The sequence below is a fragment of the Lactuca saligna genome, chromosome 6, assembly GCF_052625555.1.
Source record: "Lactuca saligna cultivar CGN05327 chromosome 6, ASM5262555v1, whole genome shotgun sequence".
NCBI classification, from domain to species: Eukaryota; Viridiplantae; Streptophyta; class Magnoliopsida; order Asterales; family Asteraceae; genus Lactuca; species Lactuca saligna.
The window spans coordinates 126,076,583-126,148,671 of record NC_136422.1 but is presented as its reverse complement, the minus strand read 5'-3'; the positions used below and the strand labels follow the sequence as shown (position 1 = coordinate 126,148,671).

General features: G+C 35.5%; 3 protein-coding genes across 15 annotated transcripts in view; 1 reads left to right on the top strand and 2 right to left on the bottom strand.

The window, feature by feature from the left end:
• LOC145000564 (uncharacterized) overlaps positions 1 to 1,496 on the bottom strand; it is a 7,225-nt gene extending 5,729 nt beyond the window's left edge. The window contains exons 1-3 of the mRNA XM_078959806.1: positions 543 to 1,496; positions 285 to 431; positions 104 to 213 (exon numbers count right to left, since the gene is read on the bottom strand). Coding sequence (XP_078815932.1) covers positions 104 to 213; positions 285 to 431; positions 543 to 1,451 — 1,166 coding nt within the window. The 5' untranslated portion in view covers positions 1,452 to 1,496. The remainder of the gene's footprint in view (positions 1 to 103; positions 214 to 284; positions 432 to 542) is intronic.
• A 26,844-nt stretch (positions 1,497 to 28,340) lies between these two features.
• LOC145001041 (protein transport Sec1a-like) lies at positions 28,341 to 33,174 on the bottom strand. 13 transcript variants are annotated; one of them, XM_078960364.1, is made up of 16 exons: positions 32,337 to 33,172; positions 32,120 to 32,201; positions 31,917 to 32,000; positions 31,733 to 31,831; positions 31,571 to 31,641; positions 31,229 to 31,325; positions 30,998 to 31,120; positions 30,812 to 30,907; positions 30,589 to 30,701; positions 30,390 to 30,504; positions 30,057 to 30,257; positions 29,475 to 29,568; positions 29,292 to 29,390; positions 28,811 to 28,925; positions 28,668 to 28,739; positions 28,341 to 28,587 (listed from the first exon to the last, which is right to left on the bottom strand). In XM_078960364.1, exons 5-9 carry the CDS (start codon positions 31,615 to 31,617, stop codon positions 30,678 to 30,680), a joined length of 387 nt encoding a protein of 128 aa, XP_078816490.1. In that variant the 5' UTR covers positions 31,618 to 31,641; positions 31,733 to 31,831; positions 31,917 to 32,000; positions 32,120 to 32,201; positions 32,337 to 33,172; the 3' UTR covers positions 28,341 to 28,587; positions 28,668 to 28,739; positions 28,811 to 28,925; positions 29,292 to 29,390; positions 29,475 to 29,568; positions 30,057 to 30,257; positions 30,390 to 30,504; positions 30,589 to 30,677. The 13 variants fall into 13 exon arrangements, with proteins under 13 accessions (XP_078816490.1, XP_078816494.1, XP_078816486.1 ...); XM_078960368.1 differs by having other exon boundaries at positions 31,733 to 31,815; positions 32,120 to 33,172; XM_078960360.1 differs by having other exon boundaries at positions 31,917 to 32,251.
• A 33,340-nt stretch (positions 33,175 to 66,514) lies between these two features.
• On the top strand, positions 66,515 to 69,912 carry LOC145000971 (alpha,alpha-trehalose-phosphate synthase [UDP-forming] 1-like). Its single transcript, XM_078960282.1, has 9 exons — positions 66,515 to 66,691; positions 66,790 to 66,977; positions 67,121 to 67,238; positions 67,360 to 67,537; positions 67,804 to 67,928; positions 68,014 to 68,101; positions 68,971 to 69,101; positions 69,222 to 69,320; positions 69,491 to 69,912. The coding sequence occupies exons 1-9, from the start codon at positions 66,542 to 66,544 to the stop codon at positions 69,866 to 69,868; spliced, it is 1,455 nt and encodes a 484-aa protein (XP_078816408.1). The 5' UTR covers positions 66,515 to 66,541; the 3' UTR covers positions 69,869 to 69,912.
• The last annotated feature ends 2,177 nt before the right edge of the window (positions 69,913 to 72,089 follow it).

Here is a 72,089-nt window from a genome sequence, read left to right as displayed (position 1 = left end):
CATGTTCTGTAATTTTCTCTTCATAAAAGGAAACCTTTTAAAAGGTCACATTATTTGGAGTAGATAGAAGGATAACAAAAGAGATATAGATATTTAAACTGACCTTGATTTTTCATAATTTTTAGATAAATCGTATCCACTTGTATATTCGAAAATAGATTCCGCTGCAGAAACCATTTCACACTGTTCACCATTCTTATTTATCGAAAGCCACTGCGAATAAACAAATTCAATTTAGAATATCAACAAAATGTTACAATGTGGGGTTAACAAAATATATTTACCGATTTACCCCCAGAAAGAAGAATTCCTTTCGAGAGAAGCAAGAAGAGTTCCTTTTGCGACCTATACGACACAGGAGGTACTGCAAGATCTATAATCTTACTTATTTCTTCAAAGTCCATTCTCTTTCTCACATCTTCAGAAAACTCCTGTATAAACATTTTACTTTAATTCTTTTTGCGTTTTTATAATATTTAAATGTATAGTGATCGATTTTTTTACCGACTTTTAAATACAAAGACAAAAAAAAAAAAACTTACTTGTTGATCAAGTGCAATTTCAAGTTCTTTCACAATCTCAGCCATGGTTGGTCGTTCTTCACGCTCTCTCTTCAAACACTTACATGCGATGGATGAAAATGTATTCAACGAATCTGAATCCATGTTTTCCTTCAAATCTTGAAATATAATCTCATCAAGTCTCTTCTCATCATATAACTTTTGCCACATACGCACTAAAATTCGAAGCTGACCATTACTATATTCAAAGCATAATCTTCCACACATTACTTCAAATAAAACCACCCCAAAAGAGTAAACATCAGACTCTTTCGATAGAAACCCTATCTCCCAATACAACGGATCACAATACCCTGGGGTACCTACGACATTCGAAATAAGATATGTATGTTGTTGATTAGCTGGACCTAGTTTTGACAAACCAAAATCAGACAATTTCGCATTCCAGTTCTCATCCAAAAGTATGTTTGAACTTTTTATATCCCGATGAAGAACTCTTTGTTGTGTTCCTAAAGGATCATGAAGGTAGTTTAGTCCACATGCAGCTCCTATACAAATCTTGAGACGTTGAGTCCATGTGAGACTTGTGTTAGCAAGATACGCATCAAGGCTTCCATGAGATGCGTACTCGTAAACTAGGATCTTGTGCTCACCTTCACTACAAAAGTGCATTAGAGAGACAAGATTTTGGTGTCTGTAACGGGAAAGCATTAAGACTTCCTTCCAAAACTCTGTATCTCCTTGTCCATGTTTACGATCTAGACACTTGAAAGCGACCATGGTTTGTCTTCCATTAAGAGAGAGTTCTCCTTTGTATACCTGTCCGAACCCACCTCTTCCAATCAATTTGTCACGACCGAAGTTGTTGGTAGCTAATTTGATATCTTCCAGTTGAATTTTAAGGTGTTCAAAATCGTCCATGAAGGACATTGTTGATTTGTTTCGAGGTTGAGAGAAAGTTCAGGAAGCAACTAATCGATTAACATGAACATTTAATGTTGAAGTGGGTCCTAAAGTAAGTGGATAACACTGTTTTTCAACTTTACTCTTTTGGTATTTGATGGCGTTATCACGTTATGTTGTCGACTTTGTTTGGAGCTTTTGTAAGTGGATGACATTATTTTTTATGGGGGTGGAAAGTGGCAACTGATTAAATAATTTTTTGGGTGCCTTAAAATGAATTTTAGTTTAGGGATGAATGAACTTTAAGGATGATTATTTTAAGGGGCTTTTGATAAATTAATTTTAAGAGATGTCTTAAAATGAAATTTTAGGATGATTATTTTAAGGGGTGTTTTAAAATTAAATTCATTTTAAGGGATGTATTAAAATGAAATTCAATCTTATTAGGGGTGTCTTGAATTGAATTTACCCTTTAAAATTAAATTCGTTTTAATGGTGCCTTAAATGAATTTTAAGTATGATTGTTTTGAGGGGCTGTTTGATAAATTGTGGTGAATTTTGAACCAAATGTTTCAAACTTTTTATTTTATTTTATTTTATTATTATTATTTTTTTTATAATTACAAACAAAAGTTTGGTGTTTTGGTATTCATTTGAAAATGAATTTTTAACTTATTAACTTTTTAAAAAGTTAATAAGTAAAAAAAAGTATTTGAGTATTAGAAAATATTTTTTTTAACCGACAAGCTAAGATATTCTTAAAATATCATCTATGTCTCCTAGTGAGACTTGAACCTATAATCTCTAATTTGAAAGTGTCATTCTTTACCGTCAGGCTAAAAATCCTTTAATAAAAGACATTTTAAAACAACTTTTTATATAGTGTTTGAAAATAGGTTTTATAAAAATCCCATATTCTAATTTTTTAAAACTACTTATAAATTATTAGGTTTACATAACATATAAAGTAAAAAACTACCATTGACTTACCTTTAACCATCATGACAACCTCTAATACCCCACATCCTTCCTCAACATATGTCGCCTCCCAGCCTGTAGATAGCTCGAATATGAAATATTATTTTCTTCCCTCACCTGCAATTGTTGTCAATACATCGATTCCATCTTATGGTGCTGCTCCATCTAATCGATTCCATCATTGCACATGATTCCGAGAGCTTGCTCATGTATTATGCAATAGGTAATAATATCAATTTTTTATTATTATTTTACTTTCCTTTTGATGGATTGTTGAATCCGATTTCTGTATTCTGATTTTGCATACATATAATTGATTGTTTAATCTGATTTAAAATCTTATTTTGCATATTGATTAGTAATGAGTTCCGATTTTTAAGATTGTCCACCGGTTTCACTGTTTCAATGGCTATTTGCATCTTATTGTCATGATTTTTGATTTTAGACCTGTTTTGAATATGATACTTTACCTGGTTAATGTATGTCTTTTTGCTTCATAATTTCAGTTTCAGTATTGTATTATTTTTTATGAATATATCTATAGATATGCATGTTAATTACATGCATGGGCACCAAGTGTAACATTCAAAAATCATAATAAATTTAAACATTTCAAAATCAACCATTAATCAACATTGTTTACAAAAATAGTCGTTATTTTAAAAGCATTATTTCAAATTAGAGTTTTCCCAAGATCCCGTGACATAAAATAGGAAGCTGTGTACAATCACGCATTTGCTTTTCCATGATCCTTTGAAGTACCTAAAACGATAAACTAAAACTGTAAGCCAAAGTTTAGTGAGTTCCTCCAAAGTAGCATACACACATATAACAACATATACCGGGTCCACAACTAGAAGACTGGATTACCCCCGAGCCCACAATATGAGTCTGGCATGCCAATCGAACCCTCAGCTCATATCTGGAATGCTCCTGAGCCCCCAGTATTAGTTTAGCATGCCAATCAAGCCCTTAGCTCATATGTGGAATGCTCCCGGGTTTGTTGGATACAACACAAAGAAGTACAACCTCAAACCAACACAATATGTCGGCACATGTAACAGAGAAACATAAACACAGAACCAACAAATACATATAATCATGTAGATCTACTGATCAACCACAAACTAACATAATACTATCCTAACCAGGATAAATAATCTTGTGGACTGATATTGGTGCCTTCGACCCACGGTACAGTAATAAGAAACTCACCTCTCAGGCTGACAAATAGTTGAACAACACAATACTCTGAATATCAATTCTATAAGTTACCTAATCAACAGATAGAGACCAAGGCTTAACTATAGATCAAAATACTAAAAATACCCTTAAGTCAAACTTAGTAAGCCCTGGTCAAAGTCAAAGTCAATGGTCAAAGGTCCAAACGTTAATATGTCTTTCCAATAGAGTACACCCTGTGTACTACGAGAATACGCCCAACATACTCTGATGTTGACCAAAAGCGAGGTGCTGACCGTGTATGCACATCGTACCTCCAGGTACACCCAACGTATGCTGCTAAGTCCCAAAACTTCATTAAGAGCTTATTTTATTAAGCCCTTTCATACAAAAATCCAATCCAAGCCCAAAATGTTGTCTTAAGTCATAAAGTTTCCAACTTTATGACTTTGCGTGGCTATAAAGTGCTTAATGTCAAAAACCATATGTTCTTAACCTAATAAGACCATCTAACACATGCATGGGTTACATACAACACTCAAGATCATATTTTTATGCACAACAACACTCTGAAATGTCTAAAAGGACGGCTCAAATGACTTAGAGTAACTCATACTCAAAATGCCAAGCTAATGGGACCAAAAAGTTTACAACTTCAAGGCTAACAAGATCTTAAACAAATCATCATCAAGTTCAGAGCTTTTTACCCTATAATGATGCCAAATGGTGATGATATGAATTTCACATCTATTTTTTTTATAACTTAGCAACATGTGTATCGTCAGATTAAAACAAAAACAAAAGCTCAACTAATTTTCAAATTTGTAACCAAAGGCAAAACCAATACATTTAAACCAAAGTATCACTTATTAATCCAAAACGAACAAAAAAAAAACCGATTATTAATTATATATGAGTACATCCACCAAAACATTGCTTATTTCTCCATAATTTCCCTTTGTAATAAGTCAATAATTATAAGTAGATAACATCTTAAAAGCATGGCACATCCTATTCCCAATAGCCAATACTCAAAACCACATGGCATATAAAAAAATAAGTTAAAAAAGCTAAATTTTAGAGTAACCAAAGTCCAAATAAAAAACAAAAAGGAACATGAAGCATTAACCAAACTATCTACTAAATAAACAATATAAAGCATGAACTAAACCATCAACAAAAGTTGTATGGCACATACACATACAAAATTTTGTAGCATGGCATAAATGATGTAAAATTTATTTTGTATCTTATTGCAATTTTACTATATCAAACATAACACTACATCAGACGACATGAACAACACTAGAGAAATGTTGAATTTCAACAAAGCATCACCAAAGGCAAAATGGTCAAGATTTAATTAAAAAGGGATTAAGTCTTCATACATCATGTATTTAATGTAACTATAAACTCTCGGCTTAATAGAAACATGTATTTAATGTAACTATAAACTCTTGGCTTAATAGAAAGGTGAATTTCATCAAAGCCTCACCAAGAGCAAAATGATCATGATTTTGATTAATAAGGAGGAAGGCTTCACTAATTGGGTCATCATTTTACTAATACTTTTATGAATCATATTTATAACCAAGATCACCTCTCTCTTTTTGTTATTGATTCTGATAACAAGGTTGGTTGATTTTGCGTTGAGTCATTCATAACTATATGTACTTTGAATGTCTTCACCACCCATTTCATTCTGACATGTTGTTTTGCACTCCATGAACATAGGTTATCCTGTTATAAAACAATATACCACTTCAACAAACAAGAATACCCAAAACCAGAATACACTATAATATTTAAAATTAGTCTTTAACGTATTGATCATATCATATAGCACCCACTACAGTCTTACATACCCAAAGCAATTTTGTTATTACATTTGGATTTTGAAACCCAAATTCTGAAGATCAATAGTTTCCCCCTGTTTGGAGAAAATATTTTGAAATTTAATGTCTAACTATTAAACAAATATCATTTAAAGGAGAAAAATAGTAAAATACACAACTAACAAGATGTTCATAACATCTTTGGCATACTGACATTTATGATGTCCATTATCACAAATGTGGAAATACCACAGAAGTTGTTAAGCATGGTACGCCAAAATATGTATGGTCATGTTAGAGATCAAGATAAAACACAAATGATACCTTTTTTCTCAATACAAATAGTGAAACCATGAACTTTACTATACAATTTTTTTACTAGTAGAAATTGTTTTATCTAAAGTTACTATATTAAAAATACCATTGTATCTAGACATACCAAACTATAATTTAGAATTAGTCTTTGACTGATAATAATTATCAATCAACGATGACTACTGAGTGAATTTCACTTATCCATAACAAAATCTCATTAGTAGGGTGGAATTGGTATGGTACCAAGTTTTTTTCCTCCAAACCGTGTACTGTACCAAATATAGTTGACATAAAGTTTTACCTACCAATATCATACCAACGTTACTCGGTACCAAATTAGTTGGCTACCGACAAATTTGGTTGGTACATATTGGTATTTGTATATATCAAATATTTAAATAATATCTATATTTGAAAAGTTTGAGACTTGATAATCTATATAAGACCTCACATTATAATCATCACTGAATGATTAGAAAGTTCCGTATATAAAATCATTAATTGTCTATTAAATACTGTATTCATAATTTAATAAACCAATTAATTCACTAGGTTAATGCAAAATAATTATAAAAACTAATATATTCTTACAAATATATATATATATATATATATATATATATATATATATATATATATACACACACACACACACACAAATTAATACAAACATTCATACATAAATCATTCATATTTTAACACAAAATTCATTAAAATTTCACAGTTTAATACAATCAATTCACAATTTGAATTGAAAATTCACAAGTTAATGTAGTCAATTTAGAGTTTAAAACACAAAAATCAAAATTTAATACTCGAAATCCACAACTTAATATAATCAATTCATAGCTTATTGTAGTTAATTCAAAGTTTTAAACACAAAAATGACAACTTAATGCACAAATTTCACAGCTTAATACAATAAATTCACAGTTTAATATACAACAATATAAATTCACAACCATATTATCATCTTAGATTCTTAATACAATTAATTCACACTTTAATACAAAAATTCACATCTTAATACATTAAAGTCACAACCTAATACATAAAAGAGAAAACATTATAAATAGTTCCTGTGGTTTCTAAAAATCTGAAGTTTAGTCCTCGCGGTTTAAAAACATCATAGATGATCCTTGTGCTTTCAAAACTTTTGACGATTGGTCCTTATTGCTAACTCCATTAAGTTTTGTCCGTTAACTGAAGGGTATTTTCGTCATTTCACTACCACAAGGACCATTTATGATGTTTTCTCTATTTTTAAAGAAAAAATGAATATAATTATTTAGAATATATAAAAGTCTCTCTATCTCTCTCTTTCTCGGAAAGAAAAAAAAACCACATAGCCATACCCCATTTTCATCTTCCTTAACACTGTACAAACAATAAAACAATCACAATCTTCGTCAACCCCATACCAACCCCTGTTCTTCAAAAAATCCCAAATATGACAACAAAACTAAACAACTTGAAAAACACCAAAACTTAACTAGTTTTCAAAATAATACAATCATACGTCAAGTAGGCCTTGTGTACACAGTTGATCCCAGGAACAACAAGCTGCCTCCAAACCTAGGCCTAAATCCAGTGAAAAACAACAAAAGGGTGAGATTATTAGTTTGATTATTGGTTGGAGTTACTTTTTTTTTGATGTGCTTGCTTTTGCTTTATGGAGGTTGAAGAAGAAGAAAAACAGGTAAGATGAACATGAAGATGAAGAATCTGGATTTGATATTGAAATGAACAATGAATTCGAAATGGGTACCGGGCCTAAAAGATACTCTTACCAAGAATTAACCCGATCTAGAAGGAGATCGTTAGATACTCTGTTCCTAAGATGTCTATTGAGATGGGTTCAACTATGATGGTGGAGATGGGAGTCGTCTTCGACTCAGGCAACATGTTCTTGTACCTCCAGGAACCTACCCTTTGAAAACATCGATGAACAGATGTAGGGCTACAATAATTTTGATGAAATAATGAAGGAGATTTGAACCAAAGTTTCAATTGTTTTTCAAAAAAAAAAAAAAAAACAGCAGAACACAGAAACCTTTAACTGTGTGTCTGTGTGTGTCTGAAATTAGAATAAAAACTGAAAAGAGATTCTTTTCTTACTGTTCATTAGCACTTTTTTCTTGACCATCATCTGAGAATTTGATCCAAAGAGTTTTCAGAAGGAAGTTCATCTGGTTTTTGATTTCATTGAAGATTTTCATGGGTTAATTTGATTTTCGTTGATTTCAATGGGTTTGTTGACATCAGTTTAAGGAAGTAGCCATGGTGAAGGAATGAAAGAGGAAATGGGCAACGGTGTAGAGAAAGAGAGAGAGAGAGAGAGAGAGAGAGAGAGAGATTTATATATATATATTAAATAATTATATTTCATTTTAAAAAAAAAAGAGAAAACATCATAAATGGTCCCTGTGGTAGTGAAATGATGAAAATGCCCTTCGGTTAAAGTATAAAATTTAACGGAGTTAATAATAAGGACCAATCATCAATAGTTTTGAAAGCATATGGATAATCTATGATCTTTTAAAACCATAGGGACTAGACTTCAGATTTATAGAAACCACAGGGACCATTTATGATGTTTTCTCTACATAAAATTCACAACCTAATATAGTTAACTCATAATTTAAACAAAAATTCACAGCTTAGGATAGTCAATTTACAGTTTAAAACACATAAACATAACTTTATACACAAAAATCATAGATTAATCTACAAAACTCACAACTTAATATAATATTCACAGTTTAATAAACAAAAAGTATGCATTTACTGATGGGTTTTAGTCATAAGAACATCCTATGTGCTCATACAAACCCTAATGCTTGGATCTAGGTTTCTCTATTGTACATGTAATTTATCCCAGACTATAAACCCTAATTCTAGCATATGATAATCAACATTAACATGATGATGGGTTTAAGATATTACCTTGATTGTTATGTAGCAATAACAATCACAAATCCTCCTTGTAATGACTTTAGAAAGCTTAGAGTCACAAATGTCACTCCTCTAATGGTTTACAAACACCAAGAGCAAGAGGATGAAGAGGAGAAGAGAAGGAGGTGCCCAAAACCGTCCAAAACTCTAGAGAACAAGTTCCTTACGTTTTTGGGGCTTAAGGGTGCTATTTATACATGTAGGCTATTAGGGATTTAAACTAGGAAACCCTAATCTGACTGCTTAAGCCCTAAGCAACCCATAGATTCCTTTCTTAAAGGCCTTGGATGATTTCTAATGGGTTTCCCCATAGTATTCGTCCAACCTTATAATATAAGGTAATCCATAGCCCAATTGCAATTATCTTATAATTATAATTCCACTCCCTCAAGTTTAATTAATCTCTTTTAGTCACAAAATTAATTATCAATTAATTATTAATTAAACAATATGATTTCTCCTTTAATATATTATTCCCATAATATATTAAGAAATCATATTTCATCCTTTCTCTCCATCAATCATCCTATCAAGTTGCTTTGGTGAAGGCAACCCAAAAGGACCATGCACCATCGGGTCAAGTACATACCAAAATAGTTATGGACTTAGACACTAATCCAACAGTCTCCCACTTGGATAAGTTTAATAACTATTCTGCGTATGACTTCAGATCCTGATCTGCAATCGTAGCTTTCCAAAGCCGCTGTCAACTCTTATTCTATCAGATACGCGTGTCCTTTAGATAAGGGATCATATATTCCTCCATTCTAGATATCGTATAAGATATGATTTTAAATCATTCTTTCTATACTATTTCTCAATTTCCGATTTATGACGACTGACTAATTGAACGAATCAAATTAGCCCTAGCCCAGCCGAGCATTTACGTTTTTCATCACTAAATCATCGCGGGACCCAAAGATATCGCTTTTATCCTACTTTGGATAAAAGGAACGGATAAACTTTGATTTAATGCTTGCTTGCACTCACTCACCGAATCACACACAACAATATGTTTTATAACACCAAGTTACTGGTGCATTTACATATCATCAATATGCAACCGACTCACAAGATACAACTCACACATATTGGTTTCAAGAATATAAGATGTTATCGTCTCACAAATCACTCGGTAAAAATTCATGAAGTGATCCAAGTGAGCGTGGGTTTAATCCAATGCTCAAATCATATTCATAAGCACTCATGAACGTTGCAGCAAACATTTGCTTATGTCTAATGCTCTTTAGACAATCCACACACCAATTCACGACAGTCTTCATTCATACCTACTTCTAACATATGAACGACTGTGGCCCGTTTGAATAATTCGACTGTTCTAAACCAATTAAATTATTCAGGAAGTCAAAACATGCAAAGTGAAACACAAGAATAATACTAATCCCATATGACCTCAAACCTTTGAGTATAAATAAAACACCTCATTATTTGTCGTTTTGAGTAATTAACTTCTTACTTGAGTTATTACTACACTTGTCCCATGCTCTTAGCATGCACACAATGTTTACCTATGGTTCTTACTTTGTGAAATAGATCAAATGAACACATTTCCAATCATACTCATTTCAAAACTTCCAATCCATATCACAAGTGTAAGAATATCAAATTCTTGCCACTTATAGAATATGTTAGATTCTAATATTTTATGCAATGATCCTTTCGTAATGTCACTGCACTAAAGTCACAATGACTATTGCCAATGAAATTACAAAGTCCTCTATTGGGGATTGTTACAAGACAATTCCATAGATGTGATGTCTCTCACTCAAAGTACATTTCTTTGAACATCCTTTTGCATAAAGTTTCTAATCTAGACATAGATTCTCAATATCTAACTCCCAATATGGAAACCTTTCCATACTTACCATATAAGAACTTATTCTTAATAGAATCTTATCTATTCATAATAATGTCGATATACTCCATCCAATACTATACTTCCAACTACTCACAAGGGACCAATCCTCGGTGAACTTTGGATTGTCCTTTGATAGTTGTTTAATTATCTTAGTCAAAACCGATTCTTGTCCTTTTTCCCTCAAAATGCGCTAGACATTTGGAAAATTTTAGAATGGTCAAATATTATAGCATTTGCAATCGATCCTATAACCGAAGCGTATGGGACACGATTCATAATGTCTTACATAAAGATTTGATACTTTATCAATCTTCTGCCATAATATTCTATGTATTATGTTCTCACAATTCGAATTATGAAGAGGAATGCTGTAATCATAATCGAATTTTGAGAACACACTATGTATCCTTGACTAAATTATTAACATTCCACAAGCTAAGCCTTTAGATTTGAAATGAAGCATATTATTCTCTCCCTTAATTATAGCAAAACAACTATTCAACCCTTACAACTTTGCAATGTATGACTCTTGTTTTTCTATAATTAATATTGCTAACTTGCAATACTTTCCTTAATCATCATAACATTTATGCTCCCACTATCATGATGATTATTATAAACATTACACTTATGCTCCCACTAGCTTTGACATGTATTCAGAAACAGCTTAACTTTCAGAAAAATAATACCTATTGAATTTCTTAAGTTCATGTTTCTAATACCTAATGCTTTGATAATCCTTTATCTAAGCTTATACACCTTTCCTTTAGATATCTCATATGTGTGTCTAAACAATTAAGACCAATTGCCAAATCTCACAATTTGGAGAATGCAATTTTGCAATTGCTATCTTCTTAAAATCTCTCTTAGTGAAAGCATTTCCTCACAATCATTTTCATGAAGGATGGAATCTTATGACACTTAGATTTTAATGGTTTATGTGTTCCTATCCATGTGAATTTGTCAAAACCAAGGTTTACGACAAATTCAAGCTCATATGGACCGAACTTTCTTAATCTTGATTTCTTGCCTTATGGTAGCACAACTGCCCACCATGTCTTCCAAGTAGTTAAGCAACTCACCCTTTCCTATCAATGTACTTTACATTGATTAAGGTCCTTTCCTTTTATGCATTCAAATGAGAACTCATAGGACTCATATGCATAATTAACTTGATTGGAACGACATAGAAACAAAATAGTGTCAACACGATAGGTTGTAAACCTCAACTCGTGTGCTAGTGATGATCGATAAGGTATATTTTTTGATTTGTTCTTGAACCTTTCAAGACCATTAAGACTCCCAATGACTCCTTGACATATAAGATTCTCTTGTCAATAAACATTTCTTGACAAACAAATATTCAAGAGTTAGTGTAGCTTTTACCAAAACACTTCATAAATTTGTCCTAGTTGGTCTTTGTCTTATCCAAGACATCACACCTTTCCTCATTTGATGAATGTTATAAACCTTCTTATTTCTCAATGACACAATCTTAACTCTAAGACTTGTTTTGGAGTGAAGTATGATTGACTTCTTGATTTAACCATTTCTTCAATTCTTGATTCCTCTTCTTAGACATGCAATTGTACTAAGACTTACTTAGAGGATCAATTGAGATATGGTCCTTAATCATTAAGACCTATAATAAAGTGTAAAAGGTACTCTCCCTTCTTCTTAGAATGGAGAAACTTTTATCTTTCTGCCTACTCGATTCTTCTTATTCATTCTTCTTATTGATTTAAACTTTTACAATCAATTCAGAATTACACTTAATCTTATAAGTATATTCATATTTACTAAACATTTAGTAAATCATGATGAATATCTTTGTTACTCTTGTGGTGGACTTGATCAACACATAATCTTGTGCACTTGATCTCCAAGTCCTTCACTTGACACTTTGTCAACGAATTAGTCTAATTTCCAAATGTGAAAGTGTAACACCGTACTTTCAAACAATTTTTTTTTCGATTTTCTTATAAAACATAATTCGATTAATATTTATCAACAACCATATTAATTATCCCATATAAGTTAATACAAAATCCCAAGATCATAATGTAAAAACTCCGAGTGTGTGTGTACGGATCAAGCCGACGCCTTCCCGCGGTCGTCACTAGTACCTGAAATAAAAACATCAAACACCGTAAGCACAAGGCTTAGTGAGTTCCCCAAAATACCACATATAACACATATTAGCCACTCGAGGCTGTAACCCTGTGGGTCCGTGCAGCCAAACTCTGTGAACCCTCAGGTTCTAGCTCTGATAAACATGCACTACATAAATCACATAGAAATAATGCAGTACAACACATAACATACATAGCATACAAACAATCTATCACATAACTCTGGTTACCTACTCAAGGTAATATAGTATAGTGAGAAGACTCACCTCGCGTATCTCGGTATCTCACGAATCCTGGCAATCCCTCGTGCTCGATCCTCCGAGCTCTAATCCTCCTATAACATTATGTTTCTAATTAACACTTTATATCTCTAAGGTGGACTATCCATAAGAAGTCAATCACAGGCCAACTCTGGTCAACGGTCAACTTTGACCGGACTCGACGAGTACCATACCGACTCGGCGAGTCTAGATGTTTTCACCAACCCTGAAATCCTTTTACTACACGTCGAGTACCCCCCCCCCCCCTTTACTCGACGAGTTTCACCTGAATGAATCGTGGGGCCACCCCGACTCAACTCGCCGAGTCTCAAAGACAACTCGGCGAGTCCAAGTTTGACTCAGTCCACTCGTCATCCCTCTCCAACTCACCTTGACTCACTGAGTCTACCCATGACTCGATTGGACCACTCGCTGAGCAATCCCAAGGCAATCTTCAAGCTACTCGCCGAGTCGGATGAACAGACTCGGCGAGTCCATGCCATGCAACCACTCCAACTTGCTTCTAAGGTCAGATCTGCTTCCAAAAACTATAGATCTGGCCTCCCTCGACTGATTCATCACGTAAAGCTCCTATCTTGGAGCTCAAAACACCCTTATAGCTCAATAATGGAGTTTTTGACCTAAGGCATGAGGATTCCAATCCAAAGCCTCCATTGATTCCCAAAAAGCTTGGGTAAAGGGACACTCTGGACCTCTATGGATCCAGATCTAGAGTTTCAACACAAGAAGGGGGCTATTTGGCATCAACTCATTCCATAAATGACCATAAGAAACCGTAGGTCTCCCTATACTCCACAAACCAGAAAATGGATCGAATTCATACCTCTAGATCGATGCTCTAAGCTTCAAATCCACTGATTAGCAACCTCTTTTGCTTCCTCTTGCTTAGACCCTCCTCCTTCTTTGCTAGATCACACACACAAGGTCAATAAGGCTTCCTTTTTCTCTCAAAACGTTCCAGCTCTCAAGGGTCTCTCTCTAAGGGTTGGGTGAGCACAAATGACGGCCATAAGGCCCTTTAAATAAGTCTCAAACCCGAGAAATTAGGGTTTCATTACACAGCGCAGACTCGCCGAGTCCATATCCTAGACTCGCCGAGTCCAGGCGCGATCCCGCATCCAATCCGCATCCCTACTCGGCGAGTCCTGAGCCCCAACTCGCCGAGTCCCACCCTCAAAACAACAAAATAAAAAAATAAAAAAAAAATTAAACAAGATACCTGATAAAATCCGGCTGTTACAACTTAAGTGGGTTAGATCTGATCCCACATCGACTGGAAAGGAGAACTAAGCATTCCATATATGGGGTGTGGATACCTTCCCTATCACAACGCGTTTTAAAGCCGTGAGGGCAGCAGATCCCATAAGAACTCTGCAGTTAAGTGTGCTCGGGCGGGAGTAGTACCGGGATGGGTGACCCCCTGGGAAGTCCTCGTGCCGAGTGGCCCAAAGCGGACAATTTTGTAATACGTGCCAGAGGGGGGTGTTGCAAATGGTATCAGAGCTAGGGCACGGGTCGATGTGTTCGACGGGGACGTCGAACCCTATAATGGAGGGATGAAAGTGGGTTAGATCTGATCCCACATCGACTGGAAAGGAGAACTAAGCATTCCATATAAGGGGTGTGGATACCTTCCCTATCACAACGCGTTTTAAAGCCGTGAGGGCAGCAGATCCCATAAGAACTCTGCAGTTAAGCATGCTCGGGCGGGAGTAGTACCGGGATGGGTGACCCCCTGGGAAGTCCTCGTGCCGAGTGGCCCAAAGCGGACAATATTGTGATACGTGCCAGAGGGGGGTGTTACAGAAAGTTTATTCATTCATCATACAATTCTTGTTGTACGATTCCAAAACTCTATGCAATAGAAACTTGGGCGATGAGAAACTTTCCCTATTTGGTAAATTCTCGACATTTGCACAAACAACATAATTAAGAATCACATCCATTTGTTGTAAATATACGAACACCAATTTTTCACAACGATTTCATTTCAAGGAATTAAATAAACACGTCAAACAAAATTTATTTTATTTATAAGAGCAGCGGAAAACATTTTTCCTTACAATGCAAAATCAACTGAAAAACTATGTAATAAATATTCCTAACAACTCTATCTAAGTTCAAAATCTAATCTTCGAATCCATGTCTTCGTGATTAGATTCATCTTGCTATTTCATCAAGCTTCCTCTCTTTTCATCGATCCTACAAAACATTCAAATTCAATCTTATCACATTATGTATTAAGAATCAAAGAATAGGAACTTGATCGATTTAGATAGTGGATTTTACCTGAAGCACAATCATACTCTTTGACTCTCCCATCTTCTGGACTCTTCAGGCTCTTTGGGCAGACTTGTATCCAACACCCTTTCTGTTGGCAGCAAACGCAGGTTGGTTCTCCTAGAACGTCCTCGGAAGCATGGTTGGTTGACGTTCCCAACAAATACGCTCCATTGCTTTGCCAAATCATTTTTGATTCAGCAGCAATGAGCATGTAAGTTAGGTCAATGAGGCTTTCGTCATGATCCATCATATAATACTTTCTTTTGAGCTCATTATATGATTCGGGAAGTGACTACAGAACCCAGTTCGCAGCCAACTTATCCGGGAATGACACATCCAACATTCTCAACCTATCAATGTGTGATTTCATTCCTAGAACGTGGGCACACACGGGTTTACCATCTTCATGTTTCATTTCCAATAGGGCTTTAGTGACATCGAACCTTTCAACTCTTCGATCTTGTGGGTTAGGGAGAACAACGGGAGGAGGAGGAGGAAGTGAAGCATGATTTCTTGTTCCTCGATCGAATCGTGGAATATCATCTTCATGTGGAATTCTTGTTCCACGGGATTTGGGAAGACCATAGTTGTCGTACTTTGACATCTACAAAACGGGAGAAAACAAATTCAAGTTAGTTGATCGATTGAGTCCTTAATAAATCACCCAAATGAGATATTAAGGCTAGGACCCAACACAATACGCTACAACCTAGAAAAGGGATGCCGTAATCTAGTTGCAAAATATTTGAAGGTAAGTGAATGACGATTCACTAATTTTCCACCATGAAAAACGAAAAAAAAAATTTAAGTTTTAAATCTATGAAAAACTCCTAGATCCTTTGAGATTCATTGAACTTTTTCAATGGCATGTTTAAATCTCGATATGCCCCTCTTGTTTGTGACTGGGATGCCGAGGATCACAAAGCGGGTGTGAATAACCATGCAAACTTACATGGTGCCCTCACATGTTATGGTCACCTATTTGATGTGCCGGTAAACCACACACGCTCCACCGAACTATGACTAACATTGAGTCACCCTTTGCTACCTTTTCTTAGAACCATTTAGTGTGCCGGTAAACCACACACGTTCCAGTAACGTCTTCTCAAGGGCACAAAGTGTAATTTCATGGAATTGCATCAATTCACTTTCTCCTAAATAACTAAGATTGGGAATTTGTAAAACATTTAGTTACTTTTGTACTTCATTATACTTATAATGGAAGGTTTTGTCCTATCCTACTCGTTCGGATAATGACCCTCCACTAGTCAAGAGTGCGGTGGGTAAGAGTGGATCCAATTCAATCGCCATTTTATAGGCAATTTCCTTAAACACCCCTTATAGACCAGCTTCGTGAATGAGGCCTACTAACGGTAAGACTGACTTTTACTCATACATATATATAATGTTAGACTTTTAATGTTATATATAGTATAGGGTGTATTTTACACTTTTAAAATACTAGCTGGTCAAATTTAACGATTATACTTTTAATTCAATTAAATGTAAACCAAAACTTTTATAGATTTATTAAACCTCTTTTAATTAAACACCTTAATTAATTAATAAAACCATAAGGTTGTGATTTGAACTTTTCAAAACAATACTAGGGTTTTAGAATTTAACATTTGTAAATTAACTTTTAATCAACATTTAAATTCAAAAACTTGAGGGAAGTTTTGAAACATTTCAAAACATTTGGGTTTTAACTATTTAAATTTCAAAACCAAAACTTTTGAGATCAAATTTCAATTATAAAACCTAAAGGGGAAAAACTGAAACTTTTCATAACACAAGGATCAAATAACAAATAATATAAATTAAACAATTAATTTCATCATTATCTATATTTGACCTAATTTCAATTTCTTGCAAAATAAGTTACCCAATTAATACAAATAATTCAATCTTTATCATATAAGGAAGTTATTATCTAATCAATTGGTAATTATCTTGTGTTTTGGCAAGGATATTCTTTAAGAAACAATAAAATTCGTATTTTATTGGTTTAAAACGAATATGATAATTATCCTTAAGCAAAACAACAACAAAATCCAAAATTTCCTCTGTCTGACGCTCCGACTCGTCGAGTCACACTCTGGAACTCGCCGAGTAGGGCTGACTTGCCGAGTCCAGGTAGTGACTCGCCGAGTCAGGTCGAACAGAAGGCCAGAAAATGATTTTTCAGCAACATAAAGCATCAATACAATAGAAACCAATCTAGGCTCTGATGCCACTGATGGGTTTTAGTCATAAGAACATCCTATGTGCTCATACAAACCCTAATGCTTGGATCTAGGTTTCTCTATTGTACATGCAATTTATCCAAGACTATAAACCCTAATTCTAGCATATGATAATCAACATTAACGTGATGATGGGTTTAAGATATTACCTTGATTGTTATGTAGCAATAACAATCACAAATCCTCCTTGTAATGACTTTAGAAAGCTTAGAATCACAAATGTCACTCCTCTAATGGTTTACAAACACCAAGAGTAAGAGGATGAAGAAGAGAAGAGAAGGAGGTGCCTAAAAGCGTCCAAAACCCTAGAGAACAAGTTCCTTACATTTTTGGGGCTTAAGGGTGCTATTTATACATGTAGGCTATTAGGGATTTAAACTAGGAAACCCTAATCTGACTACTTAAGCCCTAAGCAACCCATATATATTCCTTTCTTAAAGGTCTTGGACGATTTCTAATGGGTTTCCCCATAGAATTCATCCAACCTTATAATATAAGGTAATCCATAGCCCAATTGCAATTATCTTATAATTACAATTCCAGTCCCTCAAGTTTAATTAATCTCTTTTAGTCACAAAATTAATTATCAATTAATTATTAATTAAACAATATGATTTCTCCTTTAATATATTATTCCCATAATATATTAATAAATCATATTTAATCCTCTATCTCCATCAATCATCCTATCAAGTTGCTTTGGTGAAGGCAACCCAAAAGGACCATGCACCATCGGGTCAAGTACATACCAAAATAGTTATGGACTTAGACACTAATCCAACAGTCTCCCACTTGGATAAGTCTAATAACTATTCTGCGTATGACTTCATATCCTGATCTGCATTCGTAGCTTTCCAAAGCCGCTTTCAACTCTGATCCTATCAGATACGCGTGTCCTTTAGATAAGGGATCATATATTCCTCCATTCTAGATATCGTGTAAGACATGATTTCAAATCATTCTTTCTGTACTATTTTTCGATTTCCGATTTATGACGACTGACTAATTCTCATAGTTTATGTAACGTCCCAAAAAATCATAGTAAAATTCTCATTTTTAATAAATCAAAACCATTCATACATTATCTCAAAAGATGATTAGAGTAAAAGTATTCTAAAAACATCAGAGTAAAATCGTAATAATCATCACAAAATAAATATTCAGGGAATGCAGTGTAATCAAACCAGACTCTTCTTTTTAAAACTAGAAGCACCTGAAAATGTTTAAACCACAAAAATGTAAGCACAAAGCATAGTGAGTTCCCCAAAATACCACATACCGTACATATATGCCAACTCAAGGCTGTGTCGGGTCTATTTCACCCCCGAGTCTATTTCAACTCATATGTCAGCACAAGGCTATACCGGGTCTACTTCACCCCTGGGCCTATTTCACTGCCGAGTCTATTTTAACTCATATGTTAGCACAAGGCTATACCGGGTCTATTTCATCATCGGGTCTATTTCACCCCACATATATAGCAAAATAGGAACACATACATACACCACATTGAACAGGAGTCACAAAGACTACAAGCACATACAATCCCTAGTTTCCTATAGTATATTGAGCAAACTCACCTCACAAGAAGATCGAAGACAAACAACTCACAATAAATTGAAACTGGTGCTAAATGCCACCTGAACACATACACATGGAAGACCCTTAGTATTTCTTTCTAAAACTAGACATTTGGCCAAAGTCTACAAGTCAAAGTCAACCCACAAAAGTCAATGGTCAACGGTCTTGGTCAACAGTCAAACTTCTCACTTTAGTGCCTTGCCATGTCGTGGTTATCTTGGGCCACGTTGTGGCACCAAATCGGACAAAACGGTCGATTGATCCCAACACACCACGCTGTGGTGATCCATCTGAATGGCTTCAACAAGTTAAGTCGTTATTTACTCATTTCTAAGGGTTCAAAAACCCAGATCTACTCCTTCTCAAAGCGTTAATGGATAAAGTTCCCAACTTTATCCATTAAGACACTCCATTAAGAAAAAATCTCTAATCAAAGGTCTAATAAGGGTAAAATCATGACATGGGCTTAACCATAAAGCATCTTTCCTCAAAGATCTTAGCCCGAAAAACTCCAAAAGAGTTTCTAATACTAGATCTAGCATAAAGTTGGGCACTTTATGGCCATGCATGCATAATGCATGTCTAGAATCCATTTTAGGTCAAAAGGGGTAAAAAGGTTACCAAAACTAATGCTTGGATGCGAAGACTCAACTAAATCTCAGATCCATGAGGTATAGTGTTCTTGGGACCCTTAAGAGGCATAAAGTTGTAAACTTTATCTCTTCTATCTTTCCAAAGGCAACCAAGTGTCCAAATGTGCAAAAAATCTAGATTCTGAAGATAATACCAACAAGAATAGAACGAGCACGCTCACCAAAGGTCTAGATCATAAACAAAAGGAGTGGAGATGGATCTCTAGCTAAATCTTGCACCACACTTCTTTCTTCTTCCTTCAAGGATCACCGAAAGCACTAAAATGGGCTTACAATATGCAAAGGATGCAAGGGTTAGGGTTTATAAGTGTTTTAGGGTGATGAAGGCTGCTAAGGAGTGAAAACCTAGCTACTACTTCCTTTAAATAGGGCTCAAAGTTCGAAAATTAAGGTTTTTGCTCAGACAGGTGCTGTGACATCATGGCCAATACTTGCCAGGCCGTGGAAGGAACTATTGATATGCATTTTTCCTATACACTATCATGCTATGGTGGTCCAGTCACCATGCCATGCCCAACCCAAAATGATAATTAAACTTCATAATTAGCATATAAGAAATTGGGCATTACAACTCTCCCCCACTTAAATTAGATTTCGTCATCGAAATCTGTACTTACACTTACACTTACTATGCCTCTTCCAATTCCTTGTGGTTTTTCGACCAAGCCTACTCTTTTCAGCCAAATTAATGCCCCCAGAACCATCGAAGTCCCAAACCGCACTGCATTAACAACTAAAGAAGATATCCACCTTATAATACCGATACCGAATGTAACATCCAAAAATTTCAGATAAAAATTTCGGTTTAAATTCATTCCAACATACGATAATCATATCAAAACAGTTAAGAGTATATCATAGTAAAATGTTATCAGAGACAAAACCCCAAAATCACGTGATGCGGAAAAACATAAGTGGATGCAGTGCGATCAGGTCGGGCCCTTGTTTTTTGAGTTGGAAGTACCTGAAACATAAACTGAAAACCATAAGCACACAACTTAGTGATTTCCCTCCAAAATACCCCATATCATACATATATAACAGTTAAAAACATATTGGGTCTATTTCACCCCCTTCGATATCTTCCAACCAGTTTTGGGTCTGTTTCAACCCCTTTGGTATCTTTCAATTGGTACCGAGTTTACTTCAGCCCTAGGTATCTTTCAACTGGTACTGGGTATATTTAACCCCTTTCGGTATCTTTCAACCGATATTGGGTCTATTTCACCCCTACCACTAACATATATAATCACAACAATAAGAGTCATAGAGACATCAAGAAGATACAAAAATAACATGTAATTGTCATGAAGACAATCATCATACTACAAGCACAATATAGTGGGACGACATTGGTGTCTTCGAGCCACGGATATAGTGAAGGAAAGTCACCTCAGATTGCAGATATCAAATCGCACTCGAGCTACTAACTCATGAAATCCTATCACTAAATAACAAGTATAAAACTCTAATTAGAAATTTGATTAATAATCCAACGTCAGTGTCCAAACCCTAAAAAGGATTCTTAATCGTTTCCTTATTCGGCCTAACCCACTACGGCCCAAATCTAAACTAGCCCAAAAGGCATTCTAAGTGCAACTAAAAGGGACCCTAAGGCCCAACATTGGCCCAAGAGCCCCTTGATGGTCTTAAGTCCACTTATGACTTGATTCCATAATTAAACCTAAGGCCCAAAATCAAACAAGGCTAAAAGCCCATCTAATTCTGAACCCAAAAATCATAAGGCTCACAGACGGACGTATGTGCAGCGTACCTAACTTGTACGCCCAACGTACATCGCTATCACTGAACCATAATCGGGGCGCTGGCCCAGTATGCATAACGTACTCATGAGTACGCCCGACGTATTGGTCGAAAAACCAACCTTCTCAAATTGTCTTAACCCATTAAGCCTTTGATGTCCAACTTCATATCGATGGTCATTAAAGTGTATTAAACCATAAATTTGCAAACTTTATGCTTTTCCTTGACTTAATTAGACTTAAACCCGGAATTAAAACTTCTATCTCCCTTAAGTGGTCACCAAATCATGAATGGTTGAGTTCTAACCTCAAAGATTCGATTTTTATGACTTCAAGCACCCTTAAGAGCCCAAAGGACAACTCAAATGGTCTGGAGTAGTCCATACTCCATGAGATAAAGTTATAGGACCAAAAGCCGCTAAGTTCTTCCCCAAACCAAGATCTAGACTTATAATGAACAAGTTTAAGACTTTATACCTCCAATGAGCTAGAAATGATGAATAACCTCTGGATCTACAAGCTCCTTCTTGTCCAATGCATCTCCTCAAGCCACCTTCTTCAATATCACAAAAGAACACCCAAAAACTCTTTGTAAGCTCAAGAATGCTCTTAATATAGCTAGGGTTTCGAGATTATCTCAAAAAGTCAATGGGGGCTGATAAGGCAAAGGGTTTGAGGGACTTAATGAGGTTAAATAGGGTGCAAACCCTAAAAATTACGGTTTGCCCCTGGCTTGCATACGCCCTGTGTACGCATGGGTACGCCTAGCGTATGCAGGGAACACCCTTGCTTCATGCATGAATGGGTGTATGTGGTGAATACCTTTGATAGGATTAAAAACTCTTTAGTTCGATTAGATCTTTGATAGGTAAATCAATAAGACAAACAAACACTTGAACACACAATGAATCAAGTGTATGTCAAATGATTAAAATATAGTCATACCTAAGAGGAGCTCGATTAAGAAATACTGTAGAGGTGTGCTAGGGTTTACAGTACAATGAATACGATAATAATTAAAGCGTTAATGAAAAGGACGCATGCATGCACCTTATATACTAAACCCTAGAAAGACAAACACGGTTGAACAGGCCCAAACCGAGAATACATAATGGACCAAACTATCAAGGCCCAATGGCGCAACTTCTTAGACTCAACAATATCCCCTTTTGTGGCAATTGAGGCGAGACATCACTTCGGTTGAGTAAGTGCAGATGACTTTACAGTCTTGAACAACTTCGATATGATGGCAGGCAAAGTTTGATGAAAGTTAATGTACCACTGAAGCATATTCGAGAACAAATTCTTGTCTGCATCACTGTTCTGATCACATCGGTAAATGATTTCAGGAATATGTTCCAAGCACGCGATGGAGAATAGGTGTTTGTTAGCAAGAGCGAACATGCATTTTTGACCTTCGCCCCTGGTGAACAAAACAGTGTGAAACTGTGAATAAATCTTCCCCTTTATCATGACAGACATGTCGCTTGCTTTCTCGATTGGCTTTACAACGGGCTTCTTTCTGATGGCATAGGCGACTTCTTGATCCATTTTCGCAAATTCAAGAATATAGCATACCAGCATTCGCTTGATATGGTCAATGATAGGCCCATATTCTTGTTGATTGGTCAGCAAAATATTTTTCAGAAGGATCCAATTGTGAGGACTCAAGTTTGGTAGATCAGCAAGAGAGATCATATGAACCGAACCTTCAGATCCTCGAGTCACCTTGAACTTGACATTGATGAATTTTCCTGCTAAAGTAGGTTTCAACACCTTGACAGTAGTGATCTGCTGATTACTGCACGTCAGGTATTGCGTTGAGAGAACGAAAGATAATGTTCGAGCAAATATCGATCAACCTTTGGATCTGGAGAAGGGATGGAGAATGTGGGTTCAAATCAGTGAAATATAAATGCCTTTCGCGTGATTGGCATATCAAACTGAGCATCCTTGGAGTTTTCAAGACCGAAGGAAAGGACTGGTTCAAGCCAGTGTGTGCTTGGAGAGTCGATTGCCTCTTTCTGAAGTCTTTCCATTGTCCATAGAGGGAATAAGGATTTCCTTCGTTCCAAGACACTGTTTGTTTCTTTTAACTTATTCTCATTTTCAATTTCTTCATTCACCTTGGAAAGCTTTTCATCAAGCTCTCGATCACTTTTCTTGATTTTGCGATCTTCAAATTTTGAAGCTTTTTCTTTTATATTTTCAATCAAATCGTCTATATCATCCTTATCATCATCACCAATTATGCTCTTACTCTTGTCCTTCATACTTCCCGAAGCTTCCTTATCCTTTGGTACAACAATGACTCTTGGTTGTTGAATGGGTTTACTTGTAGGGGGTGGTAGAGATTGAACTTTACCAACATTATCTCCCCCTTGTTTCGGAAGGAACATAGGTTCCGGAACACCCTCAATCCTGCTCAAAATATCCAAAGCTGGTCTCAAATTCTCAGCAAGATGGTGTCGAACCGTAATAGTGAGAGAGGAGTCATGAGCTTCAAGCAGATGCAAAAGAATAGAGTGAACGTCACTGATGCTGCTTTTGATGATAGCTCTCTCAGTCTTGAGATCAACATTTTCCTTTCAGACCTGAGTGAGTTGCAGAGCTTGAGTTTTGACCTAAGTAGTTTTGAGAGCCAACTCATCCATGACCTTATTTTCCATGGCAAGATCATTCTGTAGTTTGTTAAGACGAGAGGAGATAGATGATAAAAGAACATCTTGATCAGCTTTGAGAGAAGCACACACCACATCAATTTTTTTTTGCTTACCTTCAAGGGACTTGGAAAGAGATTCAATAGCAGAAGAGACCTTGTTAGCGTTTGCTCAGCAGCTCCCTTAAGAGAGTCAAGAAAAATCTTGGCACCGTCAATCACATGTGCCACCTCTGCAGATGCAGTCTTGCAAGATGAAGTAGAGGCATCCACATCCCTTGTTGCCGTATGGATAAACACAAGCTTTTTAATTGAAGTTTCAATTAGGTATTTAACAGGAGCATCAGAATAAGTAGAGGTTAAGGAAACAGAAGAGGAAGCGAGCAACCTGTCAAGCTTGTCATTGAGATCCTTTAGGTGTCGCTTGGCGATTGGAGCATCATCATCATCATCGCTGAGAACACGATATGGGCTGTAATACACCGAGTCAAATTCCATTTCAGCTCTGCTAAGAACTGTATCAGATTCGGTTGAGGGAGGTGGGGATAAAGGTTTTGAAGTAACAGGGATTTTGAGACCTTCAATAGCCTCCCCCGTATCAGATATGTTGACAACAACCGGAGGTTCTATTGTAGTACTGGTGGTAGTAGCTTGGGTGATAATGGTAGGTGTAATAGGAGCAGTTGAGTTTGTTACTGTAGTAGAAGTAGGTTGAGAAGTAACCGGTGGAGGAAGAGGAGCAATTGAAATAGACACTGTAGTAGGAGATGGAGAAGGAGGAGGATTTGGAACAGAGTCGTCCAAATAAACTTCAGGAGTTGGAGAGCAAGGAGGCGTGTTTCCTCTTGGTGATCCTTCTTGATGAACATCTTCACCTTCATGTTGATTGTGATCTGACGAAACATAATCCGAGTCACTAGATGAGGCAACTTTTGGTTTCTTAGCCATCCTCTTGATCTTTCACTTCTTGTTGGTAGATGAAGGTTCTTTTTTCTGCCTTGCACTTTTTGGGTGAGGCTGCCTGGGAGAATTGCCCTTCTGTATCTTTCCTTTACGGATCTGATTTCTTTCCCCTCTTTGCTGGTTTATGAACCACCTCCAACGCACTTTGCATTTCGGGAGTCAATTACCTCGGTCCTATTGGTGTCAATTTTCTATAATTAGCCATAACGTGGCTCTCGGCTGTGACATGGCTGTGGCTCTCGGTCCTATTGCTAGTAAGGTCTTCGTGTAAGCCTCTTGATTAATAAAAATGCCTTCGGGTCCCTATCTAATATTCAAGCCAAGGAATTGGACCCATTCAAATTATCTAAAACTTAGTCTCCATCAACTTCCTAAATTCAGCTATTAAGCCAGGATTCGTGGAACCGAAGATGATATCATCGACATGAATTTGGACGGTCATAAGGTGGTCACCTTCTTTCTTATGAAAGAAGGTTGGGTTAACCGAACCTTGTTTAAACTTAGACATTTTTAGAAATCGAGTAAGTGTTTCATACCAGGCTCTAGGAGCTTGCTTCAGACCATAAACCGCCTTGTCCAGAATATATCAGTGATTTGGATACTTTTCGTTCACGAAACCAGGTGGTTGCTCTACGTACACTGTCTCTTCTAATTCTCCATTTAAGAATGCACACTTGACATCCATTTGGTATACTTCAAAGTTCTTACGAGCAACATAGGCCATAAAGATTCGTACCGATTCTAATCTTGCTACCGGAGATAAGGTCTCTTTGTAGTCAATTCCTTTTTCCTGACAATATCCCTTTACAACCAGCCTTACTTTGTTACAAATCACATTCCCTTCTTTATGCATCTTGTTTCTGAAAACCCACTTCAATCCAACCACATATGCATCCTTTGGTGTAGGAATCAGTCTCTATACTTTGTTTCACTCAAATTCATTGAGTTCGTCTTGCATTACTTGTACCCAATAAGAGAGATCGAGTGTAGTGTTAACAATCTTTGGTTCAACTTTGGAGACAAACGAATTAAACATGCAAAATTCCACTTGAGAGAATAATGCGGTTTGCTTCGCTTTCAGTTGAGAACGTGTGATAAATCTTTCTGAAGATTCACTAATGATTTGGGTTTTTGGATGATCCTTTGTCCATTTGGTGAGGGGAGGGTAATTTGGATCATAGGAGGGATCCAGTTCAACATTTACTTCTTCGAATTCAGACTGTGTATCATCATCATTATCATTTTCATTTACATTCTCCTCCTCGAATGATGAAACAATTTCGGTTTCAGGCTTAAAATTCTCCCCTCGACTGGACGTTCATCGGGTATGGTGGTTGATGGGTTATCCCTTGGATAGTAGACTTGGAAGATTCACTTTGCTCTTGAGATTTAGCAGATTCTTGAGATCCACTTGAACTTGAAGGTTCACTTTCCATGATTTTAGTAGCTTCATCAATGACCTTCTTCAGATTATCTACTTTTTTGTCAGCCGCTTTCGCTTCAGAGAGAATAGCAGTCTCTGGTTCATCAAATAGCTTCACATATTCTTCGAAAGTTGGAGATGGGAACCAAGACTTGACCTGTTTGAGGAAAGATTTCATCCATTGGTTCTTTTCTTGATGTGAATTTCTTTACGTAGTTATCATCAAACGACACGTAATAAGTTTCATCAATTTTCTTTGAGCATTTATTCAAAACCCTATACGCTTTTGAAGTAAGCGAATACCTAAGAAAAATTCCTTCATTTGCCTTCACATGAAACTTGTTTCGGTTCTCTTTAGAAATGAAGATGAAGCATCTTGAACCGAAAAATGGAAAAACTTGACATTAGGCTTGTGGTTGTTTAGAATTTCATAAGGAGTTATTGTGAATCGCTTGTTGAGAAAAGACCGGTTCTGGGTGTAGCAAGCAGCGGTAATAGCATCAGCCCAGAAACACAGGGGCAACGTAGCGAAGCTGAGCATGGTTCGGGCTGCTTCACACAACGAGCAGTTTCGCCTTTCAATTACCCTATTTTGTTGTGGAGTATAGGGAGTAGAGAAATTGTGAGACACTCCCTTTTCAGGAGAAATTCTTCAAACATTTGGTTTTTGAATTCCAACCCATTGTCACTGCGAATGTTTCTAACCACCTTTCGCAGTTGAAGCCCTATTTGCTTTATAAAGACTTTAGGCATAGGTGTTGCTTCTGATTTCTGTTTAGGAAAGAAAACTCAGGTGAAACGAGAAAAATCATCAACTATGACAAGAATATACTTGTTACCACCGATGCTTTCAATAGCCGAAGGTCCACACAGATCAATATGTAGCAGCCCAAGCGGCTCGATGATCTTTGTGTTAACACGATTTGGATGACTCTTCCTGCTTTGCTTTCCCATTTCACATGCAGCACAAAAATGTTCCTTATCAAACTTGAGAAGTGGAATTCCTCGCACATGATCACCAAGAACTAGCTTGTTGATGTCTTTGAAGTTGAGGTGCAAGAGCCTTTGGTGCCACATCCAACTTTCATCATAATGTTCTTTCGTTAGTAGGCATACAGATGGCTTCCCTCGTATTGGATTAAGGTTCAGTGGATACATTTCGCCTTTTCTTTGAGATTTCACCAGAACATTCTTGGTCTTCTTTTCTATTATCTCTGACGCTTCATCATCCAATGAAACTTTCAATCGTGTTCCCACCACCAATTGTGAAACACTGATGAGATTGTGTTGTAAGCCTTCTACATATGCCACATTTCTGATCGGTAAATCTCCATTTGTGATCATTTCATAGCCTTTTATTGTGCCAAAATAATTGTTTCCATACTTGACACATCCACCATCCTTCAGAGCCTAAAACTCCCGTAGCTCTTCCCTTCTCCCTGTCATGTGACGTGAGCAGCCACTGTCAATATACCATTCCACTACTAGAAAAACAGCCTTTTACGACGCTCATTGCGCATCGTAAAACGCTCAGACAACGCGCAAATGCGTGTCAAGGAAGGCCCTGTCATAACGAGAGACGATGCGCATTTATGACACGCTATACGTACCAATAAAGTCGCTGTCAAGAAAGGCCATATCATAAATGAAGATGACACATTTTTGCGTATCGTAATTTTTATTTTTATTTAAAAAAAAAATTATTTGTGGATTTACTAATTTTCAAATTAAATTTGCATTTCATGTCTCATAATAGAAAATAAAACCATTTACAAAAAATACAATCCATTGCACAAAAGTTAATGCCATATAAAATACAAAATAAAATACAATAAATAAGAAAGATAATTCATTGCACTAACATGTCAAATACAAATAATCATCCCTAACTATATAACCTAATACTACATTGCTATTAAGGGACATCATCATAACTCACTGAAGGTCTTGGAACAATGTTCTCGTCATCAACTCTTACACCAACCTTGCTTTAGTAGATGGTCTTGTAGCTACATTGCAATTTAGCCATTTCCAACTGCAATGTTTTATAAATTATTATTATTTTAGATTTATTTATCTAAAACCAAAAATAAATATATTGAAAATGACACATACTAGTCTTGTAGACATTGCTAATTCACTCAACTGCTTCCATTTCAACTCACTTTGTGCTACTAGTACGATATTCTATATACACAAACAAATGTTATTATTGATTATAATTCATAAAGTCAAGTATTGGAATATCTTTTGCTTACCTTCACAATCTCCAGTTTACCAAGCTGAATAGCTAGTTCAAATCTATAATCAGGACCTGTAGCAACTGCTAAAGCTTCATCAATCATTCCACGTGACTCCAATAAATGAGCAACACTATCGAGAAAAGAAATATTCATATATTAAATTTCTTTGGTTTATCTCAATCAAAGTACAATGATACAAAGTAAGTTGCCTTTATCATATTATTATTGATCTTTGATATTTTGACAAGATTGAGAGAAAAAGAGACTTGCACTACATTAAGGGGGACATCCCCTAAAGAAACAGTTGCCACAACATTAATCACAAGGGCAACCACATTTATAGTGAGTTGGAACTGAATAAATTTTTGTATGTTTGCATGCCGAAGAAACACATTAATCACAAATAATAATAATAATAATAATAATAATAATAATAATAATACTTTTGAAGCGTTTTCTATACCAACATAAAGATCAGAAACAGAAGATATCAGACCTTTACAATGGAAGCGAAATTGTCTTCCAAGATTACGATATCACTACTTTCTTTTGCAACTTCAGTTCCTTGAATGCCCATAGCAAGACTAATATCATCCTACAATTTCAATTTCAAAAAATAAAAATCATAAAAATATAGCAAAAATAATTAAATTAATCATGAAAGAGCTTTAATTATTACCTCATGTAGAACAGGGGCATCGCTTGTTCCATCTCTAGTGCAGCTAAGTGAACAATAACAAGAATTCATCTGATCTGCTACTATGCTATTCAAACTCGTATATTCAAGAAAAGGAAATCAAAAGATTTGAATTTTAAAAATATAAAGATAGCGTTTTTGATTGATTGAGCAAGATTTAGGAGGAGAGGAAAAAAAGATACAAAAATAGATTATACTGTGTTCATAGAGATGTGTGGTGTGAAAGATATATAAACAGTACTCTCCATAAGTGCTATGATTAGAACTCATACAAGTTTACACACAATTCTCCATAAGTGTTACGATCATTTTTTGTCGGAAAAATGGCCACCAATAAGATTATGTGAATTTGCCTACAAGGAAGAAGTACCACAACTCATACAACTAAGGCACCAGTGGCTCCAAGGGCAGAAGGGTCATATGCAATAATAGCATAATTATGAACAGGGTGAAGACAGACCAGCTAAAAAAACTAGATAATAACCTTAATTAAGAGATTAAGATTTAAGAATTAAGATTAATAGTTAGAAGTTAAAAGTTAATTTCTCTGTTTCATAATCATACCTCTCATGGGATTTTCAACTTTTCTTGTGATTCCTGAAATTTCTGCAATTCAAGCTCAAGTCTAAAGTTGTCTTTTGTTGTGATTCTTGACACTTCTACCCCTGTATGATCTTCTACATTGTCTTCATCAACTACTGATTGTTCTGATGCCTCGAGACTATTTATCTCCAATTTCTGTTTTTCTATTTGTTCGTCCAGTTCCTGGAGGATAGAAACTAGCTCAAGATTTGATTCTTGAGTTTTATTCAATTGTATACTCAAATTATTTTTCAAATCTTTCTGAAATTTTATTTCTTCTTCAAGTTCTGCTTGGATACCATTTTTATCTTGTACCTGAGCTTTTAGATTAGATCCATAGATCAGGTTTTTTTTATTCTAGATAGATAAAGCGTGATAACTGCCAAGTCGCTTCTTCACCAAGAAGATCTTTTCTAAGACCATACTTCTTCTGAAGAGAAACAGATTGACTGGTGAAACATGGTCAAACATAAAAGTAGGATGCTATGATTATAATCAACAAGTATAATTACACCTTGTTATCAAATTTTAGTGGGAAGCCACTATTTGAGTTGTTCATACTATCTGGTGCTGACTCCAGAAATCTCATATTGTAAATTGCCTTCATATCTTCAGGAAGCAAATTTGCTAAATGAATATTAAAAAAATGATGTTATTGGGTATATTTTACAAACTACAATGCCTTGATAACAAAAATACAATGCTGTAATAGAAAGAAAAAAAAAAAAGATCCCCACCTCCAATATCTTTGCAAGTTTATCAGTCTCAAATTTCTCGGGATGAGTTGCTACATATATCATTAATAATCGGATCTTTTGTTCATCTGTTGCATCCTGCATGAAGCAACAACATACAACATTACAATTATGGACATGACATGTGGAATACATATAATAAATTATTATTTCCTACTGTTTGCTCACTTGTTCTTTGAGAAACTTAATGATATCTTTTGTTCCTGCATCTCCAAAGACAAGGTCTTGCTCTAATTTCCCCACGTCTCTAAGCCCCATCTCCATGATAATACCATTAATCTTTCCAGCAAGCTGTTTCAGTCAAACTAATATCAGACATAGTTGACCATTATATCAACATAACCTTGGATTTATTTATTTAAAAAAAAAAACAAACAAACAAATACCCTAGAGACTTACATCAACATGGAGGGATAGTTTGTCCATTTGTTCATTATATTGTGGCAATGCTTGAACCATCTTTTGCAAGTCACGAGTAGACATCTCCCCACCATCTCTACAAAAACAATTATGAATGTTTGTTGAATTACAAGGGTAAAATGGTCATTTAGTCTCATTCAGACACTTTATTCATTCTAGAAAGAAAAAAAACAGACCTTATGTATACAACAACAATTTACATGGTCATTTAGTCTCATAATATTCATGTTAAATTTCATGAATATTACAAATGTTTGTTAAATTGTAAGGGTAAATTGGTCATTTGGTCTCATTCATACTAGAAAAAACAAACAAACAGACCTGCCATGCATCTGAGCAGCTTTATTTCTGGACACAAAATTTGTCATCTTGTCATGCAAGCGTTCACTAGCCTGACGATGAACCATTGATCAAAAGCTATATAATTATATATTTTATTAAAAACCAAAACCAAATAAATAAAAAAATCTAAAAAAGACATACATCTGCTATATGGGAATGTCAGAGCTCCAACCATACTGGATCATGATCCTCTAAAAGGACCTCTTTCCTTTCATAACCATCACCTGTTTTGCTTGGAACCTAAGCAGTATAATTACTTGACGTATAATATAAAAAATTTCACTAAGAAGATTTTATAATAATAAATAATGTACACTACACTAACCACGTGAACATATTTATTTCCCTCCATTTCAAGTAAATCATGGCACATTGCATCATATGTCCATTCATGAATAACAGGAGCAATCTACAAGTAAAAAAAAAAAAACAGAGTTAGTTCCTAACTCTACTAAAAATTAAATTAAAGATGACAGGTTGCATCCTATTATTATAATTTGATAAAGTCCTGGAAATGGAAAAGGAGACATGAGAAGATGATCCTGATCGTGAAGATGACTCTGAAACCACATTCTTCCCCACTCCCTGAAGCTCACTGGGTCCCACCTTCCTTTGCTCAGAACCAATTGTCATGTTTAAGCATTCATAAATACAATTAATCTAAGTTAAATAAAAAATAATTTCAAATACAAAATAAGATGATAACAAAATGGTGATTAAATAAAATTAAAAAAAAAGTTCTCACAAGAAGTCGATTTGATCACAAGAGGGGTCTCTTGAATTTGTTCAACTGCATCTACTTTACTCCCAACCTCACGTCTAATAGTACCCAAAGACAGCCGTGAATCTTGTGATGGCATCAAAATAGGATCTTTTTTTGGACAAATATACCCCTAGTGAAGATTAGCAATCTGAACAAGCATTATTGCATTCTCTTTAGGTATATTCATATTGCAATACAAGTACACACAAGTGATTCCTACATGATTATACAGGCACAAATAGAACGACCTACAAGCTTCCACGTTTTTAAGCATACTGAAACCATAATTACACAACTGCGTATCTTGAGAAACCGATGTGGAATACGCAAGTGGTGATACTCAATCGATATAAACCAGTGGAGTGGTGCATCTAAATCTGATCTATCAAAAACGTGACTGTTAAGGGAGATGCGCCAAAGGGAGTAATGTTCCATCAATTGCGCAAGGTTATTTTCTTCAATTGTGATGGCGCAAGATGTCTTGTTGGCTTCTCACAAGATTTCAACCGGTATGAGTTTGCGTGATAGGGAAGTTGCGCCAAGGATAAATGATCGTGAACAGATGCATCAAATTTGTGAGTGGCGCAAGATGATTTGTATTCTCGGTTGGCTTAGAGGATGGCGCAAGTGGTGATATGATGCTCACCAAAAAAAACTTTGAATGATCAACAGGAAATACTTGATGCGTCAAAGATATTTAACTGGAGAGCAAATGGCGCAAGAGTTGGAAGATGTGGTCTTGATCAGAGGCACCAAGTCAAAAGAATAATAGTATGGCGCAATTAGGGTTGGCAAGAGGGTGTTCTTGTGTTCTTAGCTAGAAGTAGATGTGCCCAATTTTATTTATTTATTTAATTTTGCTCCTAAAAAAATTTATAATGTTGCTCCCAAAAAAATGATGCTCATGGTTCTAGGCTAGGAGAGATTACACCAAGGCTTGTTCACGTGATGATGTTACACCAATGAGGAGGTTGGCTCAAAAGGATTTTGATGATGCAAGAGGAGAAGTGTGGCTCAAGTAGAAGACGTGGATCAAGAAGAAAAAAAGAAAAAAAATGTGTGGCTCAAGAAGGTATCCTTGATGTGCCTTATGATCACGAAGAAAAAAAATTGTTAGAGAAAGAGAAGGTTGTGAGGATCAAGAAGGGTTTTGAAATAAGGAAGTCTCAAGAGGAATTTCAATGGGTCAAGAGTGAACAAGTAGCGTTTCGGTTTTATTGATGGCTCAAGAGGGCACTCAAAATCCTTGTTGATTATGAATGGCTCAAGAGGGGATACGAAATCCTTGTTGATCACGAATGGCTCAAGAGCGGATAAAAAATCCTTGTTGATCACGAATGGCTCAAGAGGGGATAAAAAATCCTTGTTGATCACGAATGGATCAAGAGGGCACACGAAATCCTTGTTGATCACTAATAGTTAAAAAGGGGATAAAAAAATTCTTGCTGATAATAAATGGCTCAAGAGGGATTTCGAAATTACTTTATGGCTCAAGAGGGCATAAAAACCTTGTTGATCATGAATGGCTCAAGAGGGCACAAAAACCTTGTTGATCACAATTAGGATTTGTTGAGCCAAGCAAGGGTTGTTGAGCCAAACTAGGGTTTCGAGAAAAACTTGTGGCTCAAGAGAGGATTTTCGAAAATAGGTAGGTTGTTGTTGAGCCAAACTAGGGTTTTGCAACAACAAACTTATGACTCAAGAGTGATTTTCGAAAATAGGAAGGTAGTTGAGCCAAACTAGGGTTTTGCAACAAAAAACTTATGACTCAAGAGTGATTTTCGAAAATAGGGAGGTAGTTGAGACAAACTAGGGTTTTGCAACAAAAAACTTGTGGCTCAAGAAGAAATTTAGAAAATTAGGTTGTTGAGCCGAATTTGCTATTGTTGCAGGGCTTTTTGTTTCTCACCAACTTAAGTTGCATGTTGCATATGCGACTGTTGCTCACGAAGCCTTGTTTATCCAAGAAAGTAAGAGAAAGTGAAAAAGCAAGAATGAGAAATAGAAGTGAGATATTTATAGTTGAAGGGTTCTAGGGTTTCTCAATGGGCCAAAATAAGGCTTGCATGGGCCAACATGTGGGCCCATAAGGCTTGGATGGTACTCAAGTATAAATAGGAGTATTTCAACTTGAGTCGCGAGCGTGAGAATGATGCCTTGTGAAGCAAGAAAGAAAAGGTGGTGCATGCATGGATGATATCTATGAGATGTGCATGGCACCTAAGGAAAAATCTACTCGAAACATGCATGACATACATGACACGTGCATGGCCTACTTGAAACATGCATGTTACCTATTCAAAATGTGCATGACATATTTATTATGCTTTTTTTGGACTTAATGAGTCACATGGGCGTGATGCATCATGTGGCTGAAGATGATTCAAGGTGTTGATCATGTGTCAATGTTCTTGATCATGCTCCAATGTTGTTGAGCATGGTCCAACGTTTTTGAACATGCTCCAAAAGACTGACGATGCTCCAAGCCGGACCAAGTGATCAAGATCCTTCAAGTTAGTGAAAATTTTCCAAGATACTTCCAGTCACTGTTGTAAAAATCCCGACTAGGTACCGATTAATCTCTGATTAATCCCTAGGCGCTACTCGACCGATTAGAGGGTGCCTAGCGATTATTCCGTACATACATAATGAGTGAAACATTATAAAACTATGAAATTTTAACATTTTGAAGAAGTTTTATTTCAATGGAAAATATTTGAGGCATGATTAGTGTTGTATTAATCATATTAACCTATTTTTTTTTTATCATATTAGTGATATTTACGAACTTTGATATGATATTTGTCATATTTATTTTTTTAAAATTCAACAAATTAGCAATTAATGGTCCCCGATTAATCCCCCGATAAATCTCCGCGTAGCCGATTAATCCCTTGACCCTAGTCCACCGACTAGCTAACGTCGAGCGTTTTTTACAACCTTGCTTCCAGTTGATCGAGATGATGAAGATGATCCAAGATGCCTCAAGATGGTCAAGATGATCAAGATGATCAAGTTGATGAAGATAGTCCAATATGCCTCAAGACGATCAAAATGAATGAATATGGTCCAACATGCCTCAAGATGATCAAGATTAATGAAGATGTTTCATTCATTCGTCCACTTGGTCCAAAGATGAGGAGATGGTCCAAGAAGGTCCAAGTTGTATGTTGTTGCTCCAAATTTGGTCCATGTTCCTGAAGTTGTTCCTTGTTGGTCCAAGAGCACGTAGTTGCTTCAAGATGATTCTTTAAGGCTTTTGGTCTTGACATTCTTCACAATAGACAAGAATGCTCCATTAACCAAGACAAACATATATGGTTTTCTTGAAGAGGATGATCCACTGGCATAAGATGCTCCACTTGGCTAAGGATGTTCCATGATCAAGTAAGTGATATTCTCTATCTAACTTAGCTGCTTTACCTAGATTCTAAGGCATGAGTTAAACAGAAAGTTTAAAAGTGCAAACACTAAATAATATGACTTTGTAAGTGATGTGTGTGCATATAGATAGAGAATCTGAGAAGGGAATAGTAAAACGCAGTGAAGTGTGTGCATGTGGAAAAAGAACTTTAAGGAAACACTTATTGACTGAATTAGAGACATTGAGGATTAGCCGCTGTTACTTACAGATTTATCAAGCAACTAAATTCTGTGTTTGATTCTTCACTTTGCATTGTAAAGAATTCCCTTGTGGAATATTATATTTTGAATTCCTTAACATCACACAGAATAACCCAAGTTGTAGTCACCATATGTCTCACCGTAATGCGTATATTTGTGTCTAAGGCCTAGTTACTTGCCAAGCCCTAAATACTGACAATCCTCATAAACGTTCCCCACTTATTTTAAACAACATTCATTTTTGGCATTCCTAGCACCTATACCTTTTTATTGACCCCTTTCGTTGCAAAAGGTATTGCCAAATTCCAAGTGACATGACTTCAGAAGGAAAATAATATATATAATCGTTGACCTAAGAATATAACTACACTTTTGATTTTTTTTTGAATCTTTTCTTATAACTCTAACTTTTATAAAGTACACAAGCAAATAATTCTTAGCTTTACTTCTATTTGTACTTTAGTTCGTGACTTTCTAAGAGATTCATTGGAGTGCTCGGAATCACTTAGGTAACTAATGGAGTCCATGACTTTCTATGAAAACCCATGTAACGGACTTCTTCCCGGTCTGATCCATGTTAACGTACTGCAGGTGGACATATTTTCAATATCCCGTGGGGTTTACTGGCCGAGTTCTCATAGGTCATAGATTGACTCCACTCATGAACTATAATTTATTTAATATATAACTAGACTTAAAATGCAGAAATTAAATAGATAAACTTGGAACTTGACTCGTATTGTTTTAACTAAAAAGCTTTTTATTGGGTATAGATATTCACAAAGAAAATCTTTTTATGTCCCTTAAACTACATAAGTTCGCGTTTTTGTCTCATGAGTTCACTAGGACAAGGAAGCCACAAATATACTATAACACATTGACTTAACTAAACCTTAGAGTTCGCCTCAAATTATCCCAGATAACATTAGTACTTGATGTATGTTATAACTCTAAGTAGAGTATAACCATGAAGCTTGTTAATGGTCACTGAAGTACCAATATTAGTTGTGTACTGAAGCAAACTGAAGAACCATAGAATTTAGTATTTTGAAAAATCATTAAAGTGTGAAGCAACTAACCTTCTTTATTTGCATAATTGTGATGACAACTTGCATTTTTCTAACAAAAATAAAGATAAAATCTTTTTGGTATTTTCTTTTGTTTAAAGTAAAGACAAAATACAGAAAATAAAATATTTTTGTAGTTTTCTCTTATGTAAAGAAAAAAAATCTCTATTTTTTTTTGTGGAAAAGCAATGAAAAAAAAAAGTTAGAAAATAAAATATTTTTAGAGTTTCTTAAAAAAAATTCAAATGCCTAGAGAATATGGATTAAGCATGCAAAGACATCCTAGAAAGTGTAAGAACTTGGATTCATCTAGAGCTTTTGTGAACACATATATAGTTTCTTCTTCTGTAGGAACAAAATGAAGCTCACTATGACCTTTTTGAATATTATCTTTAAGGAAGTGATACCTGATATCAATGTGCTTTTTCATTGAGTGGTTAACTGGATTGTGAGAGATTGCAATTGCACTCTTAGAGTCATAATAGATTGGGATCTGTTGCATTTTGAATCCATAATCTCTCAGTTGTGTTTGCATCCAGAATACTTGAGAACAATAGCTGGCGGCAGCAACATACTCAGTTTCAGCAGTAGAGGTGGAAACACATGTTTGCTTCTTTGGGGTCTAACTAACCAACCTGCCTCCTAAGAATTGACAGCTACCAGGAGTGCTCTTCCCGTCGAGCTTGCATCCTCCATAATCTAAGTCAGTAAAGGCTTGGAGATAGAAGTTGCATTTAGCAGGGTAGAATAGACCCAAAGAAGCAGTTCCTTTCAGATATTTGAAAAGTCTTTTGACTGCTATGAGGTGGGATTCCTGTGGATTGGCTTGAAAGCGTGCACACATGCATGTTGAAAACATAATGTCTGGTCGACTAGCTGTAAGATACAGTAATGAGCCAATCATTCCTATGTAGTGCTTTTGATCTATAGATTTTCCATCAAGGTCTGAATCGAGCTTGTAGGAAGTAGACATTGGTGTCTTTGCAGTTGATGCATTCTCCATGGAGTATCTCTTCAACATATTTTTGATGTACTTCTCTTGACCAATGAAGATTCCCTTAGGAGATAGATAAACTTGTAGACCTAGGAAGTAGCTGAGCCCACCCATCATACTCATTCTAAATTTGCTTTTCATCAACTTAGCAAACTCATCACTAAGGTCCTTGCTGGTTGAACCGAATACGATGTCTTCGACATAGATCTGCACGACGATTAGATGGTTGTTATGGATTTTCCTAAAGAGGGTGGGATCAATAGAACCTCTATGAAACTTGGAATCTTCTAAGAACTTGGAAAATGTTCTATACCATGCTCTTGGGGCTTGCTTCAATCCATAGACAGCCTTTTGAAGCTTATAGCAATGGTTAGTGAACTTTGAATCCTCAAATCCAGGGGGTTGTTGAACATAGACATCTCTATCGATTTCTCCGTTCAAGAATGCACACTGCACGTCCATTTGGTAGAACTTAAAATTCTTGTGTGCAGCAAATGCCAGGAAAATCCTAATGAATTCTATCCTTGCAACAGGTGCAAAGGTTTCATCATAGTCTATGCCTTCTTGTTGCGAGTAGCCTTTGACAACTAGTCTGGCTTTGTTCCTGATGATGATTCCATATTTATCACTTTTGTTTCTGTAGACCCATCATGAAACAACAACTGATACTCATTCTGGTGTTGGCACTAAGTCCCAGACGTTGTTGTATTCAAATTCAGCTCACTCTTCTTGCATTGCTTTTATCCAGTCTACATCTTGTAGAGCCTTTTTGATCCCTTAGGCTTTATCATGGATAGAAAGCTTGCATATAGACATTCATTCTTGGTTGCTGAACGATTCAGTACTCCAGAATCTAGATTGCCTATGATTTGATCGACTGGATGATCCTTTGTCTATTTTGTGAGGCGAGCTTCCTTATGAATTTGAGGAGTACAAACTACCTTATATTGTTCTCTTGGACGAGAAGGGTAGTCAGAAGTGAATGTTGCTTCAAAAAGATCATATTGGAAAAGTCCAAAACTATCTGAAACAGGTGGTTCCCTCAACTGTTGCATGCTTGAGTTCAACAGATGAAGTGGATGTGAAGGAACTTGAGGAACTAGAACCAGTCGAGTGGGGTTCCCCCTGAAACCATGGACTGGATGGTTAGGAGGATTGTAAAGTACCTTTAAGAATGGAACCATTCAAAGGTGGTTCCCCTTGAAAGATACAGTGACTGGTGTTATGACTGGTCCAGATTGATGAGAGGATGGGGAAGAAGGTTCAGAAGATTCTAAATGACTTTTAGGAATAGAGTCATTCGAAGATGGCTCTCCCTCAACAGGAGCTTTGGTGGAACTTGATACTTTTGATGATTGAGGAGGTTGAGAGACATCATGAGAAGCTGTTTTCCTGAGCTTTTCTGATTCAAGGGTAGAAGGTTGAGTTGGAAAGAGTAAATTAAAATCTACTTCAATAGCATGGACTGGAGCAGAAGCATTAGCAGGTGATGGATGGTTCATTTTTATCAAATTGCACTACCATTTGAGGACCAAAGTGGTTTGGATCCAGAACCCTTACATAACTTTCCTCAAAAGTGACATCACTACTTTCCTCTGTCACCCTGGTTCTTTTGTTCAGAACTATATAGGCTGCAACATGAAGGCAATATCCAAGAAAGATACCTTCATCAGCCTTGGGTACAAATTTCCCTAGTTGATCCCTATTATTCTTGATGTAGCAATGACAACCAAAGATGTGAAATAATTTGACATTGGGCTTCCTCTTGTTCGTTGCTTCATACAGAGTGACTTCGAGCCTGTTGTTGATTAGGGATATGTTTTGAGTGACACAGGCAGCTGCTGTGGCTTCAACCCAAAAGTATTGTGGTAGGTTTACGAAGATCAACATTGATTGAGCAGCTTCACATAGTGTCCGGTTCTTCCGTTCAACTACACCATTATGTTGTGGAGTGTAGGGTGCAGAAAAATCGTGCTTGATGCCTTTGGATACAAGAAAGCTATCTAAGGCATTGTTCTTGAATTTGACACCATTATCACTTCTCAGTCTTCTAAGTGGCTTGCCTACCCTAACTTCTATGTAGCGAATGAAGTTAATTAGCTCATTGGTGGTTTCAGATTTGTTTCATAGAAAGTACACCCAAGTGAATTTGGTATGGTCGTCCACAATCACAAGAATGTATTTTTTACCACTTAAGCTAGGAACTATAGTGGGACGACACAGATCAATATGTATAAGCTGAAGAGGTTCAGATACACTATGTCCTGTTATACTTTTGTGTGGAGATTTGGAGATTTTTCCTTGTTCACAGGCAGCAAAAAGTATATCATTGTCAAGTTTTAACAATGGTAGTCCTCTCACAAGATCCTTTCCAATTAGTTTGTTGATATAAACAAAGTTGAGGTGAGAGAGTATTCTATGCCACAACGAACTAACGTCAGAGGTAGCTTTAGAAAGAAGACAAATATTAGGAGTTCCCTCAATTAGTTCAATATCAAGAGGATACATGTTCCCATTTCGGGGGGAATCAACAAGGATGTGCTTGTTGCTATCCATAATTAAACTATTAGTTTTAGTGAACAAAAACCTCATGATCATTGTCACACAGTTGTGCAACACTGATAAGGTTATGTTTAAGACCATCTACATACGCCACATGCTTAACGGTAAAGTTCCCGTTTGATATGTTTCCATGTCCCATAACTTCTCCCTTCATGTTGTTTCCAAAGGTAACATACTGACATGGAGTTATGATCTTGAAATCTCTGAGATATCCTTTGTGCCCGGTCATGTGCATTGAGCATCCACTATCAATGTACCATGTATTATCATGTGGTACCCTGACACAAAGAGCCTGCATTTAGAGAGAAGGTTTAGGTACTCATGTTTGTGTGGGTCCTTGAGTGTTAGCTTCTTTCAGACTTGTGGGAGTTGGGACAGTCTTTTCTAGTTTTGCATCAACCACTTTGGGTTTTGCTTGGTTTTTAGAGACCTTGTTTTTGACCTTTTTAGTGGTCTTCTTTTGAGATTTTGTTTGTGGGAAGAATGGAGAGTTGGTGAACTTTGTCGGAATTTGTAGAGAAGGAAATCCATAGTTCAAAGGCATTCCAAATTGATCAAACATGGGAAATTGGGTATTTCCCCCAAATTGATTGATCATTGGAAACCCAGAGTTTTCCCCCAAACATGTGATTCCCTCTTATGGATGGAGAAAAACCACAATATGGACCAAGAATAGAATTCATGGGGTAATTACAATTCTGATACATGAAAGGGTTGGTTTGAATAGGTCTTGGTCTCATCATTTCAGATAAATCAGGAAGATTGTTACGTCTGAAATTATTCTGATAGTGATTTCCAGTATGGTTTGGGAATCCATAAATTGAGAAACCATGATTAGAAGGAGAGGATCTATGAGTCCTTGAAGTTTTGGGAGGACTAGGATGTCTGGTCTTCCCTTGGCTTAGCCTTAGGTAATCTCTTGGAATTCCTATCCTTGTCATTATTTGTAGTCTTAACCACTTTGGGTTTTGATGGATGGACTACGGTTGGACCTTGTTCTTTAGAGGCTTCAATTTTCTCTTTTCCCTTGTCTTTAGAGAAATTAGTTGGCTTTATAATTGTCTCATGTTGTTTAGGACTGGGCGAAGAGATTTTGATTGGAACAAAAGGTCTCTTGAGTATTTCAACAACAATTTTGTCATTACTCACAGTCTTCAAGGTTTCATCCTTGTTGACTGGAATTAGAGACTTCCCAGTCTGTTGTTTCTTAGAATATTTACATCCTAAGTCCTTTGTTCCAAAGACAGAAGCATTAAGAGATGAAAATTTTTCTTGACTAAGGAATTCAATGGGTTCAGTCTTGGAATATCATATTGGCTCATTTGATTTGGGCTGTTTATCATTAGATTTAGAGTCAGGGATATTTGTTATTTCAAAAGTGGCATCTTCTGAATTAAAACTTTCCATGGTAGGACACTCAAGAGAAAATTCTACTGGAGAGTCAGAACCAGTGTCCAAGTCTGGAAGATCATGGGATGATGTAACTTCCAATGGGATACTTGAGGATGAAGTGGCAATTACATCGGGACTACAAGTTACCGCCTCTTCATGATCCTCATTGTCTCTAGTGAAGAGACTTGGATCACATGCTAACAACTCTGGTTGAATACTGAGACCCATGATTTCCTTGTTCATTTCAACGTAACCAAGACCATATTTGATCCATGATGGTTTTGGTCCCTAAAGAATAGCATGTGAGTTCTGTTTGAGAAGGGTTTTGGATGTCTTATAACTATTGATTTTTGTATTTATTTGGGCATACATCTCACGATTGTCTTTTGCAATAATGTCACGTTGATTTAATACAATTTCGTATTGCTCAACTGACGTAAGATGTGCCTCAGTTTTGATTGCAAGGTCATTTTCTAACTTAGCCATACGACATCTCAATTCCTCAAGTTTGAACTGAGTGTCGGTCAGTTCATCTTTGTAGTAACTGACATGATATTCAGCATTGATGACATATTCTTTGATCATTTCAGAAATATGGTCAATGTCATCATTAAAAGGCTCAATAGTTAAATGATTATCACGAAGCATAAAGCGTACCTTTTCAACAACTTGTTGATGGAGAGGAGAAGGCTCTTTGTCATCATCAGCCATGAAGCAGAAGTAGTTCTTGTAGGCTTCAGTTTCTTCTACTTGATCTAGTTCATCATCTATTTCCCAGACTTCCACACTTGGAATTTCCATGACCATGAAGGCTTTGTCTTTTGACTGCTTCTTGATCTGGTCTACCTTTTGAAGGTAGTATGCTTCGTCTTTGACCTTCTTGGTTTTCATTTTGCAATCCTTGGCAAAATGATTTTCACCTTGACAGTTGTGGCACCTGATTACTTCATTATCTTCATGGGACTTCAACTTGTTATATTGAACCCTTGTGTTCATCCTTTAAGAATTGTAACTTTCATAATTTGAATTTTGAGAGTTGAAGCTTTGTCGACTGTTGCTTCCTCCTTGGAAGTATCCAGAGTTCTGATGATAGTGTTGGGGTTGCTGATAACTTTGTGCTATAAAGTTCCTAGTTGGGTTGTTCACAAACTTCTTGAAGTTTTGATTGAACTTGGTTAGGAGTGCCAAACATTCTTCATACTCCTTTTCCTCATTGATTTGAGGAGATTCCATTGTAGTTCCAATGAAAGCTTGATGATTAGCCATGTACCCATTTGTGATCTGAAGAGGTTGTTGAGTTGACATGTATGGATTCGGGGTGTACTGTTGAGCCCTACTTAAACTTTGATAAGGATATGCTCTATATCCTTGGTTGGCAAACTGATCAGCAAAGTGGTTTGGGATTGGATTGTGTTGTGCAATCAGGTTTTGAGAATGATTTGCCATGGGTGCTGAATTTCCCAGGGTAAGTCCTTGATTATCAAAAGGAATTTCTTGAGCTAGCTTGTTGACCTTTGGTTCATGTTTTTTCAGTTCAGCATACAGATCAAACAGAGACATGGTATCTAGATTGATTGTAGTTTGCAGTATGATCATATGCATTGTATCCCATTTTGGAGATAAATTGTTCAAGAATTTCAGATTGAAATCCTCTTGCGATCTTTCTCCTTTGAGTTTCTTCATCCTGTTGACAACAATTTTGTATCTAGAATATGCATCAAAGAGAGTTTCATGGGGTAACATCTTGAAGTTGTCCATATCTATCAATGCAACTTTCTTCCTATTTGCAAGAATCTTATCAGTTCCCTCAATTTGTTTCTTGAGTGCATTCCAAACATTGAAGGATGAACTCTTGTCTTCATTGGGAAGTTGCTCATAGATATCATGAGGAATTCCAGATAACAACTCTTGCATTGCCTTAGCCTCAAACTTCTTGATTTTCGTATCATGAAGTTGAGTAGCATAGGAAACAGATCCCGAGATAACTTTGGAGGTTTCAGGAGAGACATCAGCTTCAAGAACTCTAATGTCCTTCAAAAATTATGGAGTATGTTTCCTAGTGGAGATGAGGGTCCAGATGTCAGAGTCATGACCTTCCAGGTAGTACTTGATGCGATCTGCCAAATAAGTGTATTCACTAGGCACAAGGATAGGTGCACGATTTCCTACTCCAAGACTGTTTGCAACTGAAACTGAATAGATAACATTTTGGTTTTGATTCACACTTGCCATTGAGAACAGGTGATAATAGTTTGAAACTTCAAAAAAAAATTGTGAAAAGTTTTATAAGTCTCAAAGTCCATCACTCGAGCTCTGATACCAAATGAAGAAATGAGAAAAATTCAGTAAACCTAGACTAGAGTAGTCCAAGTGTTGAAAATACTAAAACAGAGTTTAAGAATCGTTAAGTGGCAAGTAGTGTGGAAAATAAAGAGTTGTGAATCACAAAGTTATTGATAAAAACGTTTTTTATATGTTCAAGATCAATGATTCAAAAGTGTCTCATATTCATCAAGATTCAGTTACAAGTGTTTGAATGATAGACAAGCTAAAACACTCAAATTGCTCTCTAAAGACTAATCTAAACAACAATTGTGCATAATGATCTAAATTGAGCAAGGCAGAGCAACTTTATAATGGATCCCAAGGGGCTTATTTATAGGCTTTGGAAAAGCCCATGACATGGCTTGACCAATCAGGTGCTGACACGTCATCAAGACTTAGTCATCAATTGACACCTTTTCCCTACTTAATGGAGAATGGATGGAATATTCCAATTCCGTTAGGGTTCCATCCAAGTTATGAGTCTTCATAATTCTTGAACCTTTTTGATCAACATTGAAAATGTGATGATCAACATGAGCATCATGTTGCTATATTTTCTTCTTAGATGTCATCAACTTCCAGAAGTGTTGTTGATCATGTTGAGTAGTTTCTTGAATGTTGGACTTTGTCTTGAACTTGAAGATGTACCATCACATGTTCATGATGGACCATGGGCGAAATTCATGTTCCTTTGAGCATTTGGGCGTGCCTTTATCGTACATGATGTGCCATGTGCAGTGTTGTTGAGCCATCAATGTGATCATGTTGATCAATTGACTTGAATTAAGCCACCAAGTGTTCTTGCTGAGTAATTGTCACACCCCGAAAATTAAGGCAGAAACATTTCCGGGGCAGACTCCACATTGAGTATCAAATCCAATTCACATAGTAAGCAAAGTAAACAACCATTACATTACATATGAAAATTTACATTTGTTCAAAAGTAAAGTTGTACAGGTGTGATACATATGTATATATATGAACAACATCAAGGCGTGTCTTTGATGCACTCCGTCTTCGACAAAAGGATCATCAGGTACCTGTCTAATGTGGACCTGAGAATACAAGCATTTTGAAAATTAGCATAAAGCTGGTTATCCTTGTAAAGTGTATGTTAGTTTACCAACCCGAATTGTAATGTAAAAGATGTATACTGAAATGTATTAGTTTTAACACGTATATAAAACTAATAAATACAAAGTAAACTAGTTACTAAACCCATTATTACTAAAAAGTAAATCTCTGTTATCCAAATTGCGAGTTCCATAACCATACTATAGACTAATTATGGCAATAAGTAGTCCATCTCACTTTATGACTTTCGTCACCCTTGAACCTTTCGGTTCGGCTGTAGCTAGCAGCTAGGTGCGGGGTAGTCAGCCCCGTATAGATCTATACACTCAAGTCACGCTCCCTATCTAAGAGATTCTGGTTACGATGGTGGTCCTCCACCCGCGTATCTCTGTGGAGTGTTCTCCGAGGACGTGTCTCCAATTTATAAGAATAACAAATTTACTAGTAATAATACTGAAAGGTCAAATGACTATCCTCCACTCGCGTATCTCTATAGAGTGTTACCGAGGACAAAACAATGTTCTAAGTTTCATATTCAAAGTTCAATGTTATGCTTTTAACTGTTATAATGTGGGAAAACATTTGTGAAAATATAAAATATAACAATTTTGATGATTTCACAAATAATATGATAATGTATTCTATAAGTTCAAACGGTTGTTTGTTACGACTGTCAGTGTTAAAAGCATATGTAATATGAAACACAACACATATAAAACAAGTTTTGATTACAAGTATTCCTTGTACTTTGCTTGTATTCCCCCCTGAAAACGGTGAAAACATTTAAAAAAAGTAGGGGGTATGAACTCACTAGACGAGAAAACGTGACGGTTTGGATGCTAGTTGTCAATTCGGGGCTTGATTACGCGCGAGGTTCCTATGTAATATGAAATGATATACAATTGTATCTAATTAGACTTTGAACCACTAATTAGACATGAGTATACACTTTGAGACGTGAAAACACTTCAATACAAGTGTTCGGAGTGACCCGGGTGACATCTATGGATGTGTAGGACCTAGATATGGAGTTTACTCTTCAAAAATAAACTCTTTGTGGAGTTTACGGCACATTGACCATATCCCCATGAGTTTACAGCCGTAAAGTCATGGGTGGTGGGTTCTTGGATGTCAAATGGTCATACAATGCACACAGGAAGGTTCTAGGGTCGATTCCATGGCTTAGGAAGTGATCGGGACTTGAAATGTCCTTGGGAAATGAGTTTACGGTCTAAGGATATGTTCTTGGGGAGTTTACTACCTTAAACTTATGAGTTTACAATGGTAAACTCATGTTTGTCCATGAATCAAGGGCTTTGGTGGTTGTAATTCAATCATATGTGATTCTAGGTCCAAAACCAAGCGATTCAAGGGTTAAAGGCACATTAACACCCTTTGAGGGGTGTTTACGGCCTAAGGAGGTGGGTTTACAGTCCAAGAATGTTCTTGGGCCATAACCTCAAGTTTATCCCATTTGATGATGGTTTGGTGCATCACATGAAGGTTTATGAGCTTCTACACTCCCATGGAAGCATTTTGAAGGTGTTTAAGGGAATTTTGACTCATTAACATGAGTTTATGGTCCATGAATGAGGGTTTACGGTCCAAGAACATGCTTGGGCTGTAAAATCATGTCCATACATCATATGATACGATTTTGGGGTCCTAAGCTCATGCATGCAAGTTTCTAGGCCGAATCAAAGCCCTAGAAGTGTTTTGGAGGGGTTTTGAGGCTACAAAACCCTCATATGAGGTGTTCATGGTTTTGGGAGGGTCCTCAAACCGTAAACACATGTTCATATGTGTTTTGGGTGATTCCAACAAGAATTTGCAAACCATTCAAGTTAAACAACAAGTTTAGGATTGATTTCTTCCCAAATGATGCTTGAAATGAGGTTTTTGGACCACTTTCGAGTTCTAGAGAGAGTGTAGAGAGAGAAAGTTTTTAGAGAGAGAGAGAGTAAAAGCCTCAAAATTATGTCACTCAATCCATTATATAGGGGTTGAGTTTGTGGCCCGGAGGAATTCTACCCGATACTGCCGTTAGACGGTGCTTTTGGTCGAACCCGATAAATTTGCCGTAATCACGATTTAGATGAAAATAATAATTTTACAAACAAATATGGAAAATATTTTAATGATTATAACACATCCCGATATTTACGAAATCAAAATAAAAGTCGCGATAAAATTAATTTAACGCAAAGGTTAACGAAACGAATTTAATACGACGGTTTTATTTGACGGGAACGGTTTTAGTGACGGAATAAATTACAAGTTGTCACAACAATTAACTTGTGGTGAGCCAAAGAGTTGTCACAACAATTAACTTGTAAATGTTTGAAGAAAAGTCCATATAAGTATGAATACCTAGAAAATCTCATATTTCCTACTAGTATAAAATGTAGTCTTGTACCAAGACCCGACTGTTTTGAAAGTATGTATCATTGTAAAATTGATGATTTTTCCTTATGTAACTATTATTATCAAAATATAATCTAGCTCATAGTTTATATAATGTGTCATAAGATAAGAGTAAAAGGGAAAATCATGTAATCATTTAAGTATTATCCTTTGGTACTAGGATAAACACGGCATAGTAATTGCCGAATAGTATTAAACGTAGACATCCATAGATGTGCATTTTCCCTCTGTAGCTAACAGATGGGTGTAGAATGGTTAGTCCTGTACGTATATAATAGTATCTACTCATATAATATGTATTAGTATCTCATCATATAGTATTTATGTAATAGTATCTCTGTAATAGTATCTCTGTAATAGTATCTCTATAATAGTATGTACTAGTATCTCTTCATATTGTATGTATGTATTAGTATAGACTCTTGAATGAACTGACTTTTCTGTGATTCATTGTACTTGGAATAGTAAGTAGTATCTCCTAACTATACCTATTATAGTTACTATTAATGTACGTGTATAACCGAAGGTATACCTTTGATACCAAAAGGTACTGAATTGACTGATAGAACTTTTATGACTATATATAAGTATAAAAAAAGTTTTGTAAAACCTTTGAAAAGTTTAATAAATAAGAATTGATGACTTGATGTCAGTTTATAAAACGATTTGAAAGCAATTTGTTTGATAAGACAATTTTAATTATAAGAAATCCTTTGTTTGAAACACAATTTTAACAAAGTTTGAAAGGAAAGTTACAGTATGTAAGACAGTTTCATAAAGAGTTTAACATGTAAAAACATTTTGGTAAGTCATTTGGAAGTAGTATACTGAGTAAACAACTAAAAGTGTAGTAAATCCATTTGTATGGTAGTTATTAATCACGTGCGATTGATATAATAACTAGCATGATTCAACTTGTATTTTCCCCCACCCCCCCCCCCCCCAAATAAAATAATTTATAAACATTTAAAAACATTTAAAAGGTTAATTAAGGGGTATGAACTCACCTGAATTAAGTGGATCGTATGGAAGTATCGGACAAGAGCTAGGTGTCAAGTGAAGACTTGAACACACACAATGATCCTAATAACATTTAAACTTATATGTATGTATACGATTAGTGATTATAACACTAATTAGACAAGTATAAACACCCTAATGTGTGGAAAACACTTTGGTCAAAGTGCTAGGAGGCCATTGGGTTGCAACAAAGGAGTGCAAGGCATTGTTAGTGAGTTTATGGCCCATGAACCATACTTAATGGAGTTTACGGCCCAGGGGAGTTTACTCTTGGACATAAACTCTCTAAAAGGTCTCAATTTGAGGCTTAAAGGTATGATGCCTTAAGTGGTTAAGTGTTCCAAGGATAAACAAGAGGCTTGGTGAGTTTAAGGTCCATGAATTGACCTCAACTTGAGTTTATGACTTGGGGACCACTTCCCCATGTGTTTATGGCCGTAAACTCATGTTATGAAGTACCATTTTGATGTTTGAGGTCCCTAGTTCAATGGTGGTTAGTTCTAGGCTAAGTTTTGGGCATAAGGAAGGAAGAGAGGGCATCATTGCACCCTTAAAGGGAGTTTATGGCCTTGGGAGATCCTTGGCCGTAAACTCTCATTCAACCTTTGATTCTTGATGTTTCTAAGGTCTAAACATATTAAACCTAGCACATAACAAGTCAGAACAAGAGTACTTATGATCTAGGAGCTTGAATGGTCGGTTTTGGGGTGTGACAAAACTCCAATTATGTGAAGATTTGTTTTGGTTGTCAGTCTTCCAAGATCTGTTCTCCAAATGAGGATATTGGCCTTACCGGGAACAATTCAATTCAAAAAAGTTTCAATGTCGTTTTATTCTAGTGTTTTGCAAACTATAATGTTCCTAAGAGTCTTGACAATAAATCTTTCTTCACCTATATATCCAATCCATTTCCACTTGTTATCTTGAAAGACAAAGAAGATATTGATATCAACCTAGAAGTTCGCAAGGGACAAGTGCATGTGGGAGATTTTTCCCCACACTGCAACCTTTCTAGAGACAGACCAAGTTAGACCAATAGCACCATTAGTAAAACCTTAGAGAAATCAACAATAATTTTGTACGGGAATGGTTTTGATACTATTTGTTGTAGAAATTAACCAAACATGGAGAAAGTAGATGTATATACTGATCAAATAAACACAAGAAATTAAGTGCAAATCCTGATAAGAAAACTACATAACATACAACTAATATCAATGAAGGGTGGGAGAATACGTGCAATTTCGATGGAATATAAGGGATTATGTTTCTAGATTCATAAAAATAAAGAAACTATAATGACCTACATATATAGACTGTAACGTTCCTTATACTTATATCTTTAAAAAGAAGTAATCATATAACTCCCGGGGAGAATTCAGATCATTTATTAATAAAAAATATATTGAGATCATTGTCAAGGTACTTTCTATATCTAAAACTATTCAATTGGCTAATGTTTTCACCAAAGGATATCCATGGGTCGTTTTCATTGTCTTATTTCGAAATATTTAGTTTGTTTTCCTCAAAATCATCTCAAGTTTAATGAGATGCCATCTAGAGTTTAAGGAGATGCCAAAAATAAAAACATATCGATTGTCCAAATTTAAAAAAAAAGAGAGTAAAAGAGCTATACAAAAATTAACTCAAATCACATGGATCGTTCGTTTACACTGCACTTAACATTAAAGAAGTAATTACCGTAATAATTATTGTTTTAATATTTAGTTTAGTGCAGTTTAAATGACCGATCCCTGTGGTTTGAGTTAATTTGTGTATAGTTCTCTTACAATTTTTTTAATTCGGACAATCAATGTGTTTTTATTTTTGTATAGTTCTCTTACACTTTTTTTATTCCTAGACAACATAAATAAACTATTTTGCCCTAAGTATTATTTGTAATATATTTTTAACTTTTTTATTATTTAAATATTTTTTCTATACAAAGTGAGATATATTAGTGTCCAATCCCACTTAAACAACATCTTTGATCATCTTTGATCTCTTTCTCTCCATTCAAATTGAATACCAACTCGAAGATAAACCTGTTGTACTCCCCCTCTGGCCAGAAACCGACATTGTAGATTTTTAACTTTCAATGTTGTCACACCCCCAAACCAAGGATGGCGGAAACGTCTGGGGGTGGAGGACTTCATGTACAGTATCACAACAACGTGTATAATAGTGCTCAAAGTAAAAACAACCACCATAAATATAATTGCAAAAGTTACACCAAAGTATATGTTTACATGTTTCAAAAGCAATTACATTATGATGACAAAATAAATTGTTGACGGTTTAGCGTCCCATCCTCAAAGCGATGAAGTTTTCCTGTTTCACTGATTTCCTGAGAATACAAGTAGTTTTAAAGAGTGTCAACACAAAGGTTGGTGAGTTCATAAGAGTTTTGTTTGAAGTAGAAACCGTTTTTCCTTGTAAAATCGATTTAGTTTGATTTCCAGAAAATCCAATATTTTCTTAGTTAAGTATGAATAGAAATAATTCTACATGATGCTGTAATGAACCCTAGAGTAATCCGTAGAGTTCCTCTATAATCGTCCAACATATAAAGTTATATAAGACTTAACTTAGATAAAACGTTGAATATAGTGGGTCTGCCCTAGGTCCACAACCCAACGAGGAACAGGAGATGAGGCGGGCACCACCAATTCTAGGCCAATCAAGACTAAATTCTTATATGACTCAACATATACGCTCAGCGACTATAGTTGAAGTCTAACAATTTTAGAGGATGTGTAGTTTTAATATCATAATAGCTTTGTATAGAGACCCGGTACTTCGTATTTGTACCCATAGAGATAAAAGGTGATTTTAAATCGACATAAAACTCATTTAGGTTTTAAAAATAAAATCCCGTAAACTTATGGATTGTTCCCTATGTGAGCCGTTATAATCATACTATGACTATGTGAACCTGCCACGACGTTCTCAGTGTCGCGAAAAAAATGAAATGACATTTGTCACCCGTAGACCTGCAGGTCCAACTGTAGCTAGCAGCAAGGTGTGGGGTGTCAATCCCAATATAGATCTATATACAAGTATCACGTTCTCCCTCAAGGAGATTCTGATTATAACTACCAGGAATTATATCCCGCACTCGGACGTACGGGGGAGAGAGAGAAAAATAGAGAAACTCACAATATAGGATAACAAGTTTACTTGAAATGTGTGTGAATATAAATCTTTCTTGTATGAATGTACCCTTTTTGTACGAGTGCGTAGAGTGATGTATCATAAACTATACCTATTATAGTTTATCTAAAACGTATGTAATATGTATGAATCCTTTTATGGAAATGTATTAGTGTCGTGAATTTATCAAACCATAGATTAACTTACGTGAAATGTGTGCGAATAGGAATCTTTCTTATATGAATGTACACTTCTGGTACGAGTGCGTAGAGTGATGTATCATAAACTATACCTATTATAGTTTATCTAAAATGTGTATAATATGTATGAACCCTTTTTTGGAAATGTATTAGTGTTATAAATATATTCAAACTATACTTTTTATAGTTAAATAATACGTGTTCCAAAATGAATGGATAATATTTAATATGAATGTCTTAGTTTCAGTTCATAATGATAAACTAACTAGGAAACACATTCAAACATTAAAACTTATGATTATACACTTTGCTCAACATAATACAAAGTGTTATGATATTTACATATTGTTGGTAAAATTTAGCAATTCTGCCCTGTTTTGGAAAAATCATAGAAAAATCATACGAAGTCGAAAACTAGATCCGTAAATTCTGAGAGTTCACAAAATGTGTCTAGTTTGCTCATAATTTTTATCACAATTTATAATGACCTCTAACTTGGGTGAAAAAGTCCATAATCACAGACTGGTCCGGATTGTTGTTTGAAGTGATAGGCAGTTTTGTAAAAATTACCATAAATTGTAGAAAAATCGTATGGAGATGTGAAAGTAGTCATTTTAAAGCTAAAAACTTAAACTATTTGCACCTTGTACAGTTTTGAAAACAAAAATGTTTAAGATGCCCAAAACAGTCCGTGAATGGAGTTGAACTTTTCTGATGAAGGCTGTTAGAAAAATCTAGTTATGTTCTTAGTGTTTTAACTTGTATTCCCCCCCTAAAAACTTGAGAAAACATGAAAATGTAGGGGTATGAACTCACCTTGAGTGATTTCAGTAGATGATTGTTGAAGAATGGAAGTGTTTAATTCAAGAACACTTGGAGATGCCTTGAAGGTTTTCGAGAATCTAACATCATAGTTAGGGAGTTTGTGTAAGCAACCAAAGATTTGAGTAGAATGAAGTGAAATAATAATAGGGAGGATGAATTTTTACTTACTAAGTGTGGAAGAACGCTTGAATCCAGCCTTGGATCTCGAAAATTTGTGTAGAAGAGTTTGAGAGAAAAAGTGATGCTTGTTACTTAGTGGAATGAGAGAAATGAGAGAAAATGAGGAGTGTGGTTGATTGTTCCAGCTCAAAAACGTGGGAGTGGGTGAAATTTGAGTGTAAGGGAACATTGAAGTGATATAGGTAAGGTGGGGAGGTATGGCTGGTCATAGAGTGGGTGTGGGGTGGTTGCTTGTGACTTTGATTTTTTTTTTTTTTAACTTGCAAGGCACAATGGAATATATTACTCCTATAAAGGAAATTGACTCAATCAAGGACGATTTCACAATTAAAGTTCGGATCATACGTCTTTGGACTCAAAAGTCAAGAACAATGTCTTATAATAGTCTATATCCCATTTTTAGTTTAATTTTCTAAATATATGTGTGGTTGTCTATGTGTGTGTATCTCTTTAAAAATTCTGCAATTTCATCATTTTATGACCCCCATTTGCGAAGTTGAGTATTTATTTCCAAAAATGCGAAACTCCAGGGACAATATTTGAAATCTTCTGTTTTCTTCCCCAATTCGCATTCTACTGTGAAATACTTCGCATCTTCATTCTTACACCCTTCGCATCCCTTCGCATTAATCACCTTCGCATTTTCATTCTTACACCCTTCGCATCCCTTCGCATTAATCACCTTCGCATTTTCATTCTTACACCCTTCGCATCCCTTCGCATTAATCACCTTCGCATTTTCATTCTTACACCCTTCGCATCCCTTCGCATTAATCACCTTCGCATTTTCATTCTTACACCCTTCGCATCCCTTCGCATTAATCACCTTCGCATTTTCATTCCAGATGCGAACACAGTTTAGTTCTTGAACTCTAAACTTGCGAAATCAAAATTTTCATATGTTGAACCCATATGCGAATATTAACTCAATTGACTTCAAATTGATTCATAGATGCGAACACTCGATTGTTTTACTTTCGCAAAATGAGCATCAACAACTCCACAATCGAGTTTTTAAATTCTTGCAACCAACAATTTCATAGTCCTTGACTTCGCGTTTTTCTTCATGAATCATCCCTCAATCATCAATCCAATTGCGAATCAAAAACTCATATGTTCTTGCTTTATCGATTCATCGACCTAATACACAAGGTTTAATAGAGTTGACCGGCTTGACTTGATGACTTGACTTGACTCAAGATTGACGATTGTCACAAATTGACCCGAATATGACGGTTGTCACATCATCCCCCCGTTAAAGGGAATTTCGTCCCGAAATTTGCACTTCGAATGGGGATCCAGGAATTTAGAGGAAAGATGGGGATGACTTTTCGTAGTACCAGAATTTGATTATGGCGAGGAATAATTCGCCCGATGTCACATGATTACTACTATGCATGCTTTAATCGATGCTAGATTTATCATATAAAGAAATTCGGGATTTAAATGTCGATGTTAGAAACACGTACTGATATTTGCAGGCAGTTCCGGAGTGGTTTCTCCCTCGGTGATTGCAAACACCCTCCCGCCACCACCAGCATCTCTTGTTCTTGGGCATTCCCTTTTAAAGTGTCCCGTTTCTCCACACTCGTAACAGGTTGGGCTTGCTCCAGAGCCGGGTACCTGGTTGATGGGTCGTGCTGGTGCCTTACAGAAACGAGTAGTGTGCCCCTCTCTGCCGCAGTTTTTGCAATGCATCTTTCGGCAAGCCCCAGTGTGATGGAAGTTACACTTGTTGCATTTTGGAAGTGTTCCCTCATATGGTCTGGCAGACATTTGGGTGGAAGACCCCGAGGCTAGTGTCGAGGCATTTGTCATGATTGCTATTGTAATGGTAGGGGCGGCCTTAGGCTGTTGTCTTTTAGTGTATCCCTTTGATTGGTGGCGCTTTTTCATGTCCCAAAACTTTCTCTTCTTGTTCGTAGGTTCGTGACCTGAGGTATTTTTGTTGGTAGGTACCCATTGGTGTCCCTGATTGTTACCACAATTTGTATTGTTAGTACCGCTTCCACCCTTGTTGGTGTTGTTAGTATTGAAATGCACCATGACGGCTGCCACGGCTGCCGTGACTGTAGCTTGAAAAGTAGCAGCGTCTATCCGAAGTGCTGGCGCCTTGCTAGTTGGTTTGTTGCCTCTTGGTGAAGACATAGCTCTGTTTCATGACGAAAAACGACTTCGTTAGTGGAAATGATTGTCTTAAGTGCATCCTTACAATTTATATTTACGCATATAAATTTTTACACATTACTGTACTATCCTTAGTGTTTCTACTAACGCTCCCGAGATGGAGTTATGGCAATGGGTAGGAGTGGGTTTCATACGGACGTTAAATCTTACTCCTCTTAGAATCATGTTTGTCCTAACAATCTTGGCTGAGGAAATTTTGAGGGGATCCGGTGCATTAGTGCTGGTATGATCGCACCCATAGGTCTATGAAGAAGAAACTTCTCAACTAATGTTTAAAGGGTGAGACGATAATGAGTTTATAGAATGGCTATATGTCGCGAGTTTTCTAACTAAGTTTATCTCATATCGATTTGCATCAAAGTTCGGTTGTTTAGGGTGTTCTGAAAACAATTTATAACGAGATTCTTTGTATAATAAACTCATGTATTTTAGTAGTTCTGTTTCCAAGTGAAACCTTATACTTGGCCCAAGCTAGGTCCTTATCACGACCTATTGATGTATGCTTAGTTATATAATTAAGGCTAGATAGTCCTTCGAGTCTGTTAGGTACGTCCTAAACCCATCTTGTTAATATGACTGTAGGAATCGTGGTTTCAGTGAAAATTTTGACCTCGATGCAGGTCTACTTCACATTTGTGCATGGGCGGGTTTTGATAATAGATAGTTTCCTCGATTAGTATGACCATTTAGTTTGTAGTGTCGTGATTTTTCTTACAATAGAGTAGCACCAACGCATACTTATGGAGCTACTTTACCAGGTCTGGTGAGCGGCATGAACTCTACTCACGATGATCCATCCCTTGTGATGCCTGGGACAAGGTCGATGCAATTTTTGTAGCTTTGTCAATCAACGCCTGGCTACAATCATCCTTTCTTTGAATGATGTGTGTCCTACCCTGTTACTCTCTTTCCTCTTCACGAGTGGCGATAAGGTCCTAAAAAGAGAGTTGGTCTCGGGAAATAGTAGTATAATTCTGAGTCACCGGTACATGAGATGGTGGGGTTTATAGTAGCGCGCAGTTTTCTGAACTCAGATTGTAGTCTTCCTGTTTTGATCCATGATCATCGCGATCTGCCGGGTCCTTGCCGGGAGGGCTCTGTCCGTCGGTCCCCCGTGGTTGAGGTCATAGCACCCTCGTTGGTCTCCACATGGTGGTTGTTTTCATTGTTGTCGACATTCAACCCTCGATCACGATTGCCCAACGGTTCACGGTTTCGTTATAGTCAGAACGGTTCACAGAACCCTTGCTATGCATGGAGGATTGATTACCTCCGGTCCCGCTGATGATTCTTCTCATAATCATTCACCATTCCTCGAGTTCGGATTAGGAAAGTAAGGATCGTCCGGTGAGTAGGATTTTTGCTATGTCGTATTTGCGAGAATAGAAGTGGAGGAGATAAGTACTATGCGTCTAACTCTATTATCAATTACTTATAGGGGGAAATCCTTATTAGTTACTTCTATAATGACATAGTGCATTCTAATTACATATAACAAGATACGATAGACCTTTGAATAAGTGATCCCACTCTAAGTCCACATCCAAACAAGGAAAAGGAAGTAAAGTAATGACCACAAATTCTAAGTCTATAATTTCTAAGTTATATATAACCTTAAGGTATCCACCTAGGGACTATAGACCTATCATTGAGGATCTATTTACTTTTCATATAAATTATGATATTACAAAATACTCCTATAGTATTTTAAACTCATGTTCCATTCTTATGTTCTCATTGTGGTAGTGTTGGTAAGTTTTTAGACTTGTTGCCACATCACAACCATTCTTGGGCATATGCTAATCACTCCTCGGACCAGCATAGTTGATCAGGCTATGCTATTCCCAAGACTGATCATACATCCCCAGGCTTAACTGTGATATCCAACAATCATTACTTTTGTTTTGCCCTAAAATGATGCTGACCTTAGTATGTATGCATGCATGTATACTTTTAACAAAAGTTATTTATTCTTAAAGGTATAGTGGTTTTGAAATCTTAAAATCAGAGACCTTAGTCCCAATGCATTTATAGTTTGTATATCTTATGTGGTTCGATATACTTAGTTCACTATAAACAATGCTCTGATACCAATCTGTCACACCCCCAAACCAAGGATGGCGGAAACGTCTGGGGGTGGAGGACTTCATGTACAGTATCACAACAACGTGTATAATAGTGCTCAAAGTAAAAACAACCACCATAAATATAATTGCAAAAGTTACACCAAAGTATATGTTTACATGTTTCAAAAGCAATTACATTATGATGACAAAATAAATTGTTGACGGTTTAGCGTCCCATCCTCAAAGCGATGAAGTTTTCCTGTTTCACTGATTTCCTGAGAATACAAGTAGTTTTAAAGAGTGTCAACACAAAGGTTGGTGAGTTCATAAGAGTTTTGTTTGAAGTAGAAACCGTTTTTCCTTGTAAAATCGATTTAGTTTGATTTCCAGAAAATCCAATATTTTCTTAGTTAAGTATGAATAGAAATAATCCTACATGATGCTGTAATAAACCCTAGAGTAATCCGTAGAGTTCCTCTATAATCGTCCAACATATAAAGTTATATAAGACTTAACTTAGATAAAACGTTGAATATAGTGGGTCTGCCCTAGGTCCACAACCCAACGAGGAACAGGAGATGAGGCGGGCACCACCAATTCTAGGCCAATCAAGACTAAATTCTTATATGACTCAACATATACGCTCAGCGACTATAGTTGAAGTCTAACAATTTTAGAGGATGTGTAGTTTTAATATCATAATAGCTTTGTATAGAGACCCGGTACTTCGTATTTGTACCCATAGAGATAAAAGGTGATTTTAAATCGACATAAAACTCATTTAGGTTTTAAAAATAAAATCCCGTAAACTTATGGATTGTTCCCTATGTGAGCCGTTATAATCATACTATGACTATGTGAACCTGCCACGACGTTCTCAGTGTCGCGAAAAAAATGAAATGACATTTGTCACCCGTAGACCTGCAGGTCCAACTGTAGCTAGCAGCAAGGTGTGGGGTGTCAATCCCAATATAGATCTATATACAAGTATCACGTTCTCCCTCAAGGAGATTCTGATTATAACTACCAGGAATTATATCCCGCACTCGGACGTACGGGGGAGAGAGAGAAAAATAGAGAAACTCACAATATAGGATAACAAGTTTACTTGAAATGTGTGTGAATATAAATCTTTCTTGTATGAATGTACCCTTTTTGTACGAGTGCGTAGAGTGATGTATCATAAACTATACCTATTATAGTTTATCTAAAACGTATGTAATATGTATGAATCCTTTTATGGAAATGTATTAGTGTCGTGAATTTATCAAACCATAGATTAACTTACGTGAAATGTGTGCGAATAGGAATCTTTCTTATATGAATGTACACTTCTGGTACGAGTGCGTAGAGTGATGTATCATAAACTATACCTATTATAGTTTATCTAAAATGTGTATAATATGTATGAACCCTTTTTTGGAAATGTATTAGTGTTATAAATATATTCAAACTATACTTTTTATAGTTAAATAATACGTGTTCCAAAATGAATGGATAATATTTAATATGAATGTCTTAGTTTCAGTTCATAATGATAAACTAACTAGGAAACACATTCAAACATTAAAACTTATGATTATACACTTTGCTCAACATAATACAAAGTGTTATGATATTTACATATTGTTGGTAAAATTTAGCAATTCTGCCCTGTTTTGGAAAAATCATAGAAAAATCATACGAAGTCGAAAACTAGATCCGTAAATTCTGAGAGTTCACAAAATGTGTCTAGTTTGCTCATAATTTTTATCACAATTTATAATGACCTCTAACTTGGGTGAAAAAGTCCATAATCACAGACTGGTCCGGATTGTTGTTTGAAGTGATAGGCAGTTTTGTAAAAATTACCATAAATTGTAGAAAAATCGTATGGAGATGTGAAAGTAGTCATTTTAAAGCTAAAAACTTAAACTATTTGCACCTTGTACAGTTTTGAAAACAAAAATGTTTAAGATGCCCAAAACAGTCCGTGAATGGAGTTGAACTTTTCTGATGAAGGCTGTTAGAAAAATCTAGTTATGTTCTTAGTGTTTTAACTTGTATTCCCCCCCTGAAAACTTGAGAAAACATGAAAATGTAGGGGTATGAACTCACCTTGAGTGATTTCAGTAGATGATTGTTGAAGAATGGAAGTGTTTAATTCAAGAACACTTGGAGATGCCTTGAAGGTTTTCGAGAATCTAACATCATAGTTAGGGAGTTTGTGTAAGCAACCAAAGATTTGAGTAGAATGAAGTGAAATAATAATAGGGAGGATGAATTTTTACTTACTAAGTGTGGAAGAACGCTTGAATCCAGCCTTGGATCTCGAAAATTTGTGTAGAAGAGTTTGAGAGAAAAAGTGATGCTTGTTACTTAGTGGAATGAGAGAAATGAGAGAAAATGAGGAGTGTGGTTGATTGTTCCAGCTCAAAAACGTGGGAGTGGGTGAAATTTGAGTGTAAGGGAACATTGAAGTGATATAGGTAAGGTGGGGAGGTATGGCTGGTCATAGAGTGGGTGTGGGGTGGTTGCTTGTGACTTTGATTTTTTTTTTTTTAACTTGCAAGGCACAATGGAATATATTACTCCTATAAAGGAAATTGACTCAATCAAGGACGATTTCACAATTAAAGTTCGGATCATACGTCTTTGGACTCAAAAGTCAAGAACAATGTCTTATAATAGTCTATATCCCATTTTTAGTTTAATTTTCTAAATATATGTGTGGTTGTCTATGTGTGTGTATCTCTTTAAAAATTCTGCAATTTCATCATTTTATGACCCCCATTTGCGAAGTTGAGTATTTATTTCCAAAAATGCGAAACTCCAGGGACAATATTTGAAATCTTCTGTTTTCTTCCCCAATTCGCATTCTACTGTGAAATACTTCGCATCTTCATTCTTACACCCTTCGCATCCCTTCGCATTAATCACCTTCGCATTTTCATTCTTACACCCTTCGCATCCCTTCGCATTAATCACCTTCGCATTTTCATTCTTACACCCTTCGCATCCCTTCGCATTAATCACCTTCGCATTTTCATTCTTACACCCTTCGCATCCCTTCGCATTAATCACCTTCGCATTTTCATTCTTACACCCTTCGCATCCCTTCGCATTAATCACCTTCGCATTTTCATTCCAGATGCGAACACAGTTTAGTTCTTGAACTCTAAACTTGCGAAATCAAAATTTTCATATGTTGAACCCATATGCGAATATTAACTCAATTGACTTCAAATTGATTCATAGATGCGAACACTCGATTGTTTTACTTTCGCAAAATGAGCATCAACAACTCCACAATCGAGTTTTTAAATTCTTGCAACCAACAATTTCATAGTCCTTGACTTCGCGTTTTTCTTCATGAATCATCCCTCAATCATCAATCCAATTGCGAATCAAAAACTCATATGTTCTTGCTTTATCGATTCATCGACCTAATACACAAGGTTTAATAGAGTTGACCGGCTTGACTTGACTCAAGATTGACGATTGTCACAAATTGACCCGAATATGACGGTTGTCACAAATGTTATAGAGAGAAACAATATAAACATATAACATAAAATCTTATTCATTTATGATCAAAACTGCTACAACTCACATATATACATCATTAACGATAAATAACAAATCTAATAAACTAGAAGTTAAAATGATAAAGATACCGTCAATGGTAATAAAAGAATTAGCTGATTCTAAGTCTAACACAGATCTTCTCCACCTCTCTCAAATCGACCAATGAAAAAACATCAATCTACCATACAACATTCCTCTATCCAAGTCTCTCAAATGTCACCCACCTGAGATATAATCAACACCCTTCTGCCACCGCCTTGGTGGGAACGTATATGCCCACGATGAATTTGGGAATTTATCTTGTTTGATCCTCAGAATTTGTTATGTTTAATTTTACGGATTTGAAGATTCAGCTTCACTTGGTTTGATTATGGGTACTAGTGGTTTCCTAGACGAAACAACAAAATTGGTTTTGTGGTTTCGTAAAAACTATGGATAGGGTCCAAAAAGTTTTTGACTTGCATGAAAGGTCTAAAATTAGGAATTTCGTGTGATTTTAGTTCTGAAAAGGTTAAAATGACAATTTTGCACTTATTATTTCTATTTTACATTTTTATTTGTTTTAGTATTTAAATAATAAAAAAATAAAAATAAATTATCACCCTCTTATAAAAACCACTACCCCTAACTCTCTCTCTCTCTCTCTCTCTCTCTCTCTCTCTCTCTCTCTCTCTCTCTCTTTCTCCCCCCAATCGACACCAACCAGGTAACCACCCCATCCCAATTTCACTTATTCACCACCACACCCCTCCATATCCACCACGGTCATCTTCATCTTTTGTTGCGGCCTACCCCCACCGTCTGCATTGCTGCCTATACTATCCTTCCTACCGATCTATTGTCGACCATAGCTTCAGATTAATGAGCATGAACTTTATATGGGTTCTCTAAGTTCATCTTCTTTCTCTACATGCATCTTCTTCCTCTACATGCTTCTTCTTCTGCCTCTAGCGATAAATCAGACGACCTCCTTATCAAAGATGCATCTCTACGTAGAACAGGTCCGACGACCTTCTTATCACCGTCGACCCTAGCAATTCTGACATCTAGTTTGGGGATTTTATGTACAATCAAGAACAAACATGGATGCATGTACAAATTTTTATTGGCTTATGTAATGCTAGAAGGTGGATTCAACAAAGATGTCATGTCTATATGAGAATACGAGATTTTAAAGAATTTATATCGGTTGAATGGATAAAGAAGAAGTAGTGATGCTATTGGTTCTAATTTAGGTTATGGAAAACGGAATTGGTTGATTACTTAATTACCTCCATTCATCCACACTAATGTTCAAACCTAAATTCCCTCCTGATGAGTTTTGTTGATGCTAGTGTCAGTGAAGTTGGGTGAGTCTTGATTTTAGCCTTATTGCAAAACAATATGACACCCTTTGTAAGGAATCACTAAGAAGGTTATCGGAGTACCAATTCCAGAAGAGAATTGAGTCGACGAGGTAGTATTTTCACATGAACTACTCATACTCATACAACTCATCATCAGAATATCTCCATTGTGATGATGAGTCTTTATTGTAGATCGACGTTGAAGAAGATGTCGGTAATAAAAATGGAACTCTTCCATGGAATCCTTTAGAAGAAGGTGACATTTGTGTGTGTGTGTTTGAGAGGGAGAGAGAGAGGGAGAGAGAGAGAGAGAAGTAATTAACATAAATATACAAAAAGGAAAAGGAAATGAAATTAAAAAAGAATCATTGAAAGGGTATATCAGTCATTTTAGGTTATATGTGGACCAAATTCAGAGATGATAGAGTTTGAGAGGACCAAATCCATGGAAAATTTCTGATTTTGGACCATCCATGCAATTCGAAAAGATTTTGGATACCATCCAAAGTTTTTTACAAACCATAAGGACCAAATTTACAGTTTTTTCGGGTTCCTATTGGTACTTGCCTTTGTGGTGGTTGCAGAGGTTATGATGGTATTGTAAAAGTATATGTGGGATGTCCACTGGAAAGGAAAGTGGTGGACTTGAGATGAAGAAAGATAATTGGGTCCTAATAAAAATAAATAAACAAATTATAAATGTATAAAAAGTATACTATAGGAGTATTTGTAATATAGCCCTTTTAAGTTGACCAATTACAATGATCAAAATAAAAAAATTAAAAATAAAAAATTATACAGTTGATGAGATTTAAAAATAATTGGTACCAAATACATAAATTAGTTTAACCCACAAGGATCATCATCGTTTTTTCATCTAAAGCTAATATCACTACAGAATTTCCTATGATATTTAAAATTAGCTCCTAAGTAAATGTTCATCATCAAATGTCAATCAAGTAATCAATTTTAACTAAATGGCTTCTACACAACAACGGTATCTATGTATTCGCCACTCCTTGAGGTCGAGAGTTCAAGTCCCCTCTGGAACATAAATGGAATTAGGAGTAGTATAGGAGTAGGTTTGATTTGTTGTTCAAAAAAGTAATCAATTCTAACAAATACATCTCTTTTGAATTATGTTGCATTGTTTTCACAGGTGTTGTTAGGTCTCGATGATTTAGATATGATCAAAGGTATTCCCCAAAAAATACTAGCATTTGAGAAATTCCTTGAGGAAAATCCAGTTTGGCGTGATAAAGTTGTTTTGCTGCAGATTGCAATACCACCAAGAACTGATATTTCTGAATGTATGTTTCCATGATATCGTCGTCTACACATGCACACACGCACTTAGACACACACACACACACACACACACACATATATATATATATATATATATATATATATATATATATATATATATATATATATAATAAAGGTCATCCAAATTAATATGATTCAAGATAAGTCATTTATCTTGAATTATAATCATTTAAAACTCCTAACACTTCAACTTCCTACTAATTAACCATAACATTAATCTATTTTAATACTAAAAACTCTTCAACTTTCTACAAATTAACCATTATAACTAATTTTCTTGATAACTTTATCAATTTGTATCGTCTGTCAATGTACTTTATCTTTAATTTTTATTGATTTACAAAAAAATCAATTTACTTAATGTATATATATATATATATATATATATATATATATATATATATATATATATATATAATGTAGTAAAACAATATATAATACATTTGATTTCATTAAGTATGCATTGATTTTATTTTTGTGTTGTAGAATTACAATCATTGAAATTAGTGATTGTCAATAAGTCGAGTTTATAGTTGATATGTAATTATATACCTCATATGTAGTGTTATATATATATATATATATATATATATATATATATATATATATATATATATATATATATATATATATATATATATATATATATATATATAATCAATTTAGTATACAAATAATGAATATATTATATCCATTTATTAGACAAATTTGACAACAGTGTTATTGTTATATTAAAAGAAAACATATATTTTTAAAGACTTCATATATACATGTTTCTGCACAACACGCGGACATTTGCCTAGTTAAACTATAAAAAGGTCATTTTATATGGTAAATAAATACAATCAATGTATTCAATTGTTCTATTTTGTTCCAGATTATAAAGACTTTCTATGTGCCATTCACTACATTTACTTCTCACTATGGTCATGATATTGTTTCATGCTAATGCATCGTTCATTCCCATATGTTCATTTGCAGACCAAAAACTCACAAGTCAGGTTCATGAAATTGTGGGAAGGATAAATGGTAGATTTGGGACATTAACAACCGTTCCTATTCATTATCTAGTTAGTCTTCTACTTTATTAGTTAATAATGAGGTCAGCTGGTAAATAAACATATATATATATATATAATTTAAATAAAAACACTAAACAGAATGAGAACGTGATAAAACTATTTTTATTTTATTATTCTTTTATGAATTTTCTTGGTGTAACATTATATTAAATTCTCATGTGAATCTTAAGATGTGATTATTCATATATTTATTTTTATGTTATTATTATGCTATACGTTTGAATATATATAGTGTTATAGTAATATCTCATATGAATAATAATGTATGATTATTTATATATTTATTTCTAAATAATAATATAAAGTTGTATATACAAAATTTATTGAAAAATAATAATAATATAAAAATAGTGTTTTCATGGTCTCATTATATTTAAAGTTTTTATTTGAATATATATATATATATATATATATATATATATATATATATATATATATATATATATATATATATATATATATATATATATATATATATATATATATATAAATATGGCGAAATAATCAATGAATCAGATATGTGTACATTCCTTACAAGTGTTGATGGAAAATAAGAGATATTAGTCTCAGTATTAAAGACTATCACATGATATCGACAGGATCGATCTATTGATTTTCATGCTTTATGTGCACTGTATGCTGTCACTGGTACTTATCCCCTCTCTGACTTCTCACAGTTTATAGAAGATTTGTGTTTTGTTATGCGTCAGCCGACAAGAAATATTAACGAGACTTCTTCTGGGGTTCTAGTAAATGGTTCCTGTTGGTGATTTTAGTGTCACCATGTCATAAGTAATTGGAACCAACATATGAGCTAAGGGGCTTCATAATTTTTACTCTAATATATGTACGGGGGTTGTGTGGAGTGCATACATGTATAAGATCGAATTAGAAGCAGGTTCGACAACTAATCGGGGGTCTGGGGGTAGCACTCCTGGGTCCGGGGTTTCCAAACGGGCAGCGCCCTTAGCGGGGTCCAAGGGGCAGAGCCCCTGGCTGGGGTCCCAAAACCTCACCGAATTTTACATATGGGAACATAGTGGAAAATTCAATTTCTTGAATGTGATTATGGTGAAACTAACAAAACTCGTTAGTTTTGGTAACCCTAAATCATCATAAAATCTGGATTAACATTACTTGCTTCCAAAACAACTAATAACGGTCCAACCCTAATGAAAACCTTAATCTCGTTTATATATAAACAATTCTTCCTCTTCAAAAAGGGATTATGATCTTAAGCTCTCGGTTTCCATCATAGTTTCATGGAATCCTCTAACATATTGGCTTACGATTTCAGTGCCTAGAATTGTAAGTGTCCACTTGTATTATCCTAAGCTGAATTTCTTGTAATCAAAGCATAGGGTAGAAATATTAGTTCGGAAAGTAATATCACGATCCAAGTTGGTATCCAGATCTCCACCACAAACCCTATATTTCCCTATTGTTCCCCTGTTGCATTTAGATATGAATATATATAAACTACGAGAAATATGCTTAGTAAGAACAAAAAATAAATAAAAATTTGTGCGCACAAATCTCCATATGTAAATGGTTCACCGGTTACATAGGTGCTTTTAACTTCCCACCTTTCCAAAAATGAAGATTGCTGAAATTTTAATGGGAAGGGGGATGTACGAGGTATTGTGTGTCTTAAACACGCTAAGGTTTTACCATACCGAATCTATGATGCAATTTTGGTTTGAGAAAGAACTATTGTGTCCTTATTTGGATGTTCATTCTTAATTAAATGGAAAATCATAAAACATTCAAATGAATACATCAAAGCAGCCATCACTGATAATATGTTTCACTCTGCCAGATATTGCACTTATCACACCTCTACGGGAAGGCATGAATCTTATAAGTTACGAGTTTCTTGCATGCCAAGATGCCAAAAGAGGAGTGCTCATTTTAAGTGAAGTAATTATTACTAATCTTTTTATAAAAATAAAATTCAAGATTTATCATCATAAGCTTCTGTTTATATCTAAATCTCCATTCTTCTGGTACACCTATAGTTTGCTGGTGCTGCACAGTCGCTGGGTGCAGGAGCCATACTTGTTAATCCTTGGAATATACCCGAAGTTGCAGCTTCCATATACTATGCTTTGAATATGTCAACTGAAGAAAGAGAGAAACGTTATCTACATAACTTCTTACATGTCACAAACTACACTGCTCAAGTATGGGCCGAAACCTTATTAAGGTAAGTTTGGGCTTATAACAATAATTAGGTGAAGAAATGAAAAACACTCATATAAAATCGTCATTTGAATCAGATTGTGAAACTAACATGCTTTTGATTGGATTTGAGCTTTAAAGGTTAAAAATTCTTTTAATGTTATTTAGTGCACTGAACGATACTGTGGTTGAAGCACAGTTGAGAATTAGACAACTTCCACCACCGCTCCCAGTTGAAGAGGCTATTGAGCGATATGTCAAGTCAAGTAATCGACTACTAATATTGGCAAGTCTAAACAATCATCTAACAGTCTGATTGTGGCATTTTCATTTAGAATGTATAGGAGTAGAATTTGCATCAACTTCTAGTTTGATATATTGACATTTCGACACCAAAAAAACTACAGGGATTCAATGCTACTTTGACCGATCGAGTTGATACACCTAATGGATGTCAAGGCAATCAGATAAGAGAAATGGATCTTAAATTACACCCAGATTTGAAAGAAACTCTTAATAGGCTTTGTAGTGATCCAAAAACAACTATCATTCTTCTTAGTGGAAGTGGCAGGGCTATATTGGACGAGGTATGACATTATTTGTATATCTTTTTGGGATCGAATACCTTACCAATAATCTAAGAAAACAATATCCAATCATGATAGTTTCAAATATATAATAAAACAACACATCAATATTCGAGTGCTTCGGTCTTTCAAATTCACATCATGAATGTTTACATCATTAATAATATTTCCAATTACAATAATATTAATGAGAACCCTCTAAATTATAACACTACTGTTTTGATTTTATGATTATTAGTTTAACAATCTTGTACTGATTTTCTTAAAATTTTGGTGAGTACAATATGTGGTTGGCAGCTGAGAACGGAATGTTTTTGCGATCCACTAAAGGTGACTGGATGATGACGATGCCTGAACATTTAAACATGGACTGGGTTGATAGTATAAAGGTACGTAGCATATTTAATTCTAGGTTTACATTGTCCATTTGGTGTCTTTGTATTTTCATCTTTGAACTCCATAAACTTTTCACAGCATGTTTTCGCGTATTTCACGGAAAGAACTCCACAATCCTATATCGAGATTCGTGAGACATCAATAATTTGGAACTACAAGTATGCAGGTATGCTTCCAATGTACATAATTTTGACTATAATGTCTCATTACCCCTCAACTATATTTTTATATGTTTTTTAACGTAAAATATCTTGAAGAAAAAACAAACCATTCATGAAACCGAAATAAGAGTACAACAACCATATATAAACAACAAGTAGACATGACACAAATACAACAATGGATCATCAAAAGCATATAATAAGTAACAACTTGCTGTAAAACTAGATGAACAAGAATTCATGAAGAATAGGGAAATTACACAGTGACAATTGGTAGTAAGTGCCGTTTTCTAATATCCAAAGGGAAAAATATAGGGTATTTATCACCACCAATCCATGCATCTTCCTAGGTTAATTGAATAGATAAATATATAGGTATAAGTTATTTTTAGTTACTTAACTTTTGATTTTGTGCTCATTTGGTCACTAAACTTATTTTAAGATTTAAAAGTTCACCGAACTTTTGATTTTGTATTCATTTAGTCACCTAACTCTTGGTTTGACCGCTTAATTTTTGGTTATGTGTTCATTTTCTCACCTAACTTCTAAAATTATGTTAATTTACTAACCTAACTAAATACAGAACCCAAAGTTAAGCTACCAAAAGATAGGTAAGTAAATGAGCATAAAGCCAAAAATCCACAAACCCAAAAGTCCAATGGGCTATTAAAACTTAAAATAAGTTAAACCATCAAGTAAGCATAAGCTATGGACATAAAACAAAATGCTAAGTATCCAAAAATGACATAAACCCATAAATATATTATCTTAATGTTTTTTATTCCTACTTTTATAATTATTGCGTGTGAGATTAATGATCCTGATCAATGATCCTTGCAATAAGTATCATGTAGTTAATTGTTTGTTAATGCAGATTTGGAATTTGGGAGGCTTCAAGCCAGAGACATGTTGCAATATCTCTGGACAGGTTCGATATCTAATGCGTCAGTGGATGTTGTGCATGGTGACTGTACTGTCGAGGTCCGACCCTTCGGTGTTACAAAGGTGCTTGTTTCTCTCTTTTTCAGCAACAATGTTATTTAAATATGCTGGTTCTCATGGATGCTATCATAAACATATATTCTTATCGATGTTTCTCAAATGAATATTTCTTCATACAAACAGGGTCTTACCATTGGTCGCATTTTAGGAGAGATTAATAATTGCAAATCTATTTCCTCGCCAATAAATTATGTCTTATGCATTGGCCATTCTCTAGGGAAGGTATATGCTCCAGCATCTTAACTAGTTTCTACTTTGTGTGACATTGTGTTTGGCGACATGTATTATATAGTTTTAATCTTTTTAAAGTATATATTATATAAAAAAACCCTGTATATATAGAGTTTCTCACACAGGAAAAAAAAGCGTTTTAAACTTGATAACCTTTACAGGACGAAGATATTTACACAGTATTTGAGCCTGAGTTTCCCTCAAGGGACATTAGCATTCCAAGACTGATTCTAAGTGATACAACAAATCCTTTTGGCTCCAGGATGTTTGGGAGAAGTGGGTCTCAAAAACATACTCGTGAACCAGATTTGGAAAATAAGCAAAACAATAATAATGACAGTGACATTAACAATGTTGTTGAGAATGGTAACAGACAATCATCACCATTCCTTAATAAGTTAACATGGAATTTACTTGATCTAGAAAGGGACAACTATTTCTCATGTGCGGTTGGAAAAACACGTACAAAGGCCCGCTACATACTCCCAACATCGGATGATGTAGTCTCCCTTCTAAAAGGCCTTGCTCAGGCATCATGAACATTTATGAGTTTATTTAACAAGAAGAGCTTCATAGTTCCATAATCAGGGAAATATTTTGTCAATGAATGGGTTTGTGTAATAATCTGGACTTCGCTTTGGAATAACTCATAGATACTAATTTCAAATACTACAGCTCAAGGGAAAGTTATAAATGCTCAATACGTTTTACCAAGGTTGAGATGACTGCTTTTATTTATTTATTTATTTATTTTTTTCGGCTTGTTCCCTTATAGAGTTATATCTTTTTGTTTTTATTGAATTGTGAAATTTTTTCACATTCGAATTAGTTTTCTGGATGAGATCTCTTGTTAGAATATCGTCTTAATTGCTGGTCATCGCAGCAGATGGTTCAACATCTATGATGCACAGAAACTCCATGGAGGGTCACGTTCCCGTTTCACAAATGTGTTGGAAATGGATACACCATGGATACGTCAAAGAAATGTTTCGTTGAAGTATCGGGAATTCAGAAAACGTTTTGTTAACGTTTCTATTTTCTTATAGGTTTTCAATGGGCTTTTAACTCCAAAAATGGCTAATGGGCTATACATATCTCCTAATTCCTAAATCCATCAACTTTTTAACTCCAAAAACGTTTCTATATCCCAGCCGTCATTAATCAGCAATTCACCATTCACCATCACACATCATCATTCATCTATTGATTATGGCTTTTCAAGAACAAGAAACACAATTATCACCATTAACTAAATCAATAGACCAACCTCCAATATGAGACTATATGACTAAATTGGAAAAACTTGTTGAGGCAGGAGGATATTGGAAATTTGAGTGTTACCTTTGCGGTGAACCACGACAAGAATCATGTTCTAGAGTCAGAGCAAATTTGCTTTGTATAAAAGGTAATCTTTGCAGTCTTTGGATTATGATTTTCTGATCCTTGGATTTCTATTTTCAATATAGGTAGTGGGATTTCTATTTGCAAGAAAGCAACAACCGATAAACATAAGATGAAACTATTAGAAGATGTGTATAAAGAGAAGAAAGCCGAGTGACAAGTGAAATAAGTCGAGTGGCCATGTGAAGCATGTGTTGGATTTAAGAAAATAAAATGTATTTCAACACCTATTGGAAGAGCTTTAGGTGTTGAAATTAGGGACCAAATGGATCAAGATATAACAAGGATGTTTTATACTCGATGTTTTATATTGGAGGTTTAGCATTGGAAGATTTAATATATTAGGAGTTTACACTTTACATCAATATTTATCTATTTTGGAATTTCTTTTATATATATATATATATATATATATATATATATATATATATATATATATATATATATATATTATCGTATCTCTGCCATATCTGTATCATGATTTTTTTAGTTTTGTCATTTCCGGTTTCTATTATGTATCTATTTCCCATTTCCGTATTCGATTCCGTGCAACTTAGTTGAACATCACTTGCATTCAAGCATTGTTTCTTGGTGGTGGTCCTTAGAAACCGGCCCCTTTACCATCCAACCCTAGCTACAGTGGTTCTGTGATTAGATAGTTCAAAAATTTCAAGTTCAGAGGTTCATCATTCCGTTTCAACTGTTAGACTTATGTTTTTCGATTATATTTCATAGCGATCAACATCCAACTTCTAATATATTATTTTATGGTATCAATAATTAAGTTTCTAATGCACCTTTTTATCTCTTCTTACTTCGTTGAATCAATATCAAGAAGCTTCAACATAATGAAAACCGAAACACATCTAAATTGTTAGCCCGTAGTCTTTTAATTGTATTTGTATATTAGTTTAGCCCATGTATATTTTCTGTAGGCCCATGTATTTGTTGTACGCTAATTATATCTCTATTTATATGGAAATTTTCAATCAACACCTAAGTCAAGTGGTGATATTCTACAATTATCACATGGTATCAGAAGGTTAATTCCCCTCACGTATATTTTTTAATTTTTTCCCAACCCTAATACGTGTTCCTTATTTACCATTTTCTCTTTCCCCTTCTACCACGTTTCTGTTGGTACATTCTTTCATCATGGTTGAATCAGGTTCCTGTCTTATCTATGCCACACTTATTCATATGATCACCATTAAGCTCACTTCTGCCAATTATCTCTTATGGCGCAATCAGGTGAAGACACTTCTCACCTCTCAAGACTTATTTGGTTGTCTAGATGGTTCTGTGTCAATTCTACCATCTTCATGTACAGATGTTGCTATAGAAAAAGAAAATAAGGAC

Coding starts and splice junctions, on each gene's coding strand:
- LOC145001041 (XM_078960369.1), bottom strand. CDS start 31,617: ATGACAAATTTTGTGTCCAGAAATAAAGCTGCTCAGATGCATGGCAG. Junction 30,908..30,997: donor TTAAGTTTCTCAAAGAACAA/GTGAGCAAACAG, acceptor TGCTTCATGCAG/GATGCAACAGATGAACAAAA. Junction 30,702..30,811: donor AACTTGCAAAGATATTGGAG/GTGGGGATCTTT, acceptor ATATTCATTTAG/CAAATTTGCTTCCTGAAGAT.
- LOC145000971 (XM_078960282.1), top strand. CDS start 66,542: ATGAATACATCAAAGCAGCCATCACTGATAATATGTTTCACTCTGCCA. Junction 66,692..66,789: donor GAGTGCTCATTTTAAGTGAA/GTAATTATTACT, acceptor GTACACCTATAG/TTTGCTGGTGCTGCACAGTC. Junction 69,102..69,221: donor GACCCTTCGGTGTTACAAAG/GTGCTTGTTTCT, acceptor TCATACAAACAG/GGTCTTACCATTGGTCGCAT.